The sequence below is a fragment of the Sycon ciliatum genome, chromosome 1 (genome assembly GCF_964019385.1).
Source record: "Sycon ciliatum chromosome 1, ocSycCili1.1, whole genome shotgun sequence".
In the NCBI taxonomy this organism is placed as follows: domain Eukaryota; kingdom Metazoa; phylum Porifera; class Calcarea; order Leucosolenida; family Sycettidae; genus Sycon; species Sycon ciliatum.
In genome coordinates, this window is record NC_088643.1 from 58,441,590 (window position 1) to 58,507,546 (window position 65,957).

General features: G+C 46.7%; 3 protein-coding genes and 3 long non-coding RNA genes across 9 annotated transcripts; 2 read left to right on the forward strand and 4 right to left on the reverse strand.

Moving 5' to 3' along the window:
• Nucleotides 1-9,701: 9,701 nt before the first annotated feature.
• Nucleotides 9,702-16,721, reverse strand: LOC135804588 (uncharacterized). Of its 3 annotated transcripts, XM_065318486.1 has the most exons (6): nucleotides 16,167-16,721; nucleotides 14,997-15,285; nucleotides 13,409-13,533; nucleotides 12,056-12,132; nucleotides 11,075-11,601; nucleotides 9,702-10,777 (listed from the first exon to the last, which is right to left on the reverse strand). In XM_065318486.1, exons 2-6 carry the CDS (start codon nucleotides 15,085-15,087, stop codon nucleotides 10,089-10,091), a joined length of 1,509 nt encoding a protein of 502 aa, XP_065174558.1. In that variant the 5' UTR covers nucleotides 15,088-15,285; nucleotides 16,167-16,721; the 3' UTR covers nucleotides 9,702-10,088. The 3 variants fall into 3 exon arrangements, with proteins under 3 accessions (XP_065174558.1, XP_065174557.1, XP_065174560.1); XM_065318485.1 differs by lacking the exon at nucleotides 16,167-16,721 and having other exon boundaries at nucleotides 14,997-15,671; XM_065318488.1 differs by lacking the exon at nucleotides 16,167-16,721 and having other exon boundaries at nucleotides 13,409-13,530; nucleotides 14,997-15,670.
• Nucleotides 16,722-33,618: 16,897 nt separating this feature from the next.
• On the reverse strand, nucleotides 33,619-34,113 carry LOC135805814 (uncharacterized). Its single transcript, XM_065319927.1, has one exon. The coding sequence runs from the start codon at nucleotides 34,111-34,113 to the stop codon at nucleotides 33,619-33,621; it is 495 nt and encodes a 164-aa protein (XP_065175999.1).
• A 3,496-nt stretch (nucleotides 34,114-37,609) lies between these two features.
• Nucleotides 37,610-39,133, forward strand: LOC135807044 (uncharacterized). Its single transcript, XR_010551426.1, has 2 exons — nucleotides 37,610-37,773; nucleotides 38,494-39,133. It is a non-coding gene; the product is annotated as an uncharacterized LOC135807044 (long non-coding RNA).
• On the reverse strand, nucleotides 38,531-39,437 carry LOC135804589 (uncharacterized). Its single transcript, XR_010551070.1, has 2 exons — nucleotides 39,276-39,437; nucleotides 38,531-38,697 (listed from the first exon to the last, which is right to left on the reverse strand). It is a non-coding gene; the product is annotated as an uncharacterized LOC135804589 (long non-coding RNA).
• Nucleotides 39,438-48,401: 8,964 nt separating this feature from the next.
• LOC135804590 (uncharacterized) lies at nucleotides 48,402-60,388 on the forward strand. Of its 2 annotated transcripts, XR_010551071.1 has the most exons (7): nucleotides 48,402-48,718; nucleotides 49,631-49,768; nucleotides 52,294-52,385; nucleotides 56,453-56,520; nucleotides 57,389-57,464; nucleotides 59,382-59,608; nucleotides 59,663-60,388. XR_010551071.1 is itself a non-coding variant. In XM_065318489.1 (6 exons), the coding sequence occupies exons 1-6, from the start codon at nucleotides 48,649-48,651 to the stop codon at nucleotides 59,520-59,522; spliced, it is 585 nt and encodes a 194-aa protein (XP_065174561.1). In that variant the 5' UTR covers nucleotides 48,402-48,648; the 3' UTR covers nucleotides 59,523-60,388. The 2 variants fall into 2 exon arrangements, 1 of the variants encoding a protein (XP_065174561.1); XM_065318489.1 differs by having other exon boundaries at nucleotides 59,382-60,388.
• LOC135804591 (uncharacterized) lies at nucleotides 54,046-55,976 on the reverse strand. Its single transcript, XR_010551072.1, has 2 exons — nucleotides 55,280-55,976; nucleotides 54,046-54,374 (listed from the first exon to the last, which is right to left on the reverse strand). It is a non-coding gene; the product is annotated as an uncharacterized LOC135804591 (long non-coding RNA).
• Nucleotides 60,389-65,957: the final 5,569 nt, after the last annotated feature.

The window sequence follows — 65,957 nt, forward strand, 5'->3', positions numbered from 1 at the left end:
AAGAACACGAAAGTGGTAAAGGTGCACAGCAAAGCAAAGTAGAAAAGAAATTCAAAGCAACAAGGAAACAACGACACTTGTAATTCCAAATCTACTAGTACTAGCAAGAGTACATAAAAAACAAAGGTTTATGTACTCTTGGTACTAGGATGTACTCAGTACAATCATGTCAAAAACTCAGTGGTAGAACTAACAAACTAAATAAAAAGGTAATACAAGTACATGTAGGTATGAGAGCAACAGAAAGAGAGAATACTTAACTTGAAGATACCAACAAAAAAGCAAACTCAGCAAGAGAAGCAACCAACCATAGACAAATTTAGTTGACTTCTGCGGAAGGGTGCGTGTTCAGGAAGAGAAGTCTCTACAAGAAGATAACAGGAAAGAACAGGAAAGGAAAGAAGCAGGGTAGTCGGCAACACGAGAATCTATGCACTTGCTTGGCTCGTGCTTTATTGTGCCAAGCAAGCATGGATGGAGTGATGGGCCATGGGAATTGTTGTGAATAGAAACCTGCACATTTGGTCACATGCACAATCCAGAGGGTTCGTGAAGAATCCGTTTTTCTTGCATGTCTTGTTCAAACACAGCATAGACCGGGGCGTTCTCCGTTTCTAGATTTTAAAAAAAGTGCTGTTGTACGCGAGGAAAGTATTAGGACAATACTCAATACTGACAATAGTCGATGATGTTGTGTAGTACTACTAGTTGCTCAGATTTGTTCTATTCCACTACCATGACTACAGCGACCGGTGAAGCCAGTTTTTAGCTAGTTCGCTGGCTATGTACAGTACAATCACATGATTGTATGCTTGTACACGTGACCATGGTGCCGCTGTTGGGTGGGCTCTGAGTCTGAGTGTGCAGCCTGAAAATTAATGGTGGTGTCACTGCTATCGTCTCTTCACCCCTGATGCCAAACACGGCTCACAAAAACACTGCCTTGGCAAGAGAACAATGTTAACGTACATACATTGTGAACTGCAATAGCCCCCAGGGCAATAGCCTCCAGGGTTATGTACTCATGCTTGTTATTGTCCTTGCATTTAATTGTTGCCTCGGGCGGTTCGAGTTGTGGAGGAGTACGTGATATTTACCTGGGTGTCCTGATCATGATGTGGCATACAGCGCGTACATGTACCATGTCTGAAGGTCCTAATGACTGGTCCTAATTGGCCAATGTGCTTGTCCAGCACTCCATCTTTCCTCAGAATTCATCAACATTAGCTTTCAAGTGCTTTCTTTGTTCAGGATGAAAAGGACGCATTCCACAGCAATGCTGGACTTGTTGGGAAAATCGGTGACATATTTAAAAAGAGCATGACTGTACATGTATGCTGTGCCGTTGTCATATCAACAAGACTTGCAGTATCTCGGAGTGAGTTGAGTGTGTGTGTGTGTGTGTGTGTGCATGTGCGTGTGCGTTGTGTGTGTGCATGTGCGTGTGTGCGTGTGTGTTGTGTGTTTGCATCTAGTGTCTGCTTCTATCAAAACACCGTGCTGTCTATACTGGTTCCAGCAAGAAACACGGTGGAGGACACTGTGTTTGGAAACAGTGACCTTACTACACCTTGTTTCATGCTGTCAATCTAACAATATGCGTGAACTATAACAAGGTTTATCTAATACTAGTTTTGAACTAGTATTGGGTTATACATATAATGGTTTCAGCAAGTGTACGATCTGCAAACATGTAGGTACATCGTCATGTAACTGTCCTGGCCGTCCCGTTCCGATGTGCTCCGCGTAGTGTAGACCAGGTGTGCATTGAGACGGGGGTTGATTATTATGGCTTCGCCAGTAGTGTGGCTCAGGCAGTTATCTGGCGCTAGTCTTGATCTGTTTCATTCAGATCTTTCAGATCTTGTCCGCTATCATTGCTACACGAGAAAATGTATGTGTGCATTCTGTGCATTTTCAGATTTGCGTGCTTCTGTCTGTCTGTCTCTGTCTGTCTCTGTCTGTCTCTGTCTGTCTCTGTCTGTCTCTGTCTGTCTCTGTCTGTCTCTGTCTCTCTCTCTGTCTCTCTCTCTGTCTCTCTCTCTGTCTCTCTCTCTCTCTCTATCTCTCTCTCTCTCTCTCTCTCTCTCTCTCTCTCTCTCTCTCTCTCTCTCTCTCTCTCTTCTCTCTCTCTCTCTCTCTCTCTCTCTCTCTCTCTCTCTCTCTCTCTCTCTCTCTCTCTCTCTCTCTCTCTCTCTCTCTCTCTTTCTCTCTCTCTCTCTCTCTCTCTCTGTGTGTGTCTGTGTCTCTATGTGTCCCTCTCTGTGGCTCTCTCTGTGGCTCTCTCTCTCTATCTCTGTCTCTGTCTCTCTCGCTCTCAAGCTATAGAGTAGTAATATTGCCACATAAACTCACCCACAGTGTGCCCCGGGTAGACCGAGGTGCCCGTAACTTTGAGGTCCGACAAAGAGAGATTATGAATGGCATGTGGTTCAGAGACATGGCGGCGTATGTACATGATTGTACAGTCAATCTGCGGACAGCATGCTGTTTCGTTTTTTTTGAACTCATCAGCGCAGCACAGAGGAAATGAGGCCGAACCTGATAGCAATGGAAATAAAAATATCCAATCAGGCCCGAAAGTACCTTGCCAGAGTGCTCAAACTGACAAGTCAGTGAGCTCTGCATAACGCAAACAGCAAAGGCACTACCCCACGCAAGAGTGCTCAACTGCTACAAGAGCAGGAGCGAAATACTCAATCTGCGGACAGCATGCTGTTTCGTTCTTTTTGAACTCATCAGCGCAGCACAGAGGAAATGAGGCCGAACCTGATAGCAATGGAAATAAAAAATACAGATACAGATACAGATACAAATACAAATACAGATACAAATACAGAAATACAGAAATACATGATTGTACAGTCACCCAATGCTGTAGACAGCAAGCTGTTTCGGCCATAAAGGCCTCATCAGTACAGCTACGAGCTAAATAGGCCGAGCTACCAGCCATGGTGCAAAGGAGGCACCACAGACATTAAGGTAGCTCGTCGCTCGTCGCTCTAGCGCCAGATTGTAGTCATGTATTTTTGTTGCATCCGTGCGTCTGATCATAGAGACTATCCCTATCGGACAGAGAGCAGCAATACCGGGTGTAGGCTCAAGGCTGTTGTCTACTGTAGTGGTGATACTTTGTGCATGTGCTGGTTCATGGTTTGTCACCAGTGTCGCGAGTAAACCTGGGACAGTGGGAGTGACGGTGTACCCTCCACCCCCCCCCCCCCCCCGTGTAAGATGAGTGTCGCGACTCTCGAGTAAGCCAGCGAGTGATGGTGTATCCCCTCCCCACCCCACCCCCGGTGTAAAATGAGCGATGGGCATCATGGGAACGTCTCGTCTCCCCTTTCTTCAGAAGCTGGCCTTTCCCTTATTAATGCGTTTGTCTTCGTGTAAATGAGGCTATTGAGCTAATGAGCTATTGTTAGAAATGTAAAACAGTCGGCTGCCGGCACACCCCCAGGTTGCGCACGATTTGGAAAAAAAGAAAAAAAAGAAGCTAACGTTCAGCATACTATCGGGGCTGTATCGGGGCACTCCATTTTGCAGGACGTCCCTGGGATAGTCTGCAAGAGGGCCTCGGGTCTGTTGGGAACTTGGGATTGCTCCGGCCGGGTAGATGATCACAATGCATGTAATGTTACATGCACACGGAAAGTGACAAACAACAGAAATAGACTGAAACCAAATCATGACATATGATCATTAGAAGACGTGTACTTGAGCGCTTTTAAGCTGGAATCTGTACAATTAGCCAATTAGCATAATCTGAATGTTGTGTTTGCTGCAGCAGGCGGTGAGCGTTGTCCATGCACATCTGGGATATAATCTGAAGCTGGATGGCATTGCTATGTGCGTAAAGTATCTTGTATGTATCAGCGTACCTATGTGCAGTGTAACACTGAGATGCAAAATAAAACCCAACCAACCTTTAACTCACAACTGTTGCTGATGTCGTGATGATTGCCTCCTCAAAGAGCTGTTTTGGAGGCTGCTTTAAAACATCCCGCCTGGCGTCATTGCATTACAGCTGTGTACTAGTATTCGACTTGACTGGATCTGACCTCTACTCCCTGGCCTTCATAGCTGCTGTCCCGCCGTTCCTGACCTGCACATATACATAGACAAGTATCTGCAATGTGTATCTGACTATCTGTACAATCTCATGTACTAACACAGCTCGACTGACCATGAGAACGTACATCATGTACAATCATGTACATGTACATGTACATGTACATGTACATGTACAATACATGAGGACGTACATGTACATGCGATGAGTAGCGTTATACTTATACGTTATAGGCACTTCCCGGCGACAATGTCACCTACACATACATGTACTACTGTATGCATGTATATTTTTTTGAACCTGTCATGTTTTCCTGGAACCAGAGGCGGCGAGAGCTGAGCCTAATCCTTATCACGAGGGAAATCTACCCATCAGGAATGAAATGGTCACAACCAATCCAGATTACCCTATTGTGCACCGCGCGGTTGATAAGTGACACCAAGACGACAAGAGTCCATAGCCGCAGGGGTTCTGTACTTTTGGTGACACCCTTTCAAGGTCACTTTCCTTCGGTCTTCCGCCCACGCTAAGCTGATCATCGGAGACGTTCGTGTCCATATTAAAGCATAGCACACAATAACTTCGAAGTACGTGTAGTCGTGTACAATCATCAGTGTGCTACAGCCAAGTATTAGTTACATGTACTGGTGTACATGTACGATGTCATTTACATGCACAACATGTATGATGTCATTTACATGCACAACATGTATGATGTCATTTACATGCACAACATGTATGATGTCATTTACATGCACAACATGTATGATGTCATTTACATGCACAACATGTACGATGTCATTTACATGCATAACATGTATGTGTCCGATGTCATTTACATGTACATGTACAATGTATGTGTCCGATGTGGTCTTCTTTTGTTGCTGCTGTTGCCGTATTGTTATTATTTTGTCACATCACAAACAAGCAACTACTGTACTGTACTAGTATGCATTCTTACATGTGTGCGGCTACATGTTTATGAAGAAATTAGCTAAGGAGGAATGGAGTGACTAGCAGTAGCAGAGGATGTTTTAAGCTTCATGAATTTACTTAACAGAATAGCAAATTCGCGAAGTCGAGGTAGCGATTTCGGCGATCCAGCGCAGAGAATGTGGTTGTCTTTCTACATTCCGAACGTGCAGTTCGCGCATTTCCCACCGACTGGACTGACTGACACGTGACTGACTGACACGTGACTGACTGACACTCATGACTGACATTCAGAGCACACGAGATGTCCATCGAACCTTCAAATAAAGTACAGTCGTCCCTCTCTAATCCGGCACCTTTTGCTACGGCATTTTCTGCTGGATTAACGAGGGTGCTGGATTAAGAAATCCTGCCCTCTGACCCGGCCCTACCCAATTACATGCATGTATCATACGTCAAAACGCAGGGTTTTTCCGTGTCGACCCCAGTATTTGGTGCACGGCTTTATATTCTCAACTTTTCTCCAGGAATATACACAGTGATAAAGTAAAACAGAGAACATGTTCACATGTATACATACTCTTGCACACACACGCACAGTCGATTTACGACTAGTAAGTAATAGTAGTAGTAGTAGTAGTAGTAGTAGTAGTAGTAAAAATAAAAAAATTCACGGTTCGCGTGAGACTCGGCTGGAAGCCGGGCTTTCCGCATCCGTAGGAACGCCACCACCCTTCAAGGATCAAGGCGCAGGTGCAGCTCCTAAAGCGGTGGGAGGTGAGTAGATCAGCTCACCAGCAAGTGGTCAAAGACCGAAAATCCCATTCACTGCATCCATGTTTTCCTCGTGCCAGGCCACGAGTTCCCAATTAACTGTGGGTCGCAGCACGGCTGGAAAAATTCCTTCCGCTTCCAAGCAGGACTTGAACCTGGTACCCTCTGTTTCTCAATCACGGTCTTAGACCATCCCACTATGCCTGCCTGCCTAGTGCCTGTAGTAGTAGTAGTAGTATAAATATTATTTTACTAGGGAACTCCCAACAGGCGTTGCCTTTTTACTGGGAACCCAAGGACTGCCGGATTATGAAATCAAACTACGTGCAGTTTGAGCGATTCGTTTCAAAAAGTCACTGCCGGAGGCGGTGCCGGATTAAGATGTAGGAATTGAACGAAAAAAATCGGTTTCATCAGAAAGTGCGCCGGTTGGCAAGGGTTCCGGATAAACAAGTGCCGGATTAGAGAGGGACGACTGTATATACAAAAACAAACAACCTTAGACTCGACAAACCAGCAGGAAAGCACCACTCCCTCCTCAAAGCACAGTGTTTCGGGGAATTCACCCGTCATGCATCTTTTGAGCTTGAGTAAGCTAATGAAACTTTGGCAACCGGAGCACTACAATGATGTTCTAGCAACCCAAACATCACTGGGCATACCAACTTACAGTGACACTCCGTTTCCAGCGCTACAAACCTCGCGAACTCCGGACAGCAGCGTGAGTCAGTGTCGCCCAAGGACGTGCAGTACAAGCGCGGAGGACCATCGCCGTCGGCCATGTATTCACAAAGTAATACCTCCAGGCCATCTTGTCGCAGACCTGCCCTGGGGCACGACGGTTGTGCTTTCTTGCAGCTTTGCCATGGGGACGGTTGGATGGATCCTTCTTGTGTGCTGTGGATGGCAATACCGCGTCCTGAGTCAATCAAGTGACAAGACAGTCAAGACACTGCAGGAAAAGCGCGAACTCCCCATGGTACGTACTTCGAAGTAGGGAGCAGGGAGTCGTACAACACAACACCCTGGCAGAAAGCAACGCACGCTGTCTCTGAAATCATCAATAAGGTCAAGCAAGGCGAATGTGGTGGTCTCATTCTTTCTAATCCTGTTGTGCTTCAAAACAAGGTTGTCTCTCCAGCATCAGCATCTGCTCCAAGTCGGGATGGGTGCTTGCGACGATATTGGTTGTCGCTCATGGAAAACTCTCTCGGTATCGGAGGTGTCCTTACAAAACGTGTTAGCATACGTAAAGTGTCTACCCCTGGCGATCCCGTCGTCCTGCAGGGTGCGCTGATAATTCCCCTGTTATGTCAGACTATGAGCAGATCTGCCTTCTATCCGGACATAACGCTTGATTCTCTACAGCACTGTACTGCCTGCACTGTTCTCTCTACTTGTGCTAGTAAAAAGACGGTTTACTGGGCATACATGTATCATGGATGGAGCTCAGCAATCACACAACACGACGTAACAGTTACACATGCCATTGGCACTGTAACTGGTATTATACTTAGGTGTTATGATTCAGTTCCCCGGTAATTATTATACACAGTATCACCACTGGTGTCCGGAAGGATTTGAAGTGTGGCGAAGAGCCGATCTCTCCAACAGCAGCTTGCCACAGCCCCGAAGGGCCGGACCTGGCGAAGGCTGAACTCACCTGTACCTGCGTGTCCATCGTACTGAGTTCGCAATAAAACGGATACATGCACTACAAAGTCTACAGCACGAGCACCCCACAACATTTAATGGGGTGTGCCAGTTGTGCCATTTGATGTGAACCCAGTCCTTTCACGTCCACAGCATACACGCCAGTCCGTTCACGTTCACAGCATACACGCCAGTCCTTTCACGTTCACAGCATACACGCCACAACTACAGCTTGGAGTATCACTGGCTGCTAGCGGCCTCACGTATGCCTTGATTACCTTCTCCGAAACTGATGAATAGCACTACCTATCAGCATAATCATTGAATATCAGTACTGATGCTCCAGGCTCACACCTGAACGCATCCACCCAGATCGTTGAAAATGGCGCCTGGATAATGCAAAAGGGACATGGAGTCGCACCAAAACCGGCTTACAATGAAGGTAAGACTCCTTGAAAAGAACGAATCACGTTAGAATCTTCGTCCACTACTCGGTTGCATTTCTGTTTATCCAGTGCCGTTGCAGTGGTGATGCCTCGTCATTGGCCGAAACCTTTAGCAGCTGTCTGCAACATTGAGTAGTACGGTAATCACGATTGTGCAATCACGATTGTGCCGATTCGACTTCCACTTCGAAGTACATACATGAACATCATCCGTAGGCCGAGAAGGAATTCTCGGGATTCCACATGGCCTGCGTGAAGCCGCGGGCCGGTGGACACCGGAATGTGCGAAACTTCGGAACGTGCCAAGTGTTCCCCACGCCCTCGATCTGCCCTTTTCATGGGGTACACGCCAAAAAACCCCAGTGTCAGTCACAGAGGGCATCCCACCTCATGATCACGATCATCGACCTTCATTTAAAATTAAAATTACTGTTAGGGCCTGGTTGAGTACAGCAGGGCTGCAACATTCAATCTGTCTCTTTGTAAGCCTACTGTAAGCCTACTGTAAGCCCATGACTACAAGTACTGACTACTGTAACTAGCTTCGGCCAAGGCTGATCCCCTATGTACGCTGGTTTCTCCGGAGATTCGCTGATTGTTAGCTCGCTGGTCCATTGGAAAGGACGAAACTGCATGTACCCGGATAGGAGCTTCACGGGAGATTTGCATGATACTTGTGCGGCCTCAAGGCTCAACCCTCTCTCATGTTTACTGTATAATTATGCTCGGTCTCGTGCTTCAGCTATCTCAGGGGCTGCACTGCCATACTGGCTGCTATTGGCGCACAGTCATGCACTCCCGAACCCGGTGGCACTGTGGAAGATTAGAATGTGCGATAAACTGAGCTGATTGAGCAAGACAATTAGAACACAATCTGTGTCAAGGGAAAGCCTCATGAAGCCGTACTGCATGGCAGCCTAGGCGACGTGGTGCTGACGGTGAATGTACAATGTAAGTAGTGGATTTGACGCCTAGAGAGCACCTGCTGCATTCCCACTACCGGCGATGTCATGGCATGAGGAATTGTGCAACTCTAGCCGGTACTCGAAGCTCTGGAACACTACGGAAAACTGCAAATGACTGACGTTTATTACAATACCCTCTTTCAGCATAGAGTTCATGTCACGTACATCTACGCCGACGGCCATCTCAAGTTTCTATTCCAATAAAATACTGCTTTTAAATGATTACCGGGTATCTTCCCTTAGTCTTGCATGCCCCATTTATCAGATAGTTGCCCCAAGTGAAAATCCAACACCTTCTCTTCTTTTATAGTACCTCATGTTCTGCAAATGGTTTGTTGCCGATTTCTTTGATAGCGACCTTTCCGGTGAGCATCCCGAAAGAACCCCTCTCTCCTCCCTTTTTCACACAGATCAAAAGTTGCTGTTCCTCGCCCTGTCACCGACATGTACATGTAAATTGTGTTGTATCACTGCACTGTATGCTGAATATCATAGGGGGCACACACGGAAGACAGACAAAGCCACTCCGGATTAGGTAACTGGTTGCAACTCCGTGCTTCATCGGTTGCCTGAAGATTGCTCTACATTGTAGGTGCTTGCTTGAAGTATGGAGTGGCAATCTTACACATCTGCATGCAGGGACATGGCAATAGTGTGTTGATCTGTTCTTTTTTTCTTTTTTTTTCTACAAAATCCACATATCTCCAGACACTGGGGTGAATGATGGAGTCTTTGTGGCGACTGTCGATTTTTCTCCTTTACAACTCCCTCGAGCTAATGAAAGATGGGTTCTTTCCGGGCTTGACTATGTCCCTTCCAATAATGTAACGTAACAGTTCAATCGGAAGCGATCACGGATAGCATCAGGCGGAGTGAATGTCGTTGAGATATACACGGATATGCAGGTATGATGTCAGCACATGAATAATCATATCTTGGCCGTTATTAAGTCCGCACTGTCTTCACAGGAGTAACGTTGTTAGTAAAGGTATCAACTATCAAGACAAAAAGGTATTATTATAAAATAGAGGAAAACACTAGCTCAAACAGCTCAAAGTTCCCGCGATGTTTTCTCAAGGTCCATCATATCGAGCACAGCTAGGAATTGGTCTATGTTCAACACTTGTGCAATTGTGACTCCCAAGCATAATTTATCCTGACTTGTATCACATACACTCTAGTCTAGACTGTGCGTTACCAGTCAGTTTGATTCACAGCTCAAGACATCGTGCCAAACTAACTTTGCTATTGTCCTCTGGCCAGTGCTAGATAAACTGGCTGGTTGATATAAGCCTGAGGGGGCATGGTCTGGGCGGGCATGGACGGTACCAGAACATTTCCGAAAGGCCCAGGCATTGTAGCTGCTGTCTGCATGGCGGGCATCGCCTGGTGTGGTGGTAACAGACGATTGCTTCCAGGAGTAATTCCATTGTGCAGTGGAAGGCTCATCTGTGTTGGCGACTGCATAATGTGCTGGTGCTGTTGCTGATGTTGCTGGTGATGATGATGATGTCCGTTGATGCCTGCAAACGCCGCTGCTGCTGGTGCTGCCCCCGCTGGAGGCGTGGGCGGTGGTGGTATGTGATTGTGCACGAGTACAGTATGGCCCGGTACCATGGACGGCATGACAGTCGGCGCCTGGGTGTGAGGTGCTGCCATTGGCGTGTACTGGAGGTACTGCACAGCAGCAGCTGCAGCACTGGCATCGGCACCTGGCACTGCTGCTGGTGGTGGTGGTGGTCCGGTCACTGCAGGGTTCTCTCCGATAGATGCCGGTGATGTGTAGACGGTATTAGCGTAGAGATGGTGCGGAGCAATGCTTGTGCTCTGTGCGTAGAACATCGCTGGATTGACCATGGACAGGGAACTTCGGTTTGAAGACACTTCACTGGACCTGCAGGAGGGAATTCCTTGGCCGCTTTTCCTACTGTCATCTGAGTGGGACAAATACCACATTGAAGGACACGAAACTTAATTCAGTTTCATTGCGGGGGGGGGGGGGGGGGGGGGGACAATTCTTTTCCAAGCAAAGCACACGCCACAAGACATCAGAGCAAATCGCATTTTCCCTGTCCAACTTCTTGAAACTTGCATTGTAGTGAATGCAAATCCCCGGCTATCCAGCTGTGGTAAACGTTTTCAACCCCAAAGGGAAATCAGAGTAAATTGACTGAATGGCTGCCGGGTTATTGTGTTCAATGATTGGATTGTGGTGGGTGCTAGTAACTCACTTCTATTCACACTTGTATCACCACTGCTGCATGAACTCCTTCTGCTATTGTTGTTGACCTGGTTGTCACCGTGATGCGATGAGTTCAGGGAGCGAACTGGTCTACGCGTCGCCCCGCCATCCTCATCTTCCTCCTTTACCAGTTTCCTGGGTGGGCCTGAGCTGGTGTCAGGGTGCTGTCGCTTTTGGGGCGAGTTGAGCGGCAGGACCAGGCTTTTTCGCAAGCACTGCTGAGCTGGCTCCGACTGCCACAGCATGTGGTGGTTGCCCATGGCGGTGAGAGCTCCAGGACTGGCCATGGCAGGCTGCTCTCCACCATGCCCATTTACATCCACTATGCCATTCTCGCCCGACTGAATAGAAAGGAATGGTGAGTCATGAGGCCCACCATCGGCCGTTGGCTTCACAATTAATGGGCGAGCCCAGATGTTATTATCACGCTTGATCAGTTGCAGACCCATCTTTGATCGTCTTATATTCTCTTCTTTGATCATGCCAGGTAGAAGCCTCCGCCGGGCATTAGTAAACCTACAGAGGAGATGGGATAAAGACCGTCATATCTACTGATCTTCACTGATTGAGGGAATGGAAAAGGGAAATGTGTGTCTAGCGGTCGTGCAACGTAGTAAATATCTAGTGATGTACATATTTGTCTGGTTCAGTCAGTATTTCCCTGTCCATTTTGGAACATATTCACATGCACACATGCAAAATATGCAAGTCACGATACCACACACAACTCATGATCACTACTAGTATGCCATCTTTGTCGTTCTCATGTCCAAGGAGACAATCCAGGCTGTTTCCGAAATGACTCCGTATCCAACAAACCGAGCGTGTGCGTGTGTCTGTCTGTATGTGTCTGTGTGTGTGCGTGTGTGTGTCTGTATGTGTGTGCGTGTGTGTGTGCATGCATGCATCATGTATGCGTGAGTAAGCCGGATGGCTTTGACATTTTACAAAGCAGTCGTCGCGCACTCACCAGTAGGCCACTTGGATGAACTGCAATCCTGTTTCTTTTGCCAGCTTCTCTTTCTCAGATCGACTTGGATAGGGGTACTAGATCAACAAAGCAAGAGTAAGAAAGTTGAAGGACTAGAACAGGTGCATCAACATGAACATTATCTCCGTGAAACATGACAAGAAGATAAATATTACCCATACCCATACCCATAGACACTTGGTAACGTGTTGATTGCTGGCAACATGGCCATTTTTGTGCAAGTCAAGTTGTCGACTTTGTCTACCACTAGAGAATTGTCACTAACACTGCCAAAGGAAGTCTGACCTGTCTGATCGAAACAGTTCAGGAAAGATCGTAGCTGGCTCGGGATGACAGCAGGACATGACCCCAGGGCATGGCTCAAACGGAACTGTGACTGCATCACCATCGCACCATGCCAAGTTACTGAACCAGGTTGATGATGATCACCAATTACCATGGCCCCATCAGACACAATTCCTACTGTAGAATTTATAGAGACCATCCTCCCCATGAAACAATGAGCCAGCCATTTTCCTGTACTGCCTACGTTTGAAGTTGCCAAGCCCAAAGTGAAGGAGTATGCTTTGTCTAGGAACTGGGTCTTTTTTGCCCACCCAACCAGTGCAATGCCAGACAAGACATTCAGAGATCACCGCGGAAACGTGACGATGCCCCATACCACTGTCAGTGCTCCCTTCACGTTTTAAACCATCCTTGCCGATATAGAGGAATATGTCCTAGCGAACAATGGGTGGAATGGATCATGAGGCAGGGATAGGTTCTGGAACGGATGCATGTAACAATGAATGCGCTGCTCAGAAAAGTAGGGGAGAACGAGTAACAGATGGTAAGCGCACTGAAGCAATGTTATGTCCATAGCAAAGTGAGCCAAACAATACTTTCATCTTTGGTTCTTTTAAACAGGCAACGGACCTAGTAAACCTACTTCAGAAACGTCTTGATGAGCCCCATGATCTATGCTAATACCCGTAAAGTCTCCCAGCCTGCGGGCATCACGTTGTAGACTCGGCTGCAGGCATAATGCTGCTAGTTACTGGTGTGTGTTCGAATGTTTCTAGACAATAGGCATCCAACTAGATAGCTGATACCCAGGAGGACCTCGCAAGCAGTATACACTGCCATGTGCCAACAGCTTTGTATGCTGATTGCCCAAGAGAGGGACATTATTATCACTACATACGAATGGCACGAGTACCAGTACATGTAGACTCGACCTCAGCTGTTGTACTTACCAAACTAGTACACATTTAACACTGCATGCATGATTCTACTGCTGGCGAAACGGACATGCACCTCGTCAACTGGTGTGTGGAGGTGCTCACTGCTTACCTGAAGATGGGTTTGCATCCACTGGCGAAGGTGAAGTTGAACTTCGTCTGAGTGAGCAGCTCTTTTCTTTTCATCGTGGCTCCAGCTGCTCCCGATGGATTCCACATCATCCGCATCGTCATCTACTGGTAATGGGCACAGCAAAGAGCATGGAAAAGAGCTCGGGAAGGCAACTTTTGTCGTGGAGAAGCATGAGCAGCGACAATCTGAGTCAGAACCAGTACAATTGTGGTATTTCATATTCTACTTTCAATGGGAGTCTCGGCGGATCGGATGAGCCAGTGCGTTCACGCCACCTGGCAGCAGATACCTACAGCATGCTAATTCTAAAGGGTGGAATGGATCCTGCATGTATTTGTCGTCCCAGAGTGCATGTTATCTTCCTTCCTTCCTGGGAAACCAATGAAACAGTCTACGCCTACTCCGGTGCAGCTTGCTGGACGTGGTGAAGTCGGCGAATAGTTCCATCTCTTATCTATCTATCTCTCTACTCAATGCTGTATCGATCTCTCTAGGTAACTACCTAGGAGTCCATGGCTTAGGTATCATAATTATTATTATCAATCGTTTGAGCCTTGAAGCATGGCTTGAAGTTGGTGTACTTGCTCATTCATCACCTGACATGGGACACTGGAGCATGCATATTGGTAAAAATGCCACCGTAGTACATTGTATCACCTTTGATATGGTGACGAAGAAAACAGTCGAGTCCTGGGTGTGAAGTGCCGCTTGGTGTTTGGTAGGGTTTTGGTACTGGATGCCCATGATGAGTGTGTGGAAAGCTAAACCAGGAATTAGTTAGATCAAGACCTCTTCGCTCAAACACGGGCACCAGCAACAGGTGTTAAGCTTGCTCTTTGCTTGCTGGCTAATCCAGTTTGAACAACGCCAGGGCAGTGTGGTATGAAGCTCACTAGCACTTTGCCGAAGGGTACAAACTTGCAGTATACTATACTAGTACAGCACTAGTACCCTGTTGTCATCATACAACATGGCCTCTTGCCAGCTTACAACAGGCCATGGTTTACGGACATCGTGCGGCGGAGTGCACGATTCCTGATGGTTCCATTCTGTATCATCTCCAGTCTCTGTGATTTTCAGCCATTCTAGTGGGGTTTTTTTTAGGTGCTACGTTGAGGCTTCCACATGGATACACTAATTCGTCGATGGTTCCATCCTGTATCATCTCTCTGTGATTTCAGCCATTCTAGTGGGCTTTCGAGGTGCTACGTCGAGGCTTCCACATGGATGTACTAGTTCTTCCCAAAGTTCCCAAGGAGATAGGAGATCACGGTGGTTGTAGGTCTCTAGAAGGGTCGGTACACATACATGTATCCACATTACTCGGATGACTAATGGGTGCTTTTAACACGAAACTCAGAGTTACGGAAAGACGTTTGGTCTCTGTTGTTTTGACTTTGTGTATCAACAGTGTGTACGTAGGAACATGCAACAACCATTGGAAGACATGGCTAACTATTGTCCCTGGTCATATGTGAAGTATGCAAGAGACACCTCCTCCCTGACCGGATGTTGACGCCTAAATTGAGATACCACCACGCTACTAGTGTCCGCGCGAGCGTCTTACCTTTTCTTGGGCATGATGTTGACCTCTCAGATGCAGAGCGGCTCACAGGTTGGCGGCTAGCTTCGTTCTCCTCGCCCGTGCTTGGCTCCATGCTGCGCGGTTGCCAGTCAGACACTGGGACAGTCAGAGCGAGGTCAATGTGTACTTGACGGCGGACCGTGAGGATGTGTCGAAAGAGGGAGACAGGGACACCAGTTTCACTTACTTCCTGGATGACACTGGTGCTGCTGGGCGAGCGCAAACGCTGACCTGCGCTGTGCCTGTGGCCCTGGCCGAGACAGCAGTACGTCTGTAGCGGTACAGGAGACGTGTCAGGAACAGAGACACAGACACACGCACTGCACTCCTAGTCCTACTCGGCATAAGACATAATTCACAGCGTAATCGTTTACGTGTAACACTCTAGTCAGGAGCGTACACGACATGTGCCGTCACTCGCACCAAGGAGCGTTTTATGGACAGCCCAGAAAGGTGGCGCTCGCGGCGGGTTAGACTAGAGTCGAGGAGCGGATAACTTAGCGGCGGTTAGACATCACGGAAGGTTTCATAGCCACTCATAGGTGCTCAGTGCAATATATGTGGTGGTGTTCCTCCGGCTCAACATTCGGTAATCTCTGGATGCGGGACTGCGCATTATCACCCCCACACTCCACAAGAGCGCCTCCGACATGCATGTCATTCTTACGTACGTGGATTAGGTATGCTCCCCCCCCCCCCCCACTGTAACTAGCGCTTTACGTATCAGTCCGTTTGAGGACCTCCCCTTGCATAATCACATACCGAGTATGGCTTACGCGATATGATTATCTGAAGTGAGAAATGTGCCTGGATCGGACCACCTACGGAACAGCAGTCGTGGGACTGGGCCTTAGGCATAACCTAGCATTAGGTAAGGTGTTGTTGTTGTTGGTGGTGCTAGTGGGGGCCATTCGACGACTACACGTGAAACGGTCATATAATGAAACAGAACACAGTCAGCACTCCGGTGCACCATTGTCTTCCACTCAGTCAAGACGAGAAACTACTTGATTGCCTTCATGCACACTCAGCGGCCACTCAGAGCACTCGACACCCTCGACACGATCCCTTGTGCAATTGCACCAGTGCACTAGTGCCAGGCATGAAATGTGCCCCATAGGATAATTATGTGATATGCTAGGAATTACTCACAGCTGACACTGTCCCTGACGCGCTCTACTTGAAGGCGAGCGGGATTGGCGTGGCGAGATGCAGAAAGGAGCAGCAACATACACCACCACCACCACCACCACCACCACGGGGTCAGCAATGCAGCTACACACGTTCAATGAGTAGGTGACATTCCACTCTTGCTGACCAGGTATGAGTGACTATTACGCGCGTTTCTTCAGGTGGACGATGCGGAGCTGCGGACAACCACTATACTGTCTATAGTATTCATCATGCTAAGAGCATAGAGCAGCAGCAGCATCCAGTCACCAGTACTATTAGTATTACTACTATACTAGCATCACATTAGCACTAGAGTATGGATGTCGCCTTGACTGTATGCCAGTGAAGAGAGAAAGTAGGGCTACGAGTGGCTAACAGAAGAAACGTGTGTGTGACAGTGCTGCAACAGATGACATCCTATTTCATTGCAATTCTCTTAACTGGCAGAAATATTCGTGTCCTTCAACTTACTTGATTGTCGCGCGCTGCATGCGCTGCAGGACGGGAGGTCCCGCTGCGCGACACACGGTGGCACCAGTAGTAGTACGGGCAAAGAAGGAGACTGTTGCCTATGGCAGTGTGCGAGATAACTAACTAAATACTATTACTAGCATTAGCAAAGCTGGTACAAGCAGCATTGACTACTATACTGCACGGAGGCCTGTCGTCGTGACGTCGTCATCATCATCAGACATCACCACCTTCATCGTGGCTGTATCGGCGATTGCACATCATGATCTGGTCTGCGGACGTCGCTGGCCAGGACTACGGCAATGCGAGCTAGCTAATCCGATGCCCGTGTAAGTGCGTGGCGGTACTGCCTATACTGGTGCTGTGGGGGGCATGTTGCCCTGCGTATCCATCATTAATGTGTATTGCTTAGTGCAGGCAGATATGCAGGTACATGTACGTCTTCTAGATGTCTAAGAAGGTCCTGACCCTTTTTGTTTCTCCCATTGACGACCACCTAGCTGACGACCAATCTAGCTGACGACCAATCTAGCTAGCCAGAAGGTACTGCTGTAATGCACGGCAATTGGACAGATCTGACAACAGCTCGACCGGTTGTCACGTCTAACTAAGCAGATTCCCTCGAGTTGGCCGGCTGCTGACTGCCAGCTCTGCAGCAGCCATTTGCTGACTTAATGCAGCAGCACGTCCACTTCAATATCGCTTTATGATTTCACGTGACATGGCGTTACAAGTGCGATTGTTTCTCGTTTCCCGCTCACACACCATGTTCGTACAAGCAGGCAGCGTGTATCTTGACACGGACGTCGTCCGTGTCTCGGGCGCGGAAGCTGCGACACAGCATGCATGTAGATCTACAATACATTGAATGATTCCCTTCCCCGTTCTACAGGTAGACCAGCCTACTGCACCGTCACGTCTGGCCGTCGGTAGTCCTGTCGTCGCGGCTTTTATCCTTCACGAGGAAATCCTACTCTTCGCATGTACACTGCACTATTAATTTTCTTACTGACACCACAAGCATCAGTCCGTAATTGCTAACCCGACACCCGTTGACATTTTCATCAACTTCTTTTCTTCTTTTTTTACCAATCACAGAAATGCTATTAGGAGGGGGGTGTTGGGCGTAGAGCGGATCTGCTCTTTCCCGATGACTCTGCAATTATCGAACTCGTTTTCATCAGCAATGCTTGCTAGCTAAGTTCTCGTCTTGATTTGGATGGTGTGATACACAACTACTACATAGTGATTATTATTGTTGTAGGTTGGCAAGCAGTTGCCTTGTCCAATGCTACTGACAGGACGAAGCTTATCGGAGCAACACCGCTGGCCACTCTGTTGGCGTTACGCTACATCAACGCGTTTGGCAGGCCTGAATTCCTCGCCACCTCAGAGCAACACAACTACTCCAGTGCCAGTGGCTCAGTGCCAGTGCTGGATCTTCTGACTGAAAGTCTTGGACATAATTATTAGGCGCTTGGTGACGAGCTTGCACCTTGCAGAGCCCCCGGCGCGGTCATCAGCTATTCTGACATGGTCATACCTGTGCTGTGGACAAGTCATCAGTCATAATCATGAGTAGATCTACTGCTAGTCTTCCTCTCCTCACGGTCGACTGACGAATGGCGGTACCGGTACGGGAATACTCTATCACTGGCGAATGGCGGTGCGTACATGGAATACGCTATCACTTGTATCAAGACAGCTAATACCCTTCTCAAAGTTAGAAGAGGAAAAGCCTTCCTGGTTTAGGCTAGCCTGGGCTCAGTAGTCTACGCTGGGTGAAGATATCCCACAGATGTTACCAGAAGAACCCAAGAATTCAAGATGGCCGTCTTTCTTCCACTCACTCTTACAGTCATTCAGTTCCAATGCCAGCCTTTGCCAGGCACCCACCTCATGGCCGATTGTGGATGCGTGTACGCTGGAATCATAGAAATTAAGTGCTACATTGTTACTTGTACATTGTAGTACATACCCCCCCCTCACACACACACACACACACACACACACACACACACACACACACACACACACCTGTCCTGTCCTGTCCTGTCCTGTCCTGTAGAGCCACTGCCACAGGAGTCACGTGGGCCCCGGAGGGGCATCAGAGACTCACAGAGAGAGGAAGTTGGAGCGCGCAGCCTGATGACGCCGGAGATGGTGGAGCAAACAGAACCGGCGAGAACACACGCATACACATATACACCACACACACCACGCATACACGCACACACACGCACGCACACACACACACACACACACACACACACACACACAAACTCTCTCTCTCTCTCTCCAGGATGCCTACCACAGCCTCAGGCATTACATTCAGGGCCGCCGTCACGGCAGTCACGTGAGTGTCACTCGCCCACGCAGTCCAGACAGAAAATGTGTTACGATTGTGCACGTGTGCAGTGTGACTGACCTGTCAAGCAGACTGTGCGTGTCAGTGTAACCACAATGTTAGTCAAGTCACTTGGTAACCAGGTAACGGGTAAGGACTGCGTCTGGGAGGTGTGTTTTCAGTGACTGTGTACAATCGTGCTCTTTCACTCTCATGTCTCACTACCGACTGACACGTAACCGTTGTAGAGTGTACCGTAGTAACACATTCTAATCATGAACCCCAGAAGACGCCATTGTTGGCTTCTACATGCATGGTGACAGCTTCTCGTACTCGTAGTGCCTGTAGTGTAGTAGTGGTGGTCTATAATTATTCTTTTTGTTTGGATTCAAGGCACGGACGCAGAATACAGTCTTTTTTCACAGATGTGTCATGTACATGTACAATGTAGGTTTGTGTAACTTGTGTTGCTGCTACTTCAGCACTTGTAAATTGTACAATGTACAGAATCTTCATTGCATTTGCAGTTCGACTAAAAACTACACTAGCAATATGTAATGTCTGCACGAGTATTCCTGTCTACATCGTGTATAATTATGTATGTCTGAATATGCTGAAGTTTCCATGTTAGTTGTTGCAATGTTAGACGTGTTGATCAACTACAAGTTGACACAGGTCTCACCACAACTCACAAGGCAAGAGCTGCATGAATGCGCCGGGGTTAGGAATAGCGTGTGACTGTGCACGGAGCAGCTGTACAATTACAGGTATGCCCATTAGCCTTAGGTTTTCACCAGTTTAGCCCCATAGACCATAGTGGCATTTTAGAAGGGGCTATAACTTCATTTATGTGCTCTCTGGTTCAATCAGAATGGTAGGAACATTAGCACGCACATGTACATTGTATTTATTTCGTTAGTTGAACTGCATGTGAAGGGCAGACGCAAGCGCAATGCAGTGTACTAGTAGATACACATACAATGTCGTCTTACATGTCCAGGCATGTACACTATACATGTCCAGGTACACTATAGTATAGGTGCCGCGGCACACGTTGTAGTCTTTCCCGTCGGGCTTCTGTATTTCCATCGTATTTATTGAATTTTTAGGACCTGGATTACCCAAAGGCTCTAGGCCTGTCGAGGGATCTCCTACTCAGGGAAATAATTGCATACATACATGTACATGCACGTTGTACATATTCGGGAAACGGTAAAGCAAGGGGGAGGAAAGACTGGCAGCTACATGCGTGTACTGCATCAGCGAGCATGGTCACAGAGTGTATTATACTCGGGCCCATTGCAATCAGATAACCATAATAGTCGTGTACATCATCATTGTATATGTGCATGTCTGTTCTGTTCAATACTAGTCTTATTACAGGTGATATTCTCACGTGTTAGCCAAGGTGTTCATGTACATGTACGTGCATGATGGAGGTAGAGGGAAGGGGGGGGGGGGCAATGATGGCAAGATATACAATGTACAATCGTGTACAATGACCGCCACCTCACTGAAACGATAACCGTCACTTCACTTGAGAGACGCCACAAAGAAATGGTCGGTGTCATGAGATAAGGCCGAGCGTTGGCCTCGTATGCACTCATACTGTGCATGCATGCCATTCTGGTGGCACTTAAAGTCTTTTGAAACGTCCCTTTGCTCTTACAAGTACAAGAGTAACTGTCCTCGTCAATCTGCTACCTACAACCGTGGCACGACCGACGATTGGTAACATTGTCAGACAGGGAGTCAGTGTACGTACATGTACATGTACATGTAGGTAACTAGCAGCTAATCGTGGCGACCAACTAACGACGCATTACAGCTGGCGATGCAGCTGACGTGCTAGCTAATTACATCCTGTACATTGCATTATGGGATGCCAGACGATCAGCATGGGCTGCATTGTCTTCCTTGGCAGCAATGCTCGAATGCACGTAGATACAAACCGGGATCGTAGCAGCTACCCAGTGTTCTAATCTAGGAGACCGCAGTTCACATGTGGAGTTCAAATCGACAAAGACTCTCTTGCTTTAGTCACATGACGTACTTAAAGCAGAGAGCGGTGACCAAGCCAATTTTCATCAACGTCAGAGAGCCGGCTTGACGAAGTGACAAAGTCAGGATCGGGCATCATCGAGATCGGCTCGTCGAAAGGCGCCATAAGATCATAACTATAATAGCGTGGGTTAAATTCCTCGCGTACACAAGTACTTCAAGGTATACAGGCAGCATGCATCATCTCCGGCCTCTTTGCATACCATTCCTCCGGAAAAATGATGTGCATGTACTCTGTACTATGGGAATGTGGAAACATCTCGCAGCGTGTAGCCATGTACCTGTGTGTATCTGTATGTGGCTGCGCATAACCCACTAGCAGCAACTGCCTAATCTACCTAAGGTACAAAGGTCCTTTGTAACGTTATTCCGAGTAGTTGACTTCCACTGTTGAAAGCAGTGCCCCGGGGCCGGGGGTTGAGCAGTCTAACACGGCACTAATCAGGAGCCATTGCCAGTGGACCACAAAGACCCCCAACTCTACCTCTGTATTCAAGCCACGATTGTCTTCTTGACGAAAATTTGATGAAGATGCAAATGCAAGAATACACTAGAGCCGTAGAGGATTCAATGAATTCCAATGCACTAGTACCGGTGCAAGCTCTTCTCGCTCCATGTTCTCTCTCTCTCTCTCTCTCGAAGTATGTGCTACTTTGGCTTCTTTTCATCGTGGCCTTTCATGCCATGATACCTGCTGTGAGCAGTAGAGGATGTGGTTTTGATCATATCGATTCGTGAACCCCCTGCCGCACCGAGCTATTGTGCAAGCCATAACAGTCTGCTTGCCACAAGAACATCTCGTGTTTGTTCCTTGACGTGGACCGTTGACGTGGACCACAGTACAGTGTCCAACACGACGATAATAATTATACAGTACAAGACTTAGTACATCACGTGAGACACGTTCCCGTACTTGTACAATCATACATGTATCACACCAGTGCACGACAGTGTCTGCCGAAAAGAGATGGCGACAGCATTACTATTGTGGAGCTGGGGGTGGGGGTGGCGGTGGTGTTGGTGAGTGATGGTGTTGGTGAGTGATGGTGGAGCTGGTGTGTGTGTACGTGTGTGGCGGTGGTGTTGGTGTTGGTGAGTGATGGTGGAGCTAGTGTGTGGCGGTGGTGTTGGTGAGTGATGGTGAGTGATGGTGGAGCTGGTGTGTGTGTGTGTGTGGGAGGGGGGGGGGGTGGTGTTGGTGAGTGATGGTGGAGCTGGTGTGTGGGTGTGGCGGTGGTGTTGGTGTTGGTGTTGGTGAGTGATGGTGGAGGTGGGGTACCTCACACAGTAGGGTGCGTACATGCACATGACCACCCCGGCCAACCGGGTTACGTTGATATTCTGCTGTGCTTGCACGCGGATATGGATGGGACCTGGCTCTGTAGAATAAAATGACGAAGATCGAACACAATTTATTTTGTTGACTAGGAGGCGAGTCGGCCATGGGACTCATGCAATATGCTTGCGTCATGCACATGTATTTGACTGTCGTCATACAAAGCAAATACAGTCGTCCCTCTTTAATCCAGCACCCTCTATAAACCAGCAGAGTTACATGTACCAAGAATGTCCTTTTCATGCACATTGCAGCAGTAAATCAGATTTGTATATCCAGCACCCTCCCTAATCCAGCACCCTCCCTAATCCAGCACCCTCCCTAATCCGGCACCCTCCCTAATCCAGCACCCTCCCTAATCCAGCACCCTCCCTTATCCAGCACCCTCCCTAATCCAGCACCCTCCCTAATCCAGCACCCTCCCTAATCCAGCACCCTCCCTAATCCAGCACCCTCCCTAATCCAGCAGAATTTCCGTAGCACAACTGGCGCCGGATTACATGTATAAAGGGACCACTGGCACTGTACTGGACACACTACAGGGCTACAGTACAGGGCTACAGTACAGGGCTACAGTACAGGGCTACAGGGCTACAGTACAGGGCTACAGGGCTACAGTACAGGGCTACAGGGCTACAGTACAGGGCTACAGGGCTACAGTACAGGGCTACAGGGCTACAGGGCTACAGACCAGTACAGGGCTACAGGGCTACAGGGCTATGGAATGCATCATAATTCATTAGCACCCTTATCACGTGATTCCCTAATACCCTTATCAGGCCATGATTCTGTGTTCTTTTAAAAGGAAATAAGCGACGGACGAGAACTATTCTAAGAGCATTAGGAATTCATCATGCAGCAGATGAACATGGCATTGTACATGACGGATCCTCCACGTGACCACGAGCAAACTAGTTCATGCGACATGACAGTGATAGTCTATGCGCGCGTTGCTACCTGGAATGGTGGTCATCAATCTCAGGGCTCACAGCCGCGTACAAAAGCGTGGGCGCCATTTTGGACAGGCCGCTGTCACGCGAGCTGTCACGCGAGCCAGGCAGTATGCCAGAATCGTGTACATGCGATCGGGCAAATATCTCACGAAGCTTGAAAGTGGGGTGCATTCAAAATGTTCATTTGTACTGATGCTTTCTCCTAGGCCTTTCAAACTCTAGGAACATACTCTCAATACCCATTGTAAGGATTTGTCCGAGAGTTTTTTGTTTTAATCGATACGGTTTGGCGTACATACGGGGCCAAAGTATCAGTTGGTGTAGGCGTAATTCTGACATGAATTATTGTCCTAAAATTGAAAAGTCTCTCGGACAAATTCTTCTAATTTTCCTACTGAAAATTTTAAGCTATTGGCCATCAAAATCGGGCAAGAGACGGGTACAAACGAACATTTCGAAGGCGACGCTATCTGCAGTATACAGGTGCGAGGAAGAACCGCGCGCGCTGGACCGGTTGTGAATGCGGAAACAACACTACAGCAAGGCAAATTTTCGAAATGTTTTGCTACTCGCCTGGCGCTTCATCGCTGTGTCCTTCAGGAGTTATGGCCGACTGAAGAAATACATGGCCAGCACAACGGCGAAGCCACTGGACGTGTTCTCTTGCAACGAAACGGAGTGGCGGATCAAATAATTCACAACTCCACATCGTCACTACTGCGTTCCGCGGCTCTTCGCAGCGGACCAGGCGTATTATTATTACATTGGACACAACAGGACTTCACGGCGGAGAAACTAAAACTAGAACACTACGTGAGTCATTGCTCCATGCCTTCAACATCAAGGAGTGCATGTCCTCTCCCTCTCCCGATTCCGTCACCCGCGCCTCTGCATTAGCGGCGTAGCTGCCGGGCAGTAGATGTTGAACTCTTTCGTGTTCAACGAATGCAGGAATCTGCTCGGGGCTACTCCTCGCAGGACTCCGTTTGTGGACAGTCTGAAGGAAGAATTCGGCCGATGAGGCCAACAATGCTCGCGAAATAGTCCACTCGGAAGGAAGCAATAACAACCGAAACAAATGGAGAACTGTCTCCGTCTCCTTCACCATCCACGGCTCAGTTCTTGTCACAGCAACTCAGCCCAAGCAAGTCAAAATCTCCTTGCGACTGAGTCTGTGAGTGCTACGCCTGCGCTTAGCAGTCACGCGTGCCCGTTTCTATGGTGATCAGATCCAATATGTCCTCCCACGTAATCGAGGTTTTGGCATACCGGCTGTGAGCCCTGATATTATCTCATCCACAGCTAGGTCGCCACAGTCCTCCATACCATGTGGCACTTTCTCATAATCCACTTACATGTACATGTACATATACGTGGACTTCCGACGCAGCATCAATGATAGTATCATCCATTAGAACACTTTGCATAGGCACCCCGCGCGCACACCGTCACCAAGATCACACCCAGTTACATGTATGGCATCCATGCTGCATCATGACTTCTCCACATTTGCAACACCGTTGTCCTTAATGACATACATGTACAGCTGTACATGTATTCGATTTACATGACTGTCCAATCATGCACACTGTGATGTGTGTACGACCCCTTTTAGCTCTTGGGAAAGGATTCCAAGCCTGAAGCTCACTGCTTTCGTATGGCCGACAACACGACGTGGCCGAATGTTCGAGAGACGTACTATGGCGCATGTGGTTGAAGGCGAAGACGTGGATAATAGTGAGAACACACAATCGGCATGCCCAAACCCCCTATACACCTGCAAAGTCAATTAGGCACATCGAATACTTTGTTTTCGACATGCCTGACCGGTGTTGTATGAGGAAAATTCGCCGCCCTTCGCAGTCGCCGATGGAACAGATGGCCATGCTGCGATCATACAATGTACATGTACCGCAGAGTGAGATAAATAATCAAACGGTACTTGCACACGTATTCACTCTTCCTCTCTCTCTTTCTCTCTCTCTCTCTCTCTCTCTCTCTCTCCTCTCTCTCTCTCTCTCTCTCTCTCTCTCTCTCTCTCTCTCTCTCTCTCTCTCTCTCTCTCTCTCTCTCTCTCTCTCTCTCTCTCTCTCTCTCTCTCTCTCTCTCTCTCTCTCTCTCTCTCTCTCTCTCTCTCTCTCTCTCTCTCTCTCTCTCTCTCTCTCTCTCTTTTCTATCTATCTATCTATCTCTCTCTCACACACACACACACACACACACACACACACACACACACACACAAACACACACACACACACACACGTACACACATACTGACCAGGAGGTGCCTATGTAGTAATACTGCTTCTGTCAAGCTCTGATGAGCTACGACCGAATGACAGAGCACCAGTGGAACGTGTCGACGTGTCAACTGAGAACATGACAGATTTACTAGTAGGCGATGAGCATCCTGAACAGACGTACACACTCACATTTTGTCATGTACAATGTGCCAGTGTGTCACTGTGAGTGTGTGTTTGGATATTTCAGGAAATGTGATAACTGGAGTGGTGACGTGTACATGTACATGCCTAATGCTATTTCCGCCATGCACATCCCTCTCTACTGTACATGTAGCTGTCGTGATGGCTTCTTTAGTTAGTTGCCAACGTTTTCATGTTGCTGCTGCTATGTACTTCAAAAGTAGTGTTACTTGAATATACTGGAGCATGATTGTGGCTGGGCATGGCGTGACCATGATGACAGCATTGGCATTGCAGGAAGACATTCAGCCATGCCGTGACTCCATTGCCATTAGGCACTCCACGTACAGTACAGTACAATCATGTACATGTACATTGTGGTTCCCACAAGAAGGAACGAGCAGTCAGTCCGGTGGCTGTCTTGTGAAAAGGAATCAGTGTTGAACTTGTCACAATGTAATTGTTCACTCCATTCGTAGCTAAGATAGGCGAGAGAACGTTGTGAGATACCTGAATTTCGCAAGTCGCTACAATGCCGTCACAACATATTTTAGGTAACACGTTGCACTGTGACCCAACGAGGTGTGCAACTGTCAGATCCGAATAGAAGCGCGCAGGCTTCAGTCTGTTCTATTTTTGTTGTTGTTGTTGCTGTGTGTGTGTGTGCGTGCGCGCGCGCGTGCGTGGTGTGTTTGTGTATGTGTACAAGTATCTGTGTGTCTTTGTGTCTGTTGGTGCGTGTACATGTATATGTATGTGCGCGTGTGGAGGGTCTTGCTCAGGTGCATCCATCGGTAACCCTCATCCACACGTCGAGATCTGGCTTACTGATAATGCTGGCAATGTTAGTGAGCTGGCATTCAGTACGACTTCATTAGTTAGTTGTGTGTGTCACAGGACGGATGCTCAGTCACACAGTCACTGCAGTGACTGTGTGACTGAGCACCCGTGCCCTGGCCTGGTTGTCGGGCAAACTCAAATGCCTTGAAATGGGCCATTAGAGTTGTGTCGTTCAGTTGGCGACCATTTCATGTACTGTACATGTCCCAGTGTACCTACTCAAGCAGTACCGCAATAGGCACCACAGTACTATCAAACATGTTTTACTATAGTCACGGACTTTCACCCCTCGCCCCTGACAAGAGCCATGCACTGTCATGCCCCACACTCCACATACACACTACATTGCCCTGGCTCAGTGACGCTTCCCCCACCCCCTCCTCTTGGGCCACCTGTAACAAGACGGCAACATCTGTAGCCTAGCCTTCCCTATCAAAAAATAATAAATTCTACTACGACTATTACTACTACTACCAAGGAGTACTAAAATTAAGGTTTCTTAGCACTCCCTGGCGACCCCACTGTACTCTGTAGCATAATAATTATTATGACTACGAATCTATGATGATTGAATAATCCGAAGAAAGGCATGCGAGTGACCAACACACACACACACACACACACACACACACACACACACACACACACACACACACACACACACCACACACACACACACACACACACACACCACACACACACACACACACACACACATACACACACACACACATACACACACACACACACACACACACACTGTCCTCCGTTGCACTAGCTCTTGATACAACTCCAATGGTCCATTTGAGTTTGCCCGACAACCAGAGCACGGATGCTCAGTCACACTTTGTCAGACTTATCAAAGATGTTGTTCTCCTTTTTGCTAAAAAAAAAGGTGCTGTCGTCGCATCATACTTTACCAAGTAGTGTTGTTGCGCACCTCTAGTCTAGGCTAGTACAGGGGTTGACACTGACAACATCAATTTTCTAAAATACATCTGCTGAAGTCTGAAGAATGAAGATCATCTCTATGCTGGATCAGCCGCTGCTAGACCAGGTTGCTGCGGATCTGTACAGTCGTGTACATGTAAATGCAATCTCTGACCACCGTCCGCGGTTCGCTATGTTTGGGACATGGTCCCCATCGTAAAAAAACAACAACACCCAAATGTACATGTACATGTTCAACTGGGCCATAAAACGAGCTGCTATAATTATAGTGTAGTATTCATGTAACTATACATGCACCATTACTATCGCAGACGTGGAAAATACATGTACATGTACGTGCACCTCCCTTCTCTCATCATGAACGAAGGCAATGCCAACGCCAATGGTAAAGATCCCTCCTCCCCCCCCCCCCCCAATTCCTCGACTTTTATTAGTATTACCTTCACCCCACGTGTACATTATACTTCGAAGTACGTAGTTATGGTAACTTGAGGTGCGTGTTTACATGAAAGGAGGTTGCCAGCATACCAATGATTATGACGCCGTCATTGCATATCGCCCTGCCTGAAAACATTGTTCGGATGTCGTCACAGTTCAGTTGGATCACTGATGACAGTCTGCTTGTGACATGCATTTCTTCAGTCGGTTGTGTCCAACAGCCACATACCGACCACGTTAGGATCACATGCATGCATGGTGTGGCAATGGCAGGGGTGGTGGCTAGAAGTAGAAGTAACAACATTACAATCATGTAGTTTAGTTGCCCAGCGTTAGCTGGCGCCAGGTGGACCTGAAATTTCCCAGGACAAAGTTAGGATCGTGCCATTACTTCGCCAAGACACGTTTTAAGAAGGCTTTCCTGGAGGACTTAACACGGTTACATGTGCATGGCGCAGGGCGCTAATCCGGGGAAACAAAAGCCCTCTTGGCGCATCAAGTGGCCACTTGCCAAGGCGGATTGTTTAGGCAACCGCTGTCCATGCTGTCTCAAGTTGAGTGTTTCAAGTCAATTACACTTCACCTAGCACCTTCTTTCCTGTCCTTGCTCTCAGCACGACTCGGCTTACTTCTATCCGTATCATTACGCCTCCAAACAACGAGAAGAGGCCAGCTTTAGCGACACGGGGACTGGAATCGAAATACAATAAGAGTGACTCCTCACTTGTGAGCTAAGAAGGTTGTTGACCAGCCATAGATTTGTACAATCACGTGTCATAAAAATGAAAGCTTCATGTTGCGATCATTACCGGTACAGTGCTATACTAATAATATTAAATGATGGAAGTAATAATATTGCCAACTTGCAAATTAAATTAATCTGGCCTGGGCCTAGCGACTCCGGGGAAAGGGGACCTTGGATCTGGGGACATGGGAGTGGGACCGTGACGTGATGCACGGCTGGCTATCTAATCTGGTTCAGGGCCGGCCCGTGGGAGGCTGGGGAGACCTGAAGACTGGAGAGGTTTGCGCGTCCGATTGATTCGGTCAAGTTGCCCACTTTGTGACCTTTGTTTTTGCTATTTCAGTTCGACAGTGCTCACCACAAAGTACAGCTATAGAATGAGTCAAGCGAGACGGCGTGCAAATTATGTACGCGTAAAATAAAATAAAAAACGTGTACGTATTTTCCACAATGGTTAGAACGATGCCTTTGCAAACAAAATTAAATACATGTACAAGTCATGTAGTTGTTTTGTTGTACGATTGACGGTATTAGTTGACGTGTTGTGTGTGTGTGTGTTGTACATGCATGTGTGTGTGGGGAGGGGGGTCGTTTATGGTAAGACTAAGAGCATCGCTGGCCTCGCCAGAGCGAAGGTCCTTGGTTCCCGTCCTAGCTGGTGCCCGGTGGTGACAGTCAAGGTTTTCTTCAGACTTTTTTTCCTTTTCAACACCCTCGGCATCTGCTGAATACTCTCAGAATTTCAAGTTTTCAACAGATAAAAAGCCACAGAAGATTTGAACTCGGATGTTGAGCCAATGTAATATTGGATAAATAAAAGAATGAAAAAATCATAGAAAGGAATAGGAAATATAGATACGAGTTGAGAGTAACTCTCCATCACTGTAACCAGATACTATTATACAGTCAGAAAGTGCAACAACTAGGCACAAAACTGACAGAGTACTGAGACATTCGACGTCCTGACACCTAGCTTCAACACATCTCCGTAGCGCTAACCGACAGCCGACAATCGACATTCTTTGTTCCGTTTGGACTGTAGCTTGTGCTCATTTCCGTTGCGCTTGCCTTCCCCTCTCTTTCCATAACCTTGAACCTTCCAAGTTGGAAGGCTGTCGGTTAGCGCTACGGAGATGTGTTGAAGCTAGGTGTCAGGACGTCGAATGTCTCAGTACTCTGTCAGTTTTGTGCCTAGTTGTTGCACTTTCTGACTGTATATAGTATCTGGTTACAGTGATGGAGAGTTACTCTCAACTCGTATCTTTATTTCCTTTTTCTTTCTACATTTATTATTGGCTCAACATCCGACTTTCAAAATGAAAAAAAATGTTAAAAGTTATGACCAACTTTCCACCAATGACTGATTATGTAACCAGATAATGTACATGTATGTACTTGCAAGTACATGCAATTGTTAGATTGACAGCATGAAACAAGGAGGAGGACACTGTGTTAAAACAATTGCGTGAACTACAACAAGTTTTATCTAATACTGGTTTACCAGTTTTGGATTGTATCATGTATGTACATGTACAGTCAGCAAGTGCGACAACAGGGCACAAACCTGACAAGGAGTACTGAGACAGAGAACATTGTTGGACAATAGCGGCACCTACATTGTACAGTGCGTATCGGTTATAGTGTGGTCGTATACAAGAATATACTGCCTAATAGGCCATTCACACGACGGGCAAACTTACTTTTATCGTACTGTTTCCAAGGATATTTACTCGGATACGATAAACTTGGACACACGGGAGCAACTGATTTTTTATCTTGGCCGAGGCCCTTTTGCTCGCGATCATCTTTGCACGCCAGGAAAAGTGTCGGTTGTTGAAAGTGCGTACTGCAAATGCAGTGCATGAACAAGGGAAAATTCAAAATTGAACGTTTCCCGGCATTTTCAGGAGGTCACTATGGATACATTAACGGTTGCAAAGTTTGCCCAGCACCGTGTGAACTGGATCACGGTTTGCCAGTGTTATCTTGATCACACTCGTGCAAATGTTTGCACGTCGTGTGAATGGCCTATAACAAGAATGAACACTCATTTTTTCATAATCATAACACATATTTTATGTGTATATTTATTCTTACAAGCAGTATTATCGCATAGTAGAATATATCGGCCCTAAGAATGGATTTTATGCAGCAAAATATGCCAGATTAGTGCAAAGTGTATCGCCTGTAGTAATACCATCTGTGCTCTGTGCATACTCAATACAATAATATTCAACACAAAAAGAGAGTTATATCCAAGGGAGCACTGGAGAATCACTTTTTCTGTCCAGTCGGACTCTTTCTTCCGACTTCTCTCGTATCTGCTGCTCCGCAGTCTAGTCGCCAGCACGACCGGTCGACCGCGAGTCTGATCCGTGTGTATCATGTGTACGTGTCCGCATGCGCATATGATTATGTCACACGTGTATTATGATATGTCACACGTGATTTATCGTCTGTAAGAAATATCGGCAATAAGAATCAAATGTCGTTTTTCAAACACCCACGCTATAACCGATACCTACTGTACATGTAGGCTGTAGCTTGCGGCGGCAACTGCGGCTTGCGGACAGTGCGCCCGTACAGGCTGTAGTGCCAGGATACACCGCCACAGGAGGAGGCGGACAACACCAGGGCAGCCAAAGCTAAAGCCAGGGCAGACGCCAGAAAGAAGGAGCAGCGTCATGCCAAGGAGGTGTACGATGGCGTGGATGGAGACCTGCAGAGGTCCATGGATCTTGCGGCCGAAAAGGGTGCGTCGAACTGGCTCACCTGTCGACCACTCAAGCAGCATGGGTTCTCGCTACACAAGGGCGCGTTTCGAGATGCTGTCTGCCTCCGCTACGGGTGGACTCCGCCCCATCTCCCCCAGAGCTGTGCCTGTGGAGCTGCCTTCACTGTCCCGCACGCCTTGTCTTGCCCAGTAGGTGGCTATCCGTATCTGCGGCACAACGAGCTGCGGGACTTGACCGCTACCATGCTCACATCAGCAGCTCATGATATCAGCATTGAGCCACGCCTTCAGCCGTTATCTGGTGAGAATTTTCATCACCGGACGGATATCCGTGAGGATGGTGCCAGGCTGGATGTTGCTGCCAGCGGGGTATGGGGTGGCCGGTTTGAGCGAGCTTTCTTTGATATTCGGGTGTTCAACCCTCATGCTCGTTCGAACTCGGTCCACTCCATCCCCGCCGCATACGCAAAGCATGAGCGTGAGAAGCGTCATGAGGAGCGTGTTCGTGAGGTGGAGCATGCCACCTTCGTTCCCCTCGTATTCAGTGCCACCGGAGGCCAAGGCAAGGCGGCAACTGCTCTTTACAAGCGGCTCGGACTGATCATCAGCGACAAGAAGAATGAGCCTTACTCCATCACAATGGCATGGATCAGATGCAGGTTGGGGTTCGCCCTTCTTCGCTCGGCCATTATGGCCCTCCGAGGACACCGGTCCCGGAGCAGAGTTGCAGTAGCTCAACCATCATCGACCGAACTGGTGGCTGCTGAGTGCAATTTGCATTTCTGAACTGTGGCATGTGCGTAGCACTCAAACCGGTGAACATGTGCGCACTGTACCGACTGTCTTTAATGCTCCTCATTGTTTTTGTTTTTATTTATTTATTTTTTACCAGGCGTGGGCCATCCCCTGATGTCATAGGTGCCAACTGTACTGTGTACGATGAAAAAAAAAGTACAGGTCTGACCACCTTTGAAAAAATAAAAGTACTGTACAGGTAGGCATATGCGGATAATGCCGGCAGAAAAATTGGCAGAATTCGGTACTTTTCTGGTAAGTTTCATGCATGTTTGGTATGTGGATAAAGAAATGGAGCAGAATTCGAGGAATTGCCCGCCATAAGGTTTGTGTGGTTCTGCCAATTTCACTGCTTTTCGGGCAGAATCTACCACCTTTTCGAGCATCAGTATCCGCCAATGCCTACCTGTAGGTCCTGCTAAAACATCTCGGGGTCCAGGATATGCAAAGGACACGTGGTACCAAACTGCGGTATAGTCACCGAGTCTTGATGGTTACAGTGAGGGCTGTGTCCCACCCGCCTGTGTGGATTCACAGGAAGCGTATTGTATTGTAATATTAACTGGTTTGAGGGAAAGAGACAAACGGGAAAAGTCTGAAGAAAAAATCGACTGTCACCACCAGTTGACCAGACTGTCACTGTCATTTTACGTCGCAAGTCAAACGTGAGTTAGAAGTCTGAAGAAAATGTTGAACGGTCTCTGCTGGGAGGACAGCTACATTGTACACCATAGCTCAGTGGTTAGAGCATCGAGCAAAGGTCCCTGGTTCGATTCCTGGTGGTGACAGTCAATTTTTTCTTCAGCCTTTTTTCAGACTATTCACCAATGAGCCATGATTCTCATTCGTCGCTGACTCTTTCAAAGCGGGCAATTGTGCCAAATATCATGGGTAGTATACGATGTGTTATCTCGGGCACTAAGTGATGAGGACAACAATGGAACAATCATGCAAAGAAGGGAGTGAAAGATGTAGAAATAGTTAGAAGGCAGGGGCGAGGGGGGGGGGGGGGTAGGGGGAGAAACCACACGATGAAAACCCCGATGGAGGTTGGTCGATTCCTGAGTAGGGTGGAACTCAGCACTACAAGTCCAGCCCACAACTTGATGTCATTGTAATTTGTAGGCTGTACAGGCAGACACGGAGTCTTTGAAGCAGAATTCGTAACTCTGCTGTCTCCACCGCTGCTGTAGACAAGGCCATGACCAGACAAACCAACGGGTGGAGTAGTCATAGACCGGACCACGACGAGAAAACACGTGACGAGGACGACGATTGGGTGGAGGGCCAGTCCAGTGGCGGATAGGCGCGTGGCGGGGCATGGTCGGCATGGCAAGTCAGTGCGGTGGCAGAACGTCGGCATCGTAGTAGCGGTGTCGAGTCGGGCGTATCGGTCGTGGTTGCGGGCGTTGCCGTGGTCGTGGTCGTAGGTGTCGGAGGTTGTTGGTATTGCGTCGTCGCGGTGGTTGATCTGGTCGTATGGTAAGTCGATGTCGGATGGCCGTGATCAGTTCCTCCGCTGAGGGAGGGCGTGGCGCCAAGGCGAGCTGCCGACGCGCGGCGTCCAGGCGCGACGGCCTGGCAATCCCGGGCGCCGGTGGTGCGGGCAGAAGCACGGGCGTCCGAGGTGACGGCGGCGATGGCGCTTGTCGCACCAAGTCGGTGAATCGCGGCGGCGACCCCCATGGGGAAATGTCCCACGGCTCCAACATCGCACAGTTGGGATGGGGCAGCGGTGATTGGGGCGGAGGAGGAGACGACGAGGGCGGCGAGCAAGGCGTTAGGGGGATCAGGAGGGCAGCGGCCAGCTGTTCTTCTGGCGAGAGAGACATGCTCGCTACATCGAGGAGGAATGAAGCACCACACCCAGGACGAGAACAAACGAAGCAAAACAAACAACAAAAAACACCAAACAAAAACAACTACGAATGAAAAGACACTTATCGGTAAAGAACATGAAATTAAGTCGGCAGGCGAGAACGGGTATTGTACGTGTGTGCAGGCGCAGCAAGAGGTGTTCGTGTAGACGCAGCAAGTGGTGTGCGTGTGGCAGGTCCCATTTGCGTCAAACATTTCCGAAGACGATTTCGATGGACTGTGCAAGGTCGATGGCGGATAGGACTCTCAAATCGAGGTTCAATCGCATACGTAACGTCTGTCGGTTTCTTTACAATTTCCCATGGTCCCGACCAATACTTGAAAAAATTTAGGCGAAACTTGAGGCGGCGGGTGTCGATGTTACCAAACCGGGTCACCTACATTCAATGGGCTAGCGCGAGATTTTCGATTGTGACGGACTTTAGAACAACGTTGACTAGATTCGAGATGTTGTCGAACCAAATCGTATGAAACACGCAGCTTTGAAACATGCTCTTTCGCAAAAGATTCGTGCGTTTAAGGAAGTGAGTCGGCAGGCGGAGGACACAAAATATCGAGAGGCATGTGTGCCTCGCAACCAAACATTAAAGAATACGGTGTAAAATTTGTAGACGCGTGAACACTCGTATTGTACGCCAACATCGTCGAAGGAAGTAGCTCGTCCCAATTCCTGACCCTCCAGGAAATCGCGATTCCACGGATGCAACAAATTTCGCGATTTTGGCCCAAACCAGCGATTTTCAGCAAAATCCGCTATTTCCCGCGTTTTTTTTGTTGTTTTCTGCACTATATCTCACATTTTTATGCACTTTTCATGCAGTTCTTTCCATGATCCTGTAGGTTATTTGCACAGTACATGTACGAGGTGATTTGGCTTTTTTTAACATGGTTGTAAAATGACGTTTTTTCAGCCACTTCTGTAGGCAAGCTACATGTACGTCCAAATAAATTGTTGTAAGTGAAAGTGCTATCTTTCATGCCTGTTGGCTCAAAAAATGGGAATGATCCCACTTTGGAAAGTGTCTTGAATCATGTCCTACTTTCATAGTATTCTCAGGGTTCAAATAATTGGTGTGTCATTTTTTAACAAATTTGTAAAATGGTATCACAAACTGGGATATTCGGTCACCAATTTTCTGAAGTTGATAGATATCACTTCAAGGAATGCTAGTGGATGAAAATCAATCTGTGAACTGTACAAAAACACGGCTTTGCGGCAGCATACAATGGTATACTGCCGCCGCAAAGCCGTGTTTTTGTATTAATTTTGTAACTAGTGACTGTGTCACACGGTAGAATTGGATAGGTAGAATAGCATCGCAGCCATGTTTTCGTTCTCTCAGAGTGTATTCCGTGACCTACTGTTCTTCATTGTTGTCTTTAGTGATGGCAAGACAGCCTGACGTCGTCCAAAGGCCCTGCGGAAGCAATTCACTGCCCTCCTCGTCCATTCGGGGGCTTATTTTATACATTTTTACACAAAACAGCAAAGCACCCACCACTAGGTATACCGACGTGGCAGGGAGAATTAAATTATATGCACCAAATTTTCTGGTCAATGTTGATCTACGATAAACTGGCTCTCATTTGCCACCACCCATGTTTCGATACAGCCATCCGGAGCAGAGAAACAGCCAGAAGAAAAGCAAATTTTACACATTTGTTAAAAAATGCCAAATGTTAAAAAAAAGCCAAATCACTTCGTACGACTCCCGAGTAGATATACGATGCAACAAATTTCGTGATTTGGCCCAAATCCGCAATTTTTTGCAAATAATTCCGCGGATTCCTGGCAAGTTCGGCATCATTCCGCACTTTTCGTCGCATTTTGTGTTACTTTCTGCCGCAATTTCTTGCGCAAGTTTTCGAGAGTTTTTTCCGCAAATTCCCGCAGGGACAGCAATTCGAATTGGCCTCATCAACAAAAATCTTTAAAATATTCTGGATCGTTCTATTCGCTCTCTCAACAACACCATCGCCCTGTGGATGATACGGAGTCGTTCGTGATTTATCAATGTCAAGACGTAGGCATAGCTCGCGAAACAATAGTGATTCGAACTGCTTACCCTGGTCAGTGTGAATGAGCTCAGGTAAACCATGGCGAGACACAAACTCTTTTACAAAACATTGAGCGACAGTACATGCACGAATATCTGGCAAAGGATAGCATTCAGTCCATTTTGAAAAATGATCAACAACCACGAGAATGTAGAAAAGAAAAGGACATATGGATACGAGTTAAGAGTAACTCTCCATCACTGTAAGAAAGTGATGTGGAGATGTGTTGAAGCTAGGTGTCAGGACGTCGAATGTCTCAGTACTCTGTCAGTTATGTGCCTAGTTATTGCACTTTTTGACTGTATATAGTATCCAGTTACAGTGATGGAGAGTTACTCTTAACTCGTATCCATATGTCCTTTTCTTTTCTACATTTATTTATGGCTCAACATCCGAGTTTTAAACCACGAGAATATATGCATTTTTTGACGATGAAATTGGCAGTGGGCCCATCAGATCCATTGCAACTACTTCAAGCGGTTTGGAAGAAGCCAAATGTTGCAAAGGTGCACGATCAACCGGATTCTTTGCTTTCAAACGCTGACAGTCGGTACACCTGCGCAAAATTCGTCAATCTCAGCGCGAAACCCAATCCAAAAATACTTTTTCGTGACCAATGCAATCGTGCGTCTTGTGGCGAAATGGCCGATCACCGCTGTCGAGTGCGCTTCACGAATAATACGACTACGAAACAGCTCAGTCGGTAGAGCATGAGACTCTTAATCTCAGGGTCGTGGGTTCGAGCCCCACGTTGGGCGCCAATGTAAGGGTCACCGGATCACACACGTGAGCAGTCACAGAGGACGAAGGTCAATAACTCTTAGTCTCAAGTCAAGATTCGTTGGAAAGAGAGCGAGAAAATGTCCAAGTCAGAGCTTATCAAGGGCCTGGGTAGCTATGTAAATGAATGTACTAGAGCGCGAATCCAGCTACCCAGGCCAACGGAAGAAAAGGTTAAAGGGAAACTGAACGCCAAAAATAAGTATGGCTTATCCGAAGGAGAATTGGGCACTGATTCCGATGAGCTATGTCTCGAGCCGATCAGAGAAGAGGAACCGTGTCAAATTTCATAAATAACACCTTCCATATTTGGAAAATGGGCTTGATGACGTGCGTACTGCTTAGCTGTCACCATGCTGTGCATGCTCGGCAGTGTAATTGAATGGAAGAAAACAATTACTTTGGTGTTTTGCAGCTCTATTTCGTTCCCTGACGGTACCCAAATCTAGATGTAGGAGTCTGTTGAGCAGGAGAGTGACACATGTCTTCCCGAAGGCTGTCCAGCCTGCAGTGGTGATGAAGAAAACACGAATATCACCCCAAGATCGATTGTAGCGAATTGGAAAACTCATGGTGAATTTGCTTCCACTCCAAGGCAATGTCGAGGTATGAAGGGTGCTTGTACTGCCTTCCAAAGTGCAGCGGAGATGAACATGGCTTTGCATAGCTGTTGCTCTACGCCAACTTACCTACTCTTGCTGGTTCCGTAGTGGTATATTGCAAATTTCGTGGACGAACAATTCGAGTCACTAGTGGCTAGTGAGCACCACTAACAGGTGAGATTTTTCAATTTTATAAAAATTGTTTTTGTTTGAGAACTGACGGTGGCAGTCATTTGACTCAGTAGGTGTCTCTGCTGCTTCTTTCCCTTCATTGGTAGGGTTGTGCTTGATAGTACAAGTGCTTGAAGTAAAACTAAATAAATAGAACATGTGGAACATAAAATCTAATCAAGCATCAGTACATGTATTGCGAATTTCAACTTCAAAGCACATAAAATCACAATGATCACAAAGTTTATGGAATCAGGAGGACTCCCTGTGTTCAACGAAACAATACACACATTCTATATTGCGCGCACACATGGACACATGTGCGTGCACCCCCACCCCATCCCACAGACACACGCATGCAACGCGCACATCCATACACATGTGTGTGACCCCCCCCCCCCCCCACACACACACACTCCTACCCATACACATATGCGTCTACCCCCAGCCCCCCCCCCCCCCCACACACACGTGTGCACAGACGGATACACAAACACACACACACACACACACACACACACACACACACACAAGATACTTGTAAGTGTACATGGTCTTCCTGGTGCAGATGCTGGGCCAGCACAATGGAAAATACCTCCATCAAGATGCTTGATCAAGTGTTGTGATAATGGCACTGTTTGTTTGTTTTTACAAAGATGTGTGGGAAGGATTACAATGCGTTATAATTCATAATATTATTGTTCTTTGCCTTGTACTGTGCAGACCAGAATGCTTCGCCATCAACTCCTGGCTTTCCATCGGCATGGTGTTCAGCTGCAGCGGCATCTGGTCCGGGGAGTACGTTGCTGGATGGCTGCACTGACACAGGATGGGTTTGCGTTGGCAATGCAATACGGCAGTCATCCCACATTATGAGCTACACGTTTATGTAATTTATATTGTCGCTCGTCCAGCAACGTCAAGGCTCTGCATGTAAACACAGGAGAACACCATAATAATTATGCTACTCAGGGGATAATAATAATAATTTTGGATTATCAATTTCTTGACATTTATGAGTTCCTGTCTAAACCACGTCGTGATATTGATTGCTATCTGCTCACAAAGTACCTCGTGTTGTAACAATACTCTGCTTAATCACTACCCTCTGCCAATTATTAGATTCGCACAATATTCACAACATATGCAACACAATGCTGTCTATTGACACTACTTCGAACTGAAATGCTCCCGTTTTCAACTCCCTCTACCTTATACTCTACTTTACTGGTTTCGTTTCTACCCTTTCCATTGCTGCCAGCCCCCAGTCTTTTTCAGTGGACAGCACCATATTGAAATTTTTGTGATTTGATGTACACATACTTTGAAATTGAAATTCGAATTACATGATCAGATTTTTGTTCCACATGTTCTATTTATTTCGACTTCAAGCACAACCCTATCGATGAAGGGAAAGAAGCCGCAGAGAGACACCTACTGAGTCTAATGACTGCCACCGTCTGTTCTCAAACAAGAACAATTTTTGTCAAATTGAAAAATCTCACCTGTTAGTGTTGCTCACTAGCCACTAGTGACTCAAATTGTTCATCCACGAAATTTGCAATATACCACTACGGTACCAGCAAGAGTAGGTAAGTTGGCGTAGAACAACAGCTATGCAAAGCCATGTTCATCTCCGCTTCACTTTGGAAGCCAGCACAAGCACCCTTCATACCTCGACATTGCCTTGGAGTGGAAGCAAATTCACCATGAGTTTTTCAATTCGCTACAATCGATCTTGGGGTGTTATTCGTGTCTTCTTCATCACCACTGCAGGCTGGACAGCCTTCGGGAAGACATGTGTCACTCTCCTGCTCAACAGATTCCTACATCTAGATTTGGGTACCGTCAGGGAACGAAATAGAGCTGCAAAACACCAAAGTAATTGTTTTCTTCCATTCAATTACACTGTTGAGCATGCACAGCATGGTGACAGCTAAGCAGTACGCACGTCATCAAGCCCATTTTCCAAATATGGAAGGTGTTATTTATGAAATTTGACACGGTTCCTCTTCTCTGATCGGCTCGAGACATAGCTCATCGGAATCAGTGCCCAATTCTCCTTCGGATAAGCCATACTTATTTTTGGCGTTCAGTTTCCCTTTAAAAAAGGGAACAAAGGTGAGTACGAGAGTGTAAAGGTGAGTACATGTATAGAGGACTTTCCATTACATCACCTTTTTGGCGCCTTCCCGGTGTCCACCCAAAGATCACCCATAAGACAAGTCCGTGTCCTACGGTAAAATGTGCTTGGGTGGCAAAAAGAGAATCAAATGTGTTGTTCGGTGTACGGTTGAAAATGATGTTGCAGGCCGTCGCAGTGGTGAAGCACTTTTGCTTTTCTTTGATGTGGGGAATAGTTTCGGTAAGTCGCGAGGATTACTAGCCGCAGTTACTCTACTGTTTATTCCAGCCTTGAAGAGGCGTTGCCGCGAGAAGATTGACAGAATCCGTGGGCCCAGTACATTGATCCATATTTACCTATGGACGAAGACCTTTCAGCCAATCCCCCTGCGTTGGGTATCCAGGCCTCTCTAAATATTTAGTGAATGTCCCCAGCACATATGCAAAGGACTCTCTAAAGTCTTACAATAGCCCTGATGGATACAAATGTATGTGTGTCATTGCTGACTGGGTTGGCACATTATCGTGTCTTGCCCAATCGAAGGAAGAAACAACAACTGTCAACAAAATTCGTTTGCAAACGTCAGGCACTCGCAGAGTGTTTTTGCCGAACCTGTCCATCCTTGGGTAGCTGCTGAATTACCTGGAATTGTTTTTTGGCGCACACTGCACTTGCATGGTGGGCCTGGGAGAAGCATGCTCCCATGTTGCTGCAGTGCAGTGTTGTTTTGACTGAATTTACGTTGGAGACTGAAATGTGATGTGTGCTGAATATCAACACCTACACCACTGGGTCACTCACCAGTGGCTGGCACCGTCAATGAACACTACACGAAAATAGTGTACATGGATTTTACTTCAGCTGGGCAGAAATTGGAGCACCGTGCCCATAACCTACAAGTAGTCTCACTTCTCTTTCGCTGCCTGACTCTCTCTCTGTCTCTCTTGCTTTGCATGCCTGTCAGTGTATCCATGTGTGTGTGTGTGCGTGTGTGTGCATGCGTGTGTGGGTTTTTCTTCCTTATCAGTATGAGTATGACAATGTTGACATGCGGTGGCTGGTAGCACGAAAGCTGACAAAGTCAAACACGGCCATCATCATCATTGGTCCTATGTAGCCAAAAAGTTGGTGTAGTGGCGAACTTAGTTGTCCTGATCCTAAAACACGCTGATGAATGCACATCCAATACAGCAATTGTTTTTTCCTGGTCGTCCCTCGACCTGGCATTCTCCATAAGCAGTTGCTGATTACCGGTAGAGTGTCCTCCATTACTGCCTTTGCAAGAGTTACACAAGAAGTAAGATCCAGATGATCCTCACCACAAGAAGATCAAGAAGCTGAATACATGTACCTAATTGTCCAGAAAGACAGAAGATGAGGTATACTAGTATGTGCCGCAGCAGATGAAGAACTGCACAGCGCAGCAACCAAGTGGGAAGCAGAAGAAGATTGCGCAAGTAGGTCGATCAGAGTACCGGTATTATTTTATCCATGACAAAGGAAATACACATTGTGCAGAACATGAAGCATACACACTCGCATGGAAGAGATAATGCCGGAGTTGCACCCAGGGCCAGTACTAGACTATAGCTAGCACCACCAGTCATGTAGAGGCACGTGCATAATAGAGCTGGGTACATTAGTCATTACTATCAGCATCAGCACTATCAATCATCAAACTCCAGCTATACCTTGCACCCCAACAAACTAAGTAAGTTGATAGTGTTCGGAATCATCTTCGTGTTTCCGCCTTTACTGGTGCTGCCACAAATGAGCTGAACAAGTTAGTTAGTTAATTCGATACGTACTGGGGTGACAGGGATGATCATGACTTTTCTCTTCGCCAACGAAGTGATGGAACAATATTCGTGTACTTCGAAGTATTTGCATAAGGAGCGAAGTTCTCGAGTCGTGTGTCCGTCATCCACTGGTTCCGTCGTTCTCCATCGTAGGGAAAACGATAACAACTCAAAGACGATCCAGGTGTGGGAACATCCGATCGCGAGCAGCCCTTTGGTATTCTCAAACTACAGTACCCTCGTACATGTATGCAAAATGGAACTTCTTTCGAAAAACACTGTTTCTTTCCAGTGCAGTCTTCTTTTTTTGCCACCCAAGCTCCGTTTCAAGTCCGGTGATCGGTGGTGAACTCGATGATCTTTGGCCCGAATCCTCATAGGCCGCACGGTATGACTCATTGGAAAGTCCTCTATAAGAGTGTAAAGGTGAGTATGAGAGTAAAGGTGAGTACGAGTTTGTAAAGGTGAGTACGAGTCTGTGAGTGCATACGAGTGTGCGAGTGCGTACGAGTGTGCGAGTGCTTGCATATGTGAGATCGTGCATTGGTGGACTGTTAGTCAAGGCTTCTTTACCATATTCATAACTAGTAACTACTTATACCGTAAAGTACCGTTGATCCGCCCCCACGCCATGTCGCTTCCCAGCTGGGTTTTCGGCAGGGGGCGGGAATTAGATCAAGGCTGTCAAGTGCAGTACGATGTACAACAACGTAGAGGATCAGACTCAATGTGCTGGATTGTGCACATTTTCATCCTGGATTGGCAAGTATTGTGTACAGCTGTGCATGTGTCGGTTCAACATCGTATTTCGTTGTATACGCCAAAGTCGCTTCACAAGGAGAAAATCGACAGGGGGCGGGAATTAGAGAGGGGGCGGATCAACGGTACTTTACGGTACATGTAGGTCCTTTTCTCTTTACATAATCACTACTGCCTAATATCCGAGTTATTATTCTTTTTTGATTTTGTTTTTGTTACTACTTGAAATACTTCATCACTCGAATATTTGTGTCCGCTGGAAGAAGCTTGCCTTCCATTCAGTTCCGAAATAACGAATGCTTTATCTACTTACTGATACCTACATTGTAGATTCTGACCTTCCCTTTCCAGAGTTTCCACCCACTATGTCAGCCAGAAATGTCTTTGATGGCAGTGCTTTTTCCCAGATCTAGCATTGGTGGAGATCAGGGAGTCGTCAAATACGACTCCCTGGTGGAGATATCACCCGTCACTGAGCAAGCGCTGATTCGCACAATGCAGCCTCACAGCTGCTCGCTCTTGTTTCTTCATCGCCGGGTCTATTAAAAATATGTATGCGGAGGCTGAAACTTCAAAGGTAGTTTTGAGTGCGGCGATAGTGTGTGCGTTGACTCACCATAAGGTACTCCAATGTCTCAGCAGTCGCTCTGGAACAATGTATCGATGTTCTTATCGTACTAAGATCGAAGAACTTCCTTCGAGTTCCCAGTGGAAGTAATGAACGTACATGTATAAATAACCACTGACATGCAACGACCATACCTTGCCAATGCACGAAACAAGAAAGTGACCTGGCTGGGGGAGCAAGGGGGGAGGGGGGCGATGGGCCCGAAAGGAGAAGCGGTTGGCTGCATGGTGAAACTGCTCCCTCGATCTACCTGGGATCTTGTAGGGAGGAATTAGAAAAAAAGATGAAAAAGAACAAAAAAGCCTTCAAAAAGGTGTGCTGGCACATCGGGGTAATGAACCATGGGGAGCTTTGATCTGTCCCATATGTCCTTCGTCTACCCGGTACCGGGCCTGTTCAGGGCTCTCAGAGTGTGGGTCAGATCAAAGGTCAAGGGTTCAAATAGACCGATGTGCCATATAGATTATAGGTATCCCAGATAGCACCTCCGGTTAAATTCTGGGATTGCCGAGCTTGCGACCTACTTGTAGGTCGTGGGTTCGAGTCTCGTCGGCGACACACAAGGTCTGGTTCATATATGGCTTAGGATCCGAACCAATTCCTCCCTGTTGTGTGTGTTCGCAGGCGGGTTTCAACGTGGATTTCGTGTGAGTGGATCGTCTGGATCATGAAACGTGAGGGAACGGCTCCTTGATCTGGACTTTCGATTGACGCCTTCTTTTTTTCTCTTTTTTCTTCTCTTTTTTCTTTTTCCTTCCTGGTGTGTGTGTCTTGACATGATCGAGGAGGGGGGGGGGGGGCAAGCAAGCAGTTTACATGCAACACGCACAGTCAGTAAACAGGTGATAGTCAGAGGAGGACATCCTCTCTTCTCCTTCCTCAGCCAGGCCATTCATTTTCTTGTCCCGTGCATCTTCTGCAAGGTATGGTTGTTGGCTATCGGTGGTTATCCATACTTCCATCACTTCTTCCCCCCTTTCCTCTCTTTCTAGTATTCTACATACTTTCTCCCTCGAGTACGTGTGTCCCCTCGGCCTCGGCCTGGAAGAAGCGTGCCGTCCTTTTATCACCTACTAACGTTTATCACTCTGCTTACTCCTGCCGAGATTCCAGGCCTTTCCTTTCCACCCACCACGTCAGGCAGAAGTGTCTTCAGTGGCCGTGCTTCTTTCCAGATCTCACATTGGTGGAGACATCACTCGTCGCTCAGCCATGCGCCAGTGCTGATTCCCAAGATACGCAGCCTCACAGTACAGCTGCTTGCTCTTGTAGGTTCTATGTATGAGGCTGAAAGGCAGGTGTGCGTGGGTGTTGTGCCGTGACCACCACTCCCTGTAATGTACTCAAATGTATGAGCAGTTACTCTGGACATATCGATGTACTTATCGTTCTCGGATTGAGGAACGTCATTCGAATTTCCAGTGGAAGTCATGAATGAACGCATGAATCACCGCCGACAGGCAACACTCATATCTTGCCGATGCACGAAAGGTCCCTGGGCTGGGGGAGCCAAGGGGCGACGGCCTTCGTATGTCCTCCTCTACCAACTTCTTTCACGTCCGCTGGATCAGTTTGGAGCCATTTTTCGTGTTGCATGTAAACTGGTAAGAAGACAACACTGAAAAAGAAAAAAAGAGAAGAAAAAAGAAGAAAAAAAGAAGGCGTCAATCGAAAGTCCAGATCAACGAGCCGTTCCCTCACGTTTCATGATCCAGCCGATCCACTCACACGAAATCCACGTTGAAACCCGCCTGCGAACACACACAACAGGGAGGAATTGGTTCGGATCCTAAGCCATATATGAACCAGACCTTGTGTGTCGCCGACGAGACTCGAACCCACGACCTACAAGTAGGTCGCAAGCTCGGCAATCCCAAGATTTAACCGGAGGTGCTATCTGGGATACCTATATCTATATGGCACATCAGTCTATTTGAACCCTTGACCTTTGATCTGACCTTAACTGGTTCATGTACGAAGAAGGACTGATGACATACTAGTACATGTACCAAGAGTCCATAAATGGATTCTTGCTAGTACTGAACTCTGAAATATCATAGTCTACGGAAGCAATCAAAGACAAAAGGGAGGTTCCGGAGTACGATTTTTCGTGCCAAAATCCGTGGAGGCGCTACGGATATTTTATACGTCGTTTTCGAGCAGTGAAAAGTTCCGGGGCACGGAACGTATGTGTTTGCCGTCATTGCCTAGGTTACGATCGCAAACACGTCACATTCCCGCGCTATGCCTTTCTATTTTGGAAATTTGTACCGAAATCAAAACTTCCCGCGGAAAGTCGATGTTTCTCGTACCAAATTTGTACGCGAAAAATCTTTCTGCACCCGATGACGCAAAATCTCCATACGAAACATGGTCCGTATGAAAGCCAGTCCACACGGATTCTTCGTGCCGAAAAATCGTATGGAGCACGTCTGGAAAAAATCCGTAGCGCCCATACGGATTTTGGCACGGAAAATCGTACCCCGGAACCTCTCTAAAGACAAGTGTGAGAATAAGTAGTTGTCTCCATGTCGCCTATTTAGACGACGGGCTACTAAAAAATGTGTTTGGGTATACAGTACATGTACATGCACATGCAGTCAATCCACCGGTCACTACAGTTGTAAATCACTAGATTGTCCAGCACGAGATGAAGCAGAGCGTAGTTTAATGTGATACCACCAGTACTGGTCAGGTTCCACGTCTGAACAAGTTACTTGAAAGCAGTTTGAAGTATTTTATTACATGCTGACCATTTCCAGGTCTACAACCAATCAGCGACCAGATAGAGCGGGCAATATTACATACAAGCCCGCTCAGGCGGTCCAATATTACACGATATTGCCCGGCATTTGACCCCATACACACTGTACACATACACATACAAATCGTACACGCGTACACTTCCGCACCCACCACACCCGTACCCCCCCCCCCCCCGCGCCCCGCACCCCGGGTCCTTTCACTTCTGCACCACTGCACATACCAACAAAGCAAACCACACCACCAAAACGTTTTCATTGTTACTTGTGGTGTGAAGGAGCGCTGACGATGGCTGAGGAAGAAGGACTTCTGTGTGAGCTTCCTGACGATGTGTCTCAAATATTGGACGTACACCCGGATATCCTGACCGAGATGCTAGCTGACTTGGACGGTGAACCAATCAACCAAGTTCAAGCCACCAGCGTCGTTCGAGTTGAGACACAACATGGTGTCCGTGAACGAGCTGTCAACTCACGATTTGTGCGAGTGAGCGAGCAAGATGTTGAGAAGATGCTGTGGGAACAGGAAAACAAAAACGCAAAGAATTCAACGAAGAATTGGCTGAAACTGTTTAGTGACTATCTTGTGGCAGAGAAGAAACAGTGTGATCTGACGTCAGTTTCCGCTTCACATCTAGCTAGCATTTTGAAGTTTGCGTATGTTTCGCTCAAAACACAGAAAGGCGCCCCTTATGCGAAGTCAAGCTTAGTGTCGTTTAGAAACGCTATCCAACGAGAGCTAAACAATCACAAGCGTAACATCAACATCATAACCGGCATCGAGTTCGTAGAGTGCAACAAAGTGTTTGCTGCCTACATCAAAAAGCTGAAATCTGACGGTGACCTGAAAGCGGTCAGTCACAAGCCCCCCCCCCCCCCCCCATCAGTGCTAGTGAAGAAGACAACACAAGATTGGACAAGTACTTAGTCTTTATGAGAATCGTTCTCAAGAAAAAGATCGCAAAAATCAGTGTAAGTGTAGTGTGCGTGGTCTAAGGCTAGGAGGCAACTACCCACAGTCAGTCAACTAACGTATCAGAACTTACTCCGGCACGGCCTGGAGGTTATCTTATATCAAAGTGAAAGTGAACTTGCTCTCTCTCTGATCTCTCTCTTCCACGACTCTCTGAGATACAAAACTAGAGAACTACTTATACAGAATCTAACAAGGCCGTTGGCAAGGGGGCCAGCTAGGAAGCTTCAGCTGGTGTCTATTGCGGGAAACAAGCAGCAGGCAGCAAAACAGCTAAAGAATGTATGTGATAGTGTAGCAAGCAACCTGGAAATGCCATTGATTACTCGCAGCACGCCTCAGTGCTACAAAGGAAGCATTGGAGCATGAAGCTGATATCGCAGTGAAGATAAGTCCATACAACTGCACAAGGACCTCTTGCAAATGAAGCATAGCGGCACAAGTATTGTATTTTGGAAACAATGAAGACTACTGATAATTAGTGTTGGTCTAGCTACTCTCCAGTGTGTAGTGGCGCCATGCAAGGATCATGGAATAACAATCGTAAATGTAGGAAGTACTGTATGCTTCTAAACAATAAGAGTCATGCAAAATACATGTACTACTAGTCATGTGTAAACTGTAAAGCAGGGATACTACATAAGTCTCGATGGAACGCTTGAGGAATTAGGCCTGTCCGAAAAAGGTGTTTTAATTTGCGGAAAATGGAAATGCAAAATGCACGGTTTTCCAGCCAACATTCAAACAAGAAATCAAAGGGGAATGTAAAAAAATTTAAAAAATCAAAGCCAAACAACCCAAAACGCAGAGAAAATGCATCCGTTGCCATGGCAACCAGAATCTAAAATGGCCGCCATGCCATGGTTAATTTTCCATGTCACACTGTACATATATACATGTAGTATCCCTGCCTTGCTAGTACACATGTACATGTACCTCTAATCATGTCACATGTACACGCACTGCATGATCATAATCTTGTCACCCCTTTTGCTGACATTGCCTGACAAGCCTGCAAAGCTAATCATTTTCTCACCATTGCAAGTCACTTGTGTTACCCTTAGCTTGCAAGTTGCATACTACCTGTACTACTAGTACACATGTACTACTACACTACTAGAACACATCTTCGTAGTTTTACATCTACACCTGCATGTACATGTAGAACTAAACACCCACGTGTTCGCATTTGTGTGATTAGGAGGCCAGTGCAACTAAGTAAGTCTAGAGTCGCAACCAAGAGGGACAGAAGCAAGCCGAACTTGATTTGGTCGAGCTGAAACCTTGGCTGAAACCTTGGAATTCGACCGAAAATGGGCAAAATTCAGAAAAAATGCAAAAATGCAAAATGTACCCCAAAATGCAAAAAAATTCAGAACATTTTTCGGCCAGGGCCTAGGGATGGACTGTCGCGTGTCGATCGACATGACTGTCATGTCATGGTTATGACATGAATCACATGATTGTACAGTCATGTGACTCATCCATCTGCGCCCATGACGTAATAGTAGTCTTAGATTAGAACATTATTGTACAGTCGTACCGATCTCGCCCGCTGGCTGAGGTGTTCCAATGGCTATTGTACATTCAAAAAATTGAATTCAGCATGCCATGCCAGGCCAAAGATATTTTTTTCATTTGGATCAATTCTCTCTCTCAGCCTCATAAGCTCAGCACATCTAGCTAGCAATCTCCTTTCACACGTCTGCAATAACTTACCGGTATTGGTGACCAGGTTGGAAAGGTTTTATTAGTTCGGTATCGTGTGTCTCACTGTCAGTCACTTCTATTCGTAAAATAAGAATATTCATTAGTTGTGAAAATTCACAAGAATGGAATACGTTACCGTTTACTGTGGCTCGCAGGTACCTCGCAATGAAAAGTTCCAACGGGAGGCTAAAGGTATGCACTCGTGACTTTATCGTTGATGCCATGTACATATCGTATTTACCGGAGTATAGCGCACACCTGAGCATATTGCGCACCCCCTTTTTTTTTGATGAGCGTTTGATGAACGTTTTGGCAAATCAAGACAAATCCAGAGTATAATGTAGATTTGAGAAATTAATGGATTATAAAAGCAGTATTATAGTGCGACCATTGGCAAAATTATACAATTATTAAAATGTGCAGCGATTTTTATAATGCACGTGCTACCTATGCTGGCTATGGGTCTCGTACCCATCTTGCATTTGACTTGTAGTGTAGCTGGCAGAAGACACCACAAATGCACGGATATGGCTTGCGCGGGGGTCAGACACTCCGAGGTCAGACACTCCGAGGTGGCTTCGCAACAGTTTCATTGCACCACGTACTTTTCGAAGCGCATGCATTCTCCTATCCTGAGCCGCGTAGTGCGCAGCTGCGATTTGGGGCCTGAGATAGCGCATCTAAAGTGCGCACTATAGTCCGGCAAACATGGTAAGTGTCGATGGGGAAATATTGTAGTGCTTGGCGTAATTTGTAGTTCTAAAAATGTGAATTCATTCATGCATGCAGTGACAGGTCATTGATATTACACAAGTATTTGGGAGGTACTAGTAGATGCCGCATTTCCTTGAAAACAATGCATACCAGCCAGAGTCTCTTACCCCGCCTCAATAGTATGGAACTATGATCAGCATCTCCGATCTGTGTGGTCCGCTGCCTTCATTACGTTGTGAAGTGACGATCAAGCTGACTGGAAGTTTATATCGTGTCCGTGGACGCAAGTTAGTTTTGGGCATATGGATGCAAGGTTTTACTGTAAGGCGGTGTCTAAAATTGCAGTAAACTATGCACCTTTATCATCGTGTCTGATTTCTTTCTCTGTAGCATTCGGCACTCTCTTGGCATCCAAGAACTTGACGCTGGTGTTTGGAGGCTGTCGGCTGGGCCTTATGGGCGAGCTCTCAGCGGGAGTGGAAGCCGAGAATGGGCGTATTATTGGCATAACAATACCCAAATTTGAAGGTATTGTCTTGCAGCCGATAAATTGGGCATTCCTTAAAAAAAAGTACTTCCCTTCCATAAAGCGTGTTGGTTGTTCAAGCCTTGTCTTTTCCAAGGTTGCTCAAGCCTTTTTTTTTTTGAGCCGGTGAAGACTTTACAGAATAGGTAGCTGCTCCATTTCGTTGTTGTTCCGCTTAAGGTTTAGTGGTTTGCCCTGAGGATGGGCCATGCCTGAACCTTTGGTGGATCAGTGGTGAGAGATTGTTGCAGCAAAGATACAGTGATTATTATGTGAGTGAGTGTCCAGACTAGTAGGTGATGGGTAGGTAGCGGCTATGGAGTTTGTGAATCCATTTTATTAAAAAGTAGGGCTCAAATGGTCACGGTTTTACCCCTAACGGTTAACTGCTAAGCTAACGGTCGGTTTAACGGTTATAACCTATAAGCCACGGTAATCCTGCGAACTCTTTTTTAACTGTACATTTGACTAAGACTCATTCAAAAAATGTACCCTATTCAGTACAACGCACACAGGTACATTCTCTTGCATGCTCATTCATACATACATGTACTCTCACACCAAGAGACCAGATATGACCGAGTTGACAGCCCAGAAATTGCGTACGTGTGCGACAGCCTGCGAAAGTGCATACTTTGCAACGACCTGATACTTGAAAAATTGACTGAAAAGTTACTGCGTAACCGGTATCTTTATCTGTTAACCGTTAATTCTTCGTAACCGGTCTGCAACCGGTTAATCGGACTAACCGTTTGAGCCCTATTAAAAAGAAATGATGCACTAGAGGCTTAGAACAAGGCTCCAACTTGGTTGGCGTGTAACTCAACCATGGAAAATACAAACCGGTAAAGGTCAGATTCTGGTAGAAATGGTCATGTCCAGGCTATTAGTTTTCTTGTTGCGAGAGATGTTAATGTCCGGGAAAGACCAGGCACCGTTCTGTTCTCCTTCTGATGGGAACATTGGCATCTGCAAATTTGTTTTGTATTTCCCGGTGCGGGCTAAACCCTAGATGTTGCACGTGACTTCATCCGCCTTTGGCAAGGCTTGGGGATACAAAGATGTTTCTTGCCTGCTGGAGTATCAGTACACGTATGTCCTAGCTTAGTGCATTGTCACCACGTGAATAGTACTATTCCAAGAGTGTGCAACTCTGCATACGGGGATAATACTATTCCAAGAGTGTGCAACTCTGCATACGGGGATAATACTATTCCAAGAGTGTGCAACTCTGCATACGGGGATAATACTATTCCAAGAGTGTGCAACTCTGCATACGGGGATAATACTATTCCAAGAGTGTGCAACTCTGCATACGGGGATAATACTATTCCAAGAGTGTGCAACTCTGCATACGGGGATAATACTATTCCAAGAGTGTGCAACTCTGCATACGGGGATAATACTATTCCAAGAGTGTGCAACTCTGCATACGGGGATAATACTATTCCAAGAGTGTGCAACTCTGCATACGGGGATAATACTATTCCAAGAGTGTGCAACTCTGCATACGGGGATAATACTATTCCAAGAGTGTGCAACTCTGCATACGGGGATAATACTATTCCAAGAGTGTGCAACTCTGCATACGGGGATAATACTATTCCAAGAGTGTGCAACTCTGCATACGGGGATAATACTATTCCAAGAGTGTGCAACTCTGCATACGGGGATAATACTATTCCAAGAGTGTGCAACTCTGCATACGGGGATAATACTATTCCAAGAGTGTGCAACTCTGCATACGGGGATAATACTATTCCAAGAGTGTGCAACTCTGCATACGGGGATAATACCATTCCAAGAGTGTGCAACTCTGCATACGGGGATAATACTATTCCAAGAGTGTGCAACTCTGCATACGGGGATAATACTATTCCAAGAGTGTGCAACTCTGCATACGGGGATAATACTATTCCAAGAGTGTGCAACTCTGCATACGGGGATAATACTATTCCAAGAGTGTGCAACTCTGCATACGGGGATAATACTATTCCAAGAGTGTGCAACTCTGCATACGGGGATAATACTATTCCAAGAGTGTGCAACTCTGCATACGGGAATAATACTATTCCAAGAGTGTGCAACTCTGCATATGGGGATAATACTATTCCAAGAGTGTGCAACTCTGCATACGGGGATAATACTATTCCAAGAGTGTGCAACTCTGCATACGGGGATAATACTATTCCAAGAGTGTGCAACTCTGCATACGGGGTCTCCATCGGCGAAAGAACACATCACGGGCTGAAGGACCGCTTCTAATACACTTTGTACTGCGCACGGCGGTGATCAGTTAATGCACCGTGCGGATCTGCCACTCGTTTATGCTCGCTACAACTCGCCTCGGACACATGCATGAACACCACTGCATGGTGAGAGGTTTCAGTGGCTGCTGTGTTTATTTTATATTGATTTATATAGAACCCACAAGTAGAGTTGCACACTCTTGGGAGCTGATGTATTCCTTGGCTGGCAGAGCTGAACCTCAGCATCTCACAGAACTGAATGCTCTTTCTTGCTACAGCCAACAAGAAAGAGGAATACCGAGCCAAGAAGTCCTGGGAAGTCTATGTGGAGAAAAATCTGTCAGACAGAAGACGCAAAATGATGATCCTGGCAAGTAGTGTTTTGTTAGGCGTCCGAATGCTAAAAGCAATAGTGAATGCTGGTAGTTAAAGGGGAACTCCACGAAAAAATGAAAATTTGATAGCCTGTAGAGTTTCGGGCGCTGAGTCGAATGGTCTTGGTCCGAAGTCTCTACGAGAAAGCGTTCTTGAGATATTTCAATTTTAGCCACGCCCCATACCAATGTATGTGTGACGTCATTGTGGCATGGTGCGAAAATACTTGGATTTTGAATCTCACTTTCTTCAGGACGAAAATCACTTCAGAAAGTAGTTTGCCAAGTCGCCTGAGCCGCTGCAATGCCAAATTGTTGTGTTGTTGGTTGTGCCAGTATCATATCATCCTCCTGGTGTTAGTTTTCTTAGATTCCCAAAGGATGGAGACCTGCCAAAGCGCCGAGATGTTGCAATGCGTCGTGAAAATTTCAAGCCTATTTTCGCAGCACGAGCTATGTTTGCTCGCTGCATTTATGATCCAGAGGGACTTGAGAGCTGAGTTTTGACGAGTACGCCGTCCAGGAAAGCCCTCATCAGTGTACCAGTGCCCTCCAAACCGTGAGCCTCCAGCAAAGCGAACTCAACAAGCTGCAACTGAGAAAGCAGGGCGAGATACGTTCCATCAGGATCAGAAGAGTACATCACCCCATCAACTCCGACTGCAGCTAGCTGATGAACGATATTACCCCAGTAACTTTGCGCATACCAGTACTAAACTGTGCACATCTGTCATCAACTGGGACGCAAACAGACAGACCCCCAGCAAGTACGAAGGTTACAGAACTGTTTGCTTGCGATGTGCAGGCAGCATGCACGACGAACTGTCTCACCAATCCTGCCAAACCGAACCAGTGTAAGTTGATTGCGTGGATATGTCTCTATTTATAACAGCTACCCTACTTCTAGGCATGGTTGCATGAATATCATATCACTCAGAGCAGTTGTTAGAAGTCTGGACAGCCTAGGAATAGTGCAAGTAAGGTGAAACAAAAAATTATTACACTCCGAGTTCCACGCTTGCGGGATCACCAGGCCAAAAAAATCTAATTTCGAACAAGGAATGGGTTCTGGTTGTATGCGAAAGAAAAGTAAGTGAAGACCTATTGTGCAAGGAATACAGTGGGAACTACACATATTATACACATGCACTCACACGTTCACCCACATGCGCGCGTGTGCGTGCACACACACACAAACACAACAACTCGCACACATACGCACCCACATACTCAAACTCCATCGCACGTACGCTAGCCTAAGGATAGTACATTATGATGTAGTAGTGGTGTACTTAGTGAAATGAATATGTGTACATCTAATGACGCCGCCACTCCACGCCAGAAGACAACAAACATCTGCTGAACATTTTTGGTCCCGTCTCTTATGGGCAACACAGGGAATGAAACGTGCAATTGAGAACAAGAGTGGTCCTGTACGGTGAAGTTTCCATTTTCCCATACAGCAGTATATTGTCTAAGCAAGTGTGTTTTCTCCACATTCTTTTTGCCATGCAGGTATATCACAGTGTCATGCCGAACTACATTCTCAAACGCATTCGTTTCTCAATTCTGGGGATGATTGGACACGCACATCTCGCAGCTCTTGACGACGTCAATGTCAACCGTCGTCACAGCACAACCAAAAAGACCGCGATAGGAAGGTATAAAGTCCAGTTCTCAAAGCATAAAGAAGACTGTGGCCAAATAGAAAATTATACGACAGAAAGAGCTATGAGTATGTTGACAAGCTCATGTGTGAGGTGGTAGCGGTTGCAAATGGCAACCTCGATGTTCCTGCTTTGGAGAAGCAGGTTTCCCTGCCAAATTCCAGGTGGAAGCCTCCTGAGAAGGCTGAGGTGGTGCAGGATTTGGATATCTTTGCCTGATGGTATTCACAACGCAGGCTGGAAGACGACCACGAACGTGCTTGCCCAATTTGCCGTGTACATAGTGTGTACTGCCTGTGTGCCGCATAGCGTAGAGATCTACACAAACACAGAATGTCATATGGAATGTGTATGATGAGTGCTTGTACACATACCACATTGCTGTACCGTAATAATTATTATAGTCAAATACTCATTTACTCTACATATGCGCTGTATTGCACCTACCGGTACCTACCTGCACTTTCAGTGCGCGCGCCATACTACTTTAGTGTCCACTGGTACAAAGATGGAGGGTCTTGTAGAATTTCCCATAATTGCTGATTTCAAATAGAATTCCAATGATCTGGGGGATGAATACTGATTAGGACGCGTTCGATTACCTACTAGTACAGAGATGTCTTGGTCAGAAAGTACAGATGTCTTACTCTCCTGCCAGAATTTGTGCATTATTTTGGTGTACGCTTTCTTGACCCCACGCTTGTACGTTGCATGCCATGGAACGAGTTTATTGACAAAGTCTATCGCTTGAAACGATAAAGTCTGGGTTCGGGTGTGATCAAATGCACCCATGGTGCTCATAAACTGTGTGCAGTGCTCTCTTCACCAACAGAACACTACCATACTTTGCAGATCTTGTACCAATCCAAGGGAAAATGACAAAGACAAAATAATGTGTTTGAGTCGTGCATGAAAACTTGTGATAACTACTAGCACTATAGTACAACGTTGTTCGTGCTATGCCTGACAACAATAAGTTACACAAAACATTACGCGCATCGATCCTCACAAGATAAGTCAAGACATACTCGGAGCAGCAAAGAGAAATTTGTTTGTGTCATGCATGAAACTTGTGATAACTACCAGTACAATGTCTTTCTTGTGCGACGCCTATTGTAGTGCGCCTGACAACAATAAATTTCCCCAAAAAAATAAGTGTACAGTGTATCATGCTGATACGCGATCCTCACAAGACAAGTCAAGGCAAACTAATTGAGGCTTACGTAATGTCAGACTCTTCTGTCACTGGCATTGGCGGCTTCTGCATGTCGAGATAACCTCGAAGAGCAGTGGTGGGCACAGCCTAATGCAAGGATACGATCTCGTAATCTGCGAGGTCCGCTACGCAAGAAACCTTGGGCCATCTTGTCGACAGCGACGGCAGCATCCTACCAGCAAAATCATTCCCGCTGGCTGGGCATGGCTATACACTTTTGTCCACGCTCGCACCAGTCGGAGTCCCAAACGAATCGAGATTCTGGTGGCCAAGCTACTCGTCTTCTGTCGGACGCAGCTGCTGACGCATCTTCTTCCTCAACATTTGTTACACGCGATGGCAGCTCCTCAGCAGAGTATCTGGGCTCCCTGCCCCAACCATACGCGGCGGTGGGCTGTTGGTCGTCCTCACTGGCCTCAGCATCGCTGCCTTCATTGCTGGGGACAGAGGATTGTTCGGAATCGCCCATCTTCCCTTGAAATACCAACTAAAATTAGTGCTTGTAGACTGGCGAAGAGAAACGACTATGCCACAATGACGTAGGCAGCCCGTGATGATGTAACCAAATGGCCGCATGACGTCAGGGCGCGGCCCCGTTTTTGCAATTTCAAAGTGAAATATCTCAAGAACGCTTCGTCGTAGAGGCTTCGGACCAAGACCATTCGACTCAGCGCCCGAAACTCTACAGGCTATCAAAGTTTCATTTTTTCGTGGAGTTCCCCTTTAAAGTGTCATCAAGTTCAATCCCCCCACACACACTTCCTTCCCCGGCTATATGACCCCTCCCCTGCCATTCCCCCAGTTATATGAGTCCTCCCCTTCCGCAGCGATATGTAGACAATGCATTGAGGACTCAGCATTCAATCATTGGTGCCCTCCCTCCCACTCCCCTTTTTTCCACCAGACACTGTCAGTATGAGGAGTGGACACTTGCAGGCAAAATCACCATTCTACTGATCACAATATTGCTACATGTATGCAGCCATGTTGGATGCCTCTTGTGTGGTTTTTACACTCAGTTTCAATATAGAATATACGTTCATAGCTTGTAGGGCTGTCCCCTATTATCACAATTTAAACACTCAGTCAGTGCTTGCGTGTCTAGGATATGATCGCACCTGGTTGAGCCACTCTTATACCTCCTTGGCATGTGATCTTCTTTGCTGTCGTGTTCGTTCAGGGCGATGCGTTTGTGGCGCTGCCCGGTGGGTTCGGCACCCTGGACGAACTGACTGAAGTCCTAGTCGAGTAAGATGCCGCCTAAGTCAGCGTCTGCAATGCTGACTGAAGCATTTGTATGGCGACGTGTGTAGTTGAAGTTGTGCTTGCTCTGGACATTAAATATACATCATCCCTTGTTTTTACGCATGCTTGTTTTGATCAGTATGAAACGGCTTGCACAATTCCGCCATCTGCAATAATTAGAGAAAACTTCACTTGGCACGAATGTGAGCTATCGCCGGTATGTCTATAGGCTTTGGATTGCTGCATTAAGTTACTCATTGCAACGACTCGTATAGCAGAAAAGATATTCTGTTACTGAGAGAGAGTGAGAGAGAGAGGGAGAGAGAGAGAGAGAGAGAGAGAGAGAGAGAGAGAGAGAGAGAGAGAGAGAGAGAGAGAGAGAGAGAGAGAGAGAGAGAGAGAGAGAGAGAGAGAGAGAGAGAGAGAGAGAGAGAGAGAGAGAGAGAGAGAGAGAGAGAGAGAGAGAGAGAGAGAGAGAGAGAGAGAGAGAGAGAGAGAGAGAGAGAGGGAGGGAGGGAGGGAGAGAGAGAGAAAGAGAGAGAGAGAGAGAGAGAGAGAGAGAGAGAGAGAGGAGGGAGGGAGGGATATGGATTGAGCTGTGAAATGACAGATACTTCACTGGCTGCACAACACTTGTCTAATGTATGCAGTGTATGTGTGCGGACACGGTCACAAGCATTCCCTACCCTTAAACGCTGTTTTTGCCGCTTGCACCACAAAGTGGTTGTTCTAGCCACGTCGAAGTTAGTTCCAGAGTAAAAAAGGTCAAATTTGCTCAGACTCCTCGTATTATGGACTCGATAGCCACGCGAACAATCAGAAAAGGGACTTACCCTCTTTCCGATTGGCTGTGTTTCCTTGTTTTTTATAGAGCGGCTCTAAGCATGCATCAGAAGCCGATTGGTATCCTCAATTGTGACGACTACTTTGGACATATACTGGCTTGGGTAAGGGTTTGAGTCAACTTTACCGATACTAGTCAGTTTGTTAGTGTTTGGACGGTGTGTGTGTGTGTGTGTGTGTGTGTGTGTGTGTGTGTGTGTGTGTGTGTGTGTGTGTGTGTGTGTGTGTGTGCGTGCGTGCGTGTCCACGTGTGTCAGACAAATACTCCAGTCTCAAGTGGCATACTGTTACACTCCTTTCTATGATCCGTAGATTGTGTGTTTATGATAAGGGGGGGGGGGGTAGCTGTTTCAGCCTGGTTACAAGATGTGCATGATATCTGAGGTTACAAATCTCTGAACTTTTTCACAGCCGCTGCGTTGGATGCTTTCTGGCCCACTGTACCGTCTCAAGCTTCTTTTACATCGTATACGACCTCTTCATCCTCTTACAGCAACTCATTCCTTGTGAGCTTTGCTCAAACTCCACAATGAAGACGAAAATTGAACCCAGAACTTATGGTTTGGAACACTCCACGCAGCACGAATCCAACGCACTATCTGCCACCGTAGAAGTCAAGGAAACAAAGGTGCTACATGACTCCTGCATGCAGGTACCTTGTGGACGTCGCTCTGACCCTGCATGCGTGTGGAGGAAGTATATTCAACACCATCTTTTCTCAAATTTTGTCACGTTGGACACCCATTCCGTCATCCTAGCATGTACATATACTGCGAATAGAGACGTACTATCAACGTGACATTGCGCAGTTGGTCCAGTTTGCGCCCTGCACCAGTTCACAACCCAGCACGGTTCGCAGGTCTAGGGCTGCACAGCCTGGCTGGACTCGCTTGATCAGATTTCATTGAGCAGTAGTATTAGAGACGCACTATTACAGTAGAACATGGTCGAGTAGTGTAGAACATGGTCGAGTAGTGAAGAACATGGTCGAGTAGTGTAGAACATGGTCGAGTACAGTAGAACATGGTCGAGTAGTGTAGAACATGGTCGAGTAGTGTAGAACATGGTCGAGTAGTGTAGTTAGAACATGGTCGAGTAGTGTAGAACATGGTCGAGTAGTGTAGAACATGGTCGAGTAGTGTAGAACATGGTCGAGTAGTGTAGAACATGGTCGAGTAGTGTAGAACATGGTCGAGTAGTGTAGAACATGGTCGAGTAGTGTAGAACATGGTCGAGTAGTGTAGAACATGGTCGAGTAGTGTAGTTAGAACATGGTCGAGTAGTGTAGAACATGGTCGAGTACTGTAGAACATGGTCGAGTAGTGTAGAACATGGTCGAGTAGTGTAGAACATGGTCGAGTAGTGTAGAACATGGTCGAGTAGTGTAGAACATGGTCGAGTAGTGTAGAACATGGTCGAGTAGTGTAGTTAGAACATGGTCGAGTAGTGTAGAACATGGTCGAGTAGTGTAGAACATGGTCGAGTAGTGTAGAACATGGTCGAGTAGTGTAGAACATGGTCGAGTAGTGTAGAACATGGTCGAGTAGTGTAGAACATGGTCGAGTAGTGTAGAACATGGTCGAGTAGTGTAGAACATGGTCGAGTAGTGTAGAACATGGTCGAGTAGTGTAGAACATGGTCGAGTAGTGTAGAACGTACGTTATTTTACGCACGGATGTGCCTTTTTTTTAAAACTCCAAGATCGTTGCAAATTTCTACCTGTCAACGCACGGATTTTTGGAAAATCGTTTAAAATTCACAACTTTTTCTGTAAGCATGTGCTATGATCACTGACTGTCATGGTGCAAGCATGTCAGTGCCAGTGCTAATGTGTCCTCTGGTCAGTGACACGATGCCAGCAGTGCCCTTTGCTTGGTTTGGATAGTAGAGTAGCTGGGGTCAAGGTGATTTGCAATCAAACAGACGGTCACTGCCTTTGTAAATGGGCCGACGATATGTGACTACCCTGATTGCATGGGGCTCAACTCCTGCCTCTGTTTGTATTCGCTTGCGTGCTGTAGCGGAAGAAAGCTAAAGAGGAGGGCTTGGACGACCCGGAACGGGCAGAGAGAGTTGACAGACTGCTTGTCGTCAAGGACAATGCCGCCGACCTTCTCGATGGACTTTTCAGCAAATGGGATGAAATCAATGCACAACAGTGATATGCCGGCGTGCCATAGTGTTTCGAATTCCCTATGAGAGCATTGTGTGGCCGTCAGTGCTCCCTGTGCGTACGAGAGCACTGTGTGTATGTCAGTGCCCTGAACATGTATGTATCCAGTGAGAAGTGTGTGTATGTCAGTGATGTCAGTGCCCTGAACATGTATGTACCCAGTCAGTGCCTTCTCTCCCGGTGCGGTCAATAAGCTGTGCTTGATTCATGTGGCTGCAGCACATGTGCACCGTTGGACTAGATGGCCATGGTGCTGGAATCACTGGCACGCTATTCTAATTCCCTGCATGCCCTGCAATCATGCCGTCCATGCAGGATTTGTGCAATGTTTCCGTTCAAGGTAGCCGTCTGGTCTGTCGCATTGGCAATAACAGTGGCTGTCGTACTGTGAATTGTCCTTTTATTCTCATCCCGCTGCTGGGTTTTCATGCAAGTTGGTATGTGAGTGTGAGTGTGTGTTACGATTTTTTTCTTACCACACGTCATAACTTGTGCATGCAAAGCAGTCTATTTTATAGTATTTTTAACTTACTATTTTTTAACACATTCATCTTCGCGGATGTCAGTGGGGCTTTGCAGGCTGCGTTCTGATGCTGTTGACTCCTTCTAGCTGTAACCACTGCTGCTTTCCTATCATTTCTTTTCTTCATGGGATAGTAGTAACTTACCGCTTCACCACTATGTGACATTTCTACTTTGGTATCTCTGTTAGTTAGATAGTATTGGACTGTGTGTACGTGAAGCAACCTTCAAGATCCACACACCAGCCAACACTTATTTGATTCCAGGTGTGTTTTTTTCATTGTCTTTGCCTCAAGCTCAACTGATGAGGGGTGAATTCCCCGAAACACTGTGTATTGAGCAGGGAGTGGTGCTTTCTTGCGGGTTAGCCGAGTGGAAGGTTCGACGGCTTCTCGTGTGCTCCGGATGGCAGTTGTGAGTCAGTCGGCAGGATGCGAGAGCTCCGACGTTTGGAGCGAACACTTTCTTCACCAATTACCGCCAAGGTCGCAACATCTTAGTTTGTACTTGTATTGTATAGGTGCATCCAGATTATAGACTAGCAGTGGTGTGGGTGTCGGCAATAGCCCTCCAATAGCCCTCCCCGATGAAGCCGAGTGTGCCATTGTTGTTGTTGATTGTTATTCTACTTTGCAAGGCCAAACGGGCAAGGGTGGCCTATGGAAGCGAATTTCAAAGCGGGAGAGAGAGAGAGGGGGGGGGGGCAGTGAGGTTAGGGGCATCGGAGAGATGGATTGCAGCCTACGGAGTGGTTCGTCGACACCCAAACACCCCGTGCTGACTCCAAGTCGAGTCGATATTTGCGTACCAAGGAGTACAGTATTTTAACCTGATTCACCGACTGATTGTCCCTCCCGCGACCATGGTGACATACTTCTTCCTGGAAGCTGCAAAGCCTAAGGTTTAAGGTTCCTGTTGTAGTGGAAAAAAACAGCATACAGGTAACTCACTGTTATGGGTGTGCATATGATGGGGATACAGGTTTATTTATTTATTTATTTATTTATGGATTCCCCAAACTAAAAAAAAAGGCCAAAGGCCGAGGCCTTAGTCGAGGGGGCCGGGGGTCTCCGTTCATGGCTTACTGGGAATATATCTGCAAAATTATAACATATAGATTGAGAAGAGGAAGGGTTAGAACAAATGCGTACTGTAGGTAGTCATGGAGGCTACTGTGCACATGTGCTGTTACGGTTACCGGTAGATAAGCTCCTCAAATTGCAGGTATTGTATGACCATGTCTGGCATGTCTGTGATGGCGGACGCGGACGATGCGGTGGTGGACGCTCCAAAATCCACCCTGGCTCTGTTAAGGCTTCTGCCGACATACATGTACCGTGACTGACATTCTGGCCGTCGTGACGTATTCCAAGACTACAGCCGACTCAAGAGTATTGACCGAGGAGACTAGAGTCGAGGACAATACTACCAAGCGAGGAAACGATTCTCATCCTACTTGTAGAGCGTATACCCGGAATTGGGCGAGGAAGAAGCCATGGGTCGGCTTTGCTTTTCTGTCATGCTTCTCTTCGCATGACTTCGTTCATGCCAACTTCATCTCTTCGTAGAATTCGTTAATGCCTTCTTCTTAATGTCATCTCCATCTCTTCGTCGCACCACAGGTGGAGCGCTTGGGTTGCGTTGAAGCCGAGACCCTATGGTCAGTTAAGCTGCCCCAGCCTCTCCCCCACTCCTGCCATTCCATATGTCTCATCGCTGCCATGCTGCTTTGTGCCGTCAAATGGTGTGTGGATTTTTTTGTATAAAAAAAAACAAGAGCCAAAAAAGGCGGTTTCGCCTCCTAACGACAGAGGAAGAGAGAGAGAGAGAGAGAGAGAGAGAGAGAGAGAGAGAGAGAGAGAGAGAGAGACACCGAGAGAGGAAGATAAGAAAATAGTTTTTAAGGGGCCTGTGAACCTCAGGGCTACACTAAAGCAAATAGGAAATGGATATACAATGTACACAAAATAGTAGGGCTCAAACGGTCACGGTTTTACCCTGAACGGTTAACTGCTAAGCTAACGGTCGGTTTAACGGTTATAACCTATAAGCCACGGCAATCCTGCGGACTCTTACTCATTCCAAAAATGTACCCTATTCAGTACAACGCACACATGTACATTCTCTTGCATGCTCATTCATACATACTCTTACACCAAGAGACCAGATATGACCGAGTTGACAGCCCAGACATTGCCTACGCGTGCGACAGCCTGCGAAAGTGCATACTTTGCAACGACCTGATACTTGACAAATAATTAATTGACTGAAAAGTTACTGCGTATTTAGTGCGTAACCGTTATCTTTATCGGTTAACCGTTCATTCTTCGTAACCGGTCTGCAACCGGTTAATCGGACTAACCGTTTGAGCCCTACAAAATAGCGTCGTATTACTATACCTATTGCGAAACACGATTCCTAAAATTAATATTCAATAGATTAAAAGGTCATCTTCATCTCTTCACGAACCAGGACTGATGATTGCGAGTAGTAGGAGTAAGAGTAAGGCCCGATGAACGCTGCCGTCCCTTGCAACCTCGGAGGCTCCCACTTGCTTTGTCGCCTTCACCTACACTTACAGCTGGCTCGGAGTGAGAAGACGCCACTAACGTTCGTGACAAAAGTCTGGAAAGGAATCAAAGGAGTCTAGTCCATTCCCGGAGGACCCATGAAAACTATTGGGACACTGTAGTCCCAGACTACTTCTGCAAGCTCTGCAGGACTGTGCAGTGTTCGGTTATTTAGAAAAGCGATCCTGTCAGCTTTTCTATTATTGTGTTCACATGGCGCTACCTAACGACACCGCTATTCAGACACGTTGTCTACGTAGCTACGTAAGTTTCTACGTAAGATGCTCGGTACCTAGCTGGTCCTGGACCAGGGCCGAGGGAGCTACTCACCATCGCGCGGCCGGCTGGCCGCATGCGTGTGCATTGCAGACTTTTTGTTGTTGCCTTTTCGGATGTGCATGCACGACGAACTTCCTTCTTTGGAACTGCTTCTTGCATGAGCTGTTTCGGATATTTCGTGTCCTGGCCTGGCTTATTTCGTTTCGGCGCTGCTGAGACCTCCTTTCGCGGAATATTACTCAATGACAGGTGAGTTGACCAGTTCACTTTGATTCATTTGCTTGTGTTGACTCTTTCATTTACGAAAAGTGTGCTGATTTTGGGCGGAATGAAATAAATAATGGAAAAGCTGACAGGATCTCCTTTCTAAATTTAGCTTTTCCGCTGCCGAGGCCTCCTTTTACGGAATACTCAATGACAGGTGATCTCTGAGTTGACCAGTTTCCTTCGATTCATTTGCTTATGCTCACCCTTTCATTTACGGAAACGTGTGCTGATTTTATTCGGATTTAGATCCATTTTTATCTCTTTGCCCTTGCCTACAGTGTGCGAAGAACGCGAGTTCACCTTCTTGACGGTAAGGCTTATGTTAGATGTGTTGTCGAAATACTCATATCCATTGCACATTAGTACGTTACAAGTAAGGCACTGGTCAGTGGCATACTATCGTTGGCAGTTCCCAATCTGGAGGGAAAGGTTCAAGGACTCATTGACTGAGTTTGCCAACTAAATTCTCATATCAAGGAAAATCTCCATTGTGGAGAGGTTCAGTAACTTGTTTGCTTCATACGAAACGAGCCAACGGGTGCAGTCTCGTGAAAATCTCGTACTTGTATGATTGCATTTGTTTACTCGAGTCTGGGCTGTTTGATTTGTGAGTACCGCCGAGATTGCATTGCCCCAAATAAAGTTTCGTGCCGCTAATGCAAGAATTACGATCTGCAATCTGTTTGTAGTACCTGTAGTACCTGCAAGAATGTGCAGTCCGTGTATCGTACTTTCTCTGTTGCTGTTTCAGTTGCTGTCATGTTGCTAAAGAAAGGTTCAGTAGAGAGGTTCTGCAAAACGAAAATTCGAACGAAGTTTCGCGACAGTTCTTGCGAAAGTGTGTACGAATTTTTGCACGAACTTTGCGTTCTGCACATTTTCGTAGTTTGCGCGGGCCAAGTGCACGTACGCCATGACCCGATCTCACGAAATTTCCTACGACAGTTCATTTCGTGTTCCCTGCAAGTTGCGCTTCCAAAGTTGCGAAAGTTCGTGCGAAGTTTCGCACCTCCTGATGTAGAGGGAAAGTTTGTACGCATTTTCGTTTTGCAAAACCTCTCTAGTGACTCTTTTGTTTGATAGGAGACGAGTCAATGAGTCGGTGTGGCTTAGAATCTTTCGCTGTAGAATAAATCTATTCGTATGTCTATTTGAGAAATAATTGTATTCACTGGTTATAAAATAGGTTAAGACAAACTCACAGAATATATACCATCGGTCCCTTGGTGTTCGTCCTAAAGAGGTTCGACTGGATATCATTCATACTCACCAAAAGATGTGTAAGATTTTATTATCATGGAGTGCCTTGTTTATCTCTCAGTATCAGTACCTCCAACCATAGCCTTGACCCTTTTATCCTCAGGATCAGTGTAGTTGTTGGAACGAGGTGTCGGACTCAACAATGTATTTGTTTACATTTTAATACATGTTTATTGTTCCTCCTTTGCTGTGTTGTTTTAGAAAATCGTGGACTAACAGTTTGAAGTCATTGAACTACTTCCAAAAGTTGTATCGACCTCAACAGGATTACGATTTCAGTGCAATATGATGGTGGATGACCTTATCACGATAACCCATGATTATAAACCAATATAAACACAGAATCAACAAAAACATCTGCGACACGCACCTGGCGCATGGCTACATTTCTCAAACAAATCTGATCGAGGGTGGGGAAATCTGAAATATCTGAAAGGCACGACTCATGCATAACCTTCCTAGGGGCTCCCGTAAGAAGACCATAGATCTGTGGGAAACGCCCTAGTAAAAAAAAATTCACGGTCCGCGTGAGACTCGGCTGGAAGCCGGGCTTTCCGCATCCGTAGGAACGCCACCACCCTTCAAGGATCAAGGCGCAGCCTAGTAAAATAAAAGTAAATAATAATAATAATAAGACAAATTTATGACAGAGTCATGAAATTCTGCAACAGCAACATGCACAGAGTGAACTCCGTATAAACAAGTATAACCACCACTACTCACATGTTCACCTGCAGGAGAACATGCATTATCATGCTACTGCCATTTTCTGCCAGAAAAGGGTTGCACATCAATGCGTATACATGTAATGCGGTATTGATATGATCAAGAGTGCATAAACCTCTTGATATGATGTGAAGGCCATCATTTACATAATTATTGATACAGGCAAGAGTACATAACCCCGGGGTTATGTACTCTTGATATAGGGCATTCCATTGATTGGTGACAGAAAAAACAAAAGAAATTATAGCAATAAAAACTGCTTTATGGCAGTTTTCTAAAAAAAGTTATTGTGTTCTAGTCCATGGACCCCGTCCAAAAAGTAAGAAATTACCGAAATGTGATAGCTGGAAATTAAAATTTCACACAAAACCTCACAATAATCACACACAGAATTAAAAGCTACATGTAGAAGACCTTTTCCCCTCGTGATCCTCTTTCCTATGCATGCATGTTGCCAATTGTTGGTGCAGTACAAGTTAAAGTTGAAAGCAGCATTTCAAGTGTTGTGATTATTGTGAGGTTTTGGGTGAAATTTTAATTTCCAGCTATCACATTTCGGTAATTTCTTACTTTTTGGACGGGGTCCATGGACTAGAACACAATAACTTTTTTTAGAAAACTGCCATAAAGCAGTTTTTATTGCTATAATAGTGTCTGCATTGCACTTGTAAGTTGTAGCGACAAGACTCGTGACTAGTATACGGTAGAACCTGTTTCTTTCTTACAGGAGCGCATAGTGAACATGGAATCTGTAAGGTTACAAAGAAATACAATTCTGAACAATGCGGCAAGAGTGCAGT

Bases quoted from the DNA above. Each gene is read 5' to 3' on its own strand.
- LOC135804590 (XM_065318489.1), top strand. From the start codon at position 48,649: ATGGAATACGTTACCGTTTACTGTGGCTCGCAGGTACCTCGCAATGAA. The intron at 48,719-49,630 runs GTATGCACTCGT...CTTTCTCTGTAG, and splicing joins GTTCCAACGGGAGGCTAAAG to CATTCGGCACTCTCTTGGCA. The intron at 56,521-57,388 runs GTAAGATGCCGC...TGTTTTTTATAG, and splicing joins CTGACTGAAGTCCTAGTCGA to AGCGGCTCTAAGCATGCATC.
- LOC135805814 (XM_065319927.1), bottom strand. From the start codon at position 34,113: ATGTCTCTCTCGCCAGAAGAACAGCTGGCCGCTGCCCTCCTGATCCCC.
- LOC135804588 (XM_065318486.1), bottom strand. From the start codon at position 15,087: ATGGAGCCAAGCACGGGCGAGGAGAACGAAGCTAGCCGCCAACCTGTG. The intron at 11,602-12,055 runs GTGAGTGCGCGA...TCTCCTCTGTAG, and splicing joins TTCATCCAAGTGGCCTACTG to GTTTACTAATGCCCGGCGGA. The intron at 10,778-11,074 runs GTGAGTTACTAG...TGTCCCACTCAG, and splicing joins TGATACAAGTGTGAATAGAA to ATGACAGTAGGAAAAGCGGC.